This window comes from Oryctolagus cuniculus, chromosome 2, assembly GCF_964237555.1.
Source record: "Oryctolagus cuniculus chromosome 2, mOryCun1.1, whole genome shotgun sequence".
NCBI lineage: Eukaryota > Metazoa > Chordata > Mammalia > Lagomorpha > Leporidae > Oryctolagus > Oryctolagus cuniculus.
In genome coordinates this window covers 189992339-190063876 of record NC_091433.1, presented here as the reverse complement: position 1 = coordinate 190063876, position 71538 = coordinate 189992339, and the positions used below count along the sequence as shown (strand labels likewise).

The following is a 71538-nucleotide window of genomic DNA, read 5'->3' as shown; positions in this document are numbered from 1 at the left end:
AAGTCTCGAAAACCACGGGCTAAGTAACCTTCTATTGTTTATCACTCTATGGTATTCTGGCATGGCAACTGAATATGGGCTAAGACAATGTCACACAAAGAAACTACATCAGAAAATCCCACAAAATACTTGTACTTAGAGCGCTGTGGAAATCTCTTTCAGGAAGGATTGTGTTACTCTTCTTCCCATAAGCAGGCTACCTCTCTACACCTTGATTCTGGAACTGACCATGTCCCTTGCTTTGCCAGTGAAGTGTTAGCAGATAACAGCAAATGTGACTTGAGGCTTGACAAGCTCTGCCAGGTTGGGTTGACCCATATGCTTCTATTATTGCTTTGAGCAAAACTCACCAACTTCCTGACGGTCCCTGGTGAGGATGAGAGAAATGTGGATGAGAATGCAGCCACAGTGAGCTGCTCTCAGAGGCATATGTAAACCCAACAGAAATCAGACCCTCCGCGGATCCACACTGCCATGAGAAGTCACGATTGCTGGCTTAGGCCACTGGATTTTGCACCGTGTGTTAAACAGTGCTTTTGTGACACTCACTCTTTTTTCTATTATCTGCAGGGTAACCGTGTATCTCAGCTTCCCCTGCATAGGCCTTTTTATGCCTCTTGCTTTAGTGCTCATCTCTTTCACTTTTTTCATGTTTTTTTTTTAAACATTTTTAATTAGTATTATAATTAGCTGCTGCGATGCAATGAACTAAGCTGGATTTGCTAGACCTTCACTTTCATTCAAATTTTCGTTCATGATCAATTAATCTACTGAGTTGAAATGAGTGCTTTCAAGCAAGACCTCCGTTTAACATATAATTAAATCTGAAATATGACCAAAACAACAGGTTTCTCTCTTCTTCAGCCTTTCTAGACAGGCAATAACTAATATTTTTTTTCTCAGCTGCAGGGCACCAGCATGTTAAACAAAATGTTTGAGCTCTGCCACCTAGGGAGAGTTCACTCTTTCTGCTCTTGGGTAGCAGTGCATTATATATATATATATATATGTAATTTTTAAATATTATTTGAGAGAGAGATCTCATGGGCTGGTTCACTCCTCAAATTCTCCGAATGCCCGAAACAGCCAGGGTTGGGCTGTGGCCAAAGCTACGAGCTGAGAACTCAATCTTGATTTCCCATGTGATTGTCAGAGATTAATTATTTGAGCAATCACTGCTGTCTCCCAGGACCTGCATTGGCAGGAAACTCGAATCAGGAGCTGGAGCCGTAAATTGAACCCAGGTGTTCCAATGTGGGATGTTGGTGTCCTAAGCAGCAGCTTACCCACTAAGCCAGACACCTGCCCTGAGAGAAATACTTGAAGCTGCTTCTGTCACTCTTCTACTAGGATATTCAGTTGTGCTGGAAATATGAGCACCACAAGATTTCTAGGCCACCAATCACAGAGATATATGTGAGCACGCAAGTAAAATGCAAGCTAAATATGTTTGAGAAATCTTCTCTTACAGTGTTTAGAAAGAAAAGATTGTCATTTGTTATGTAAACTAGATATACAACTGTTTTTAAAATTATTTTATTTGATATTTTACTATTAATTATATTGGCATCAAAGCACTTAAAATTGAAAATTACATAAATATACATATATGCATTTCTGTTTTTCAGTGAAGAGAATCATGATATGCCACAAGTGCTTATCAGTGTTTATCTTCTATAGTAACCACAGGAAACTTTGAAAGGTTGGCTATGTTGAAGAAATGCCAGAACTCATTTCAAAATTATTTTCATGAGAGAGTGCCTGAGGAATACGATTGAATTCTTGAAGTGGCAGAAGGAGTGACTGCGATCATGACTTTGCACTTAGATCAAAGCACTGGTCAAGTTAGTTTTTTGTTATTTTTGATTCTAAATTTTCTTGTTCTTATAGTAAATGTGAAACTATAAATGTTAATGTTTTGGTTCTATAAGAAGAAGAAATTCACAAAAAGCTAAGTTATTCAGTTTTCTAAAAAATATACACTTTAAATAGAAAGTCAGATTAATTTTAATAATGAACCCTGGGGCAGGCATTTGGCACAACAGTTGGGGTGCCACTGGGATGATTGCAACACATAGTGGAGCAGGTGGTTTGAGTGTCAGCTCCTCTGCTTCTGACCTAGCTTCCTGCTTCCCTGGAAGGCAGCAGTGACGACTCAAGTAATGGGGTCCCTGTCACCCATGTAGGAGACCCACAGTGAGTTCCAGGTGCTCTCTCTCTCTCTTTCTCTCTCTAAAATACAATGAAAATAAATAAATAAAAATTTAAAAACAATAATGCAGTTTTTCACTTTATGGAGTCAAAGTAAAGCTACGTAAATGTCACAAAGAATTGAAATTCATTTTAAAAGTTCAAAATTAGAGGTCAAATTATTTGCTTACCAATGTGATATAAATGATGGTATACCACTATAGTTCTAATCTGTGATTACTTTCACACTTACTATATATGAGTTCAATGGTTATCTTTTCACTTGATTATTTTTTAAAGATTTATTTATTTGAAAATCAGAATGAGAGAGAGAGAGAGAGAGAGAGAGAGATCTTCCATCTGCTGATTCACTCCCCAAATGGCTGCAATTGCCAGGGTTGGGCCAGGATGAAGCCTGGAGCCAGGAGCTTCATCCAAGGCTCCCACATGGGTGCAAGAGCCCAAGCACTTGAGCCATCTTTCACTGCTTTCCCAGGTGCATCAGCAGGGAGCTGTATTGGAAGTGGAGTAGCTGGGACCCGAACCAACACCCCTATGGGATGTTGGTCCTGCAGAAGATGGCTTAACCCATTACACCACAGCTCCAGCCCCCACTTGATTATTTTGTTATAGTCCTTGTCTATATTTCCACTGAACTAGCATTTTTTTGTTTGTTGAACTCTTTATCTAGCTGAGCATTAAGCCCTTGAGTATAATATAAATTAAAATGTTATCTCAAAAATTAAAAAAGAAAGAAACAAAAAAAAGGAAGGAACGAAGGAGAGGAAGAAAGGGAACAAAGACGGGAAGTATCAATCTTAGAATTGTTTCTATTAAGTACATTGAATTTATTCTCTTGAGAACTGATGAGAAAAGTAGTATTTAGCATGCATTTGCTGTGACCTTGAGAATCTAATGTATTAGTAAATTCTTCAAAAAAAAGAAATTTAAAAAATAACACAAAAAATAGGGGACGCTGGGTGTAGTTCATTAATTGTGACTAGAACATTAATCTATGTTAATAGGGAATATAGGATGAGAGATATTGGAAACCCCTGTCATTTTGAAAGCATTCTGAAATTAAATTTTTTAAAAAGATGTACAATGTAATACTTTATCCATTTTAGTATTTTTTTTTGTTCAAGTACCATTGGTTGAACTCTAATTAACACACAATTATTCTTAGGTGTTTAAATTTTAACTGAAAAGTGATCCCTGTTAGGAATTTGGAAAACGTTATGTTGAGTGAAATAAGCCAATCCCAAAGGGACAAATACCACTTGTTCTCCTTGATAGGTGACAACTAACTGAGCACCAAAAAGGAAACCTTTTAAAGTGAAATGAACACTATGAGAAATGGTGACTTGATCAGCCCTTGCCCTGACTGTTGATGAGCAGCTTAATATGTTATCCCTCTTAGCATTTTTTTTGTTTGTTCTACTTAATACTTTTGGTTGAATACTGTAATCAATACACAATTATTCTTAAGTGCTAAAACTTAACTGAAAAGTGATCCCTGTTAAATATAAGAGTGGGAATAAGAGAGGGAAGAGATGTGCAATTTGGGACATGCTCAAGCTGACTTACCTCAAACAGTAGAGTTAGATACATACCAGGGGATTCCAATTCAGTCCCATCAAGGTGGCATGTACCAATGCCATCTCACTAGTCCCAGTGATCAATTTCTGTTCACAATTGATCATAATGATAGGACTAAGAGCCAAAGGGATCACATAAACAAGAATAGTGTCTGCAAATACTAGCTTATAGAATCAAAAAGGGAGAGAATGATCCAACATGGGAAGTGAGATACACAGCAGACCCATAGAATGGCAGATGTCCTAAACAGCACTCTGGCCTCATAATCAGCCCTTAAGGCATGCGGATCCAGCTGAAATGCCCATGAGAGTATTTCAGGCATGGAAAGCCAAGACACTCTGGGGGAAAAAAAAACCTAAATGAAAGATCTCCACGAGTGAGATCCCAGTGGAAAGAACAGGTCATCAAAGAAGGAGGTACCTTTCTCTGAAGGGAGGAGAGAACTTCCACTTTGACCATGGCCTTGTCTAAAAATGATCAGAGTCAGTGAACTCAGGGGGCTTCCATAGCCTTGGCAGCTCATGACAAGAGCCTAGGATGATTACTGATGCCATAAACAAGAGTGTCAATTTGTTAAGTCAACAACAGGAGTCACTGTGCACTTACTCCTCATATAGGATCTTTGTCCTTAGTGTGCTGTACATTGAGATTTAATGCTATAACTAGTACTCAAACAGTATTTTTCACTTTATGTTTCTGTGTGGGAGCAAACTGTTGAAATCTTTACTTAATGTATGCTAAACTGATCTTCTGTATATAAAGAGAAACAAAAATGAATCTTGATGTGAATGGAAGGGGAGAAGGAGTGGGAAAGGGGAGGGTTGCGGGTTGGAGGGACGTTATGGGGGGGAAGCCATTGTAATCAATATTCTGTACTTTGGAAATTTATATTCATTAAATAAAAGTTAAAAAAAGACAAAAAAAAAGAATGTTACTCATTAATAAATAGGAATGAACTATTTTCTAAAAAGATTCAAATGCATGCTGTCCACAAAAGACTGACTTTAGATCCAGGGACACACAGAGACTGAAAGTAAATGGATAGAAAAATACATTTCTTTGAACTAAAAAGCAGCCATGGCCTGATTAGGGGTCTTCAAAAAGTTCATGCAAAATGTGAATCATTAAAAATATGTGCATGGATTTAAATTATTTTACATTAAAATACATTTAGACTAATTTGTTAACAAATGTGAGTAGGGTCTAGATTGTAGTATTAAGAATGATTAACATAGGTTTAAAAAATCCCCTATCAGAACATCATAAATTCTGCTAAATATGGATGCAACAACAAACATCACATTGATGGTGAATGTTGAGTGAAAGAACCGTGAAATCACTGACACCTTATAAAAACTTCACAGGGACAATGACCAAAAGAAAGCAGTCTGTGAATTGGAAACGCATTTTAAGAATGGACAAGGAGATGTTGAAGATGAAGCCCGCAGTGACAGTTGTAAAAATGCAGTTTTAAACACCTAACTTCATTGATCTCATGCAATTCTGCCTGAAAAGTTGTAATTCAGAAAACTCCCTGCCTGATGGATGTCAACATCGCTATCCACAGAGCAGCTGCAGAGATCTCAGTGGAAATTTAAAACATGTGGGATTAAGATCCTGAAGGATTTCTTCAAATATTGTAATAGGAGATGATGCATGGATTTACCAGTATGGTCCTGAAGACAATGCACAACAAAGTGATGGCTCACAAGGGACAGAAATGATGCACTCACAGCAAAAACGGACCGGGAGGGAGGGAGCAAAGGTCCCGGGAACAGATTTTGACAATTGTTTGTTGACTTCATGGAGCATCCAAGAGTGACTACTTCTGCTTCTTGAATAGTATTCAGCTGAGGTTAGCCAAAGCCTTAGCACAAAAATGTCCAAGAAACCTTCCCCAGAGAGTTCTTCTCCAGAGACAACGTTCCTGCTCACTCCTTTCTTCAAACAAGGACAATTTTGAGAGTGTTTCAATGGTAAATCATTAAGCATCCACCTTGCAGTCTTGGTTTGGCTCTTTCTGGCTTCCTTTTTTAGTTTCCTAATCTTGAAAATATTTCACAGGCACCCATTTATCTTCAGTTAATCCTTAAGTGAGACTGCACTGATGTCATCAAATTCCCAGGACTCTGTTCTCTGGAGACTGACTACATGGTTGGTAGTTGCATACGTAAGGGTATTGAACTTGATAAAGCTTGTGTTGAGAAATGGTTTATGTGTTTCCTCTTCAACAAAAGATAAAATTAAGAAAGCTATGGAACAGAATGATCCTTGGAGTTCTTGGGAGGCAAACATAATTAACAATAGCATGAAGACAAGCTGCAGTGATGGGCCAGTAGAAGTAAAAGCTGCCTTGCCAACATGTGTGTACAAATAGATGAATGTGCATTTATACATAAAGCTGTCTGAAATGACTAAACTACAGAAGATTCAACAGAGCTAATGTCACGTATCTCAATGTACACACACACACACACACATCCATGTCTTTGCTCCTCCTTCTTCTTCTTTAATCGGATTTTAGAAATGTTTGATATTTTTGTATCTCTACTGAAGTGCCCCACAGTGCCATTACACTTTTTATAAACAAGTCTCTAAGTTTAGTTATATTTTGTTTTACATTCTTTGGAAATCTTTTTGATAAACATAAGGCATTCTATCCCTAAAATAAACAATAAAAAACCATGCAGCTTTTGAAGCTCCTAATATGTGAGATTATTAGAACAAAACTTGCAAACAAGAGAACACCAAACTTCTTCCCTACAAAGGAAACAGAAGAGCTGAACAAGGATGAGAGTGCAAATGATGCACAAATTTTTCTAAAATACCAGTGGAAGAAAGGTGCTTTGACTGCAAAGACAAGAGCCTGTACACTGTTTATGTGAAATATGACCCTTGGCAATATGAATAAAATCATGAGGAACTCCCTCAGGAGCAGAGTTTGTTCTGATCCTACCAAATACTCAGGAATCCATAGACAGTGCTTCCACAATTAGAATATAGAAATTAGTCTGACATGCCAAGTTTCCATTTATTGATTTTGCAATGAAACTCTAAAAAGATTTGGAGGTGATTTTATTAAGATTAAAGGTAATAAGGTTATATTGAAACAACAGTGACAACATGATTTTGTAGATATAATTAGCTAAGAAATGGTTTAAAATACACAAATACATTCCAAGACTAATTATTAAGCTTGGACTCTGTTACATGTTTCATAAAATCAATATAAAAGGATTGGCATTTGCTTTTATGTACCTAGAGATGTTTCAGAATTTAAGAAGATTATGTCATTGAAAATAGTTTTTAATAGAACTATCTTAAAAAAAATAGAACTATCTTATAGGTCTTTCAATACTGCAAAATTAATTTATCAATCAATAAATTAAAATTCCCCAAAATATGTAACTTTCATTGTTTTACTATCACTTTTCAGACTCAAAATATGCCTTAGGCACAGGGGTTGTGGTGCGTAGGTTAAACCTCCACTTGCGGTGCCCATATCCCATATAATAGTGCTAGTTCCAGTCCTTGATACTCTGTTTCTAATTCAGCTTCCTACTAGTGAATTCTGGGAGATAGAAAATGATGATTGAGGTATTTGTGCCCTTTCAGTCACCTAGGAGACCCAGATGGAGTCCTTGGCTCCTGGCTTCATCCTGGTCTAGTCCTAGCTATTGTGGGCATCCGGGGAGTGAACCAGTGGATAGAAATGTTGGTATCTCTGTTGCTGTCTCTCTCTGTTGCTCTACCATTCAAGTAAATGAAAATAATCCTTTTAAAATTATATGACCTGACTGGAGCAATAAATTTGAAAAATCTCTCTGCTTTGAAGTCCCTTGTAGTGCAATTTTGTTGCAGTTGCTGTTTTCATTCTGAGCAGGAGCAATCAGAATGCTTTAAAATCCTCATCTCAATGGTACAGAACTAAGGATTACAGAAGAGTCACCGTCCAGGTCAGCAACCCCAAATGACAGCTGCTCCCGCGTGGCGAAGGGGAGGTCTGTCTGTCCCTAACCTCCTCTGAGTCTTCCTTTTAATCTGTTTATTTTGGGGACCTTTTAGTCTCTGCTCTTTCATCCACTCTCCACCTCTCCCACCCCTCCCCCCAGACCAATTTGCCCTTAATCTTCAATCTTTAAGAACCCAGACGTTGGGTTAAGGAAGTTTGGTATAAGTATTTACAACTCCCATTTGTGACCATGCAGGTTTTTGATGTTCTTATTAGGTGCTACTTACAGTCTTTTTCAATGCCTTTAAAAATCACTTCTCACATTTAATTTGAGGGACTTGGCTCGTAACCAGAAAAAATGTCAAAAAGCTGGTTAAAAACCAGATTCTCTTTTGTGGCCACAAACCAAAAAAGTTCTACAACTCTAAATTGAAAGCCGTATTTCTGCCTACACACTAGCTACCAACTAACTGGAAGACTTTAAAACAATATTCTAAGTGACAACACTGTGTCTTGGCTGTTCAAATTATAATACAGTAGTCTAGGGAAAAGGTGACACGTTTCAGGATCTTTACTATAGAATGAGACTACAGAGTGTCCTTGAAATGGCCGAAGACTTTCAGAGAATGTCACAATTAGCATGCAGCACAAAAGAAAACAAGGGATTCCCATGTTTCTTCCTTGACCTAAGTGAATCTGAGTAGGCGCTAGCAACAGACATGCTACAAAGTGGTTTCATAAACCATGACTCACGGGTGGTAAAAAGTGTGCTTCCCTACCACATACTTCTATTACTCATGTCTATCTTTGTTAGAGGCTTAACCATTAATGCTTCGAGGCTAATACCTTTTAAAAATAGAACAGTCAAGGATGCTAAGGTCAATTGAATGTGGCTGAGCATGAGTCATGTATGTGCCTTTGGGTACTAGGACATATCTCCTAGTCATAAAGCACACATATTCTAAAGGTGTTTTATGTTCTACATGCCAGAAGAGATCGCAGCTAAAATGCAGGCTATTTACAGATTACAGATCCAGCAGCCAGGCATCCTCAGGACGTCGCCTTCTAGGGACACTCTCATTGCTTGTGAGGCTGAAATCATTCTACACCATAGAAAACACAGCTTTTACACTACACTGAACTTGCTAAGTAACCTGGACAAAGGACAGAACAGGGGTACAATCCCCTGTATTATTATAGGCAAAATAATAATCACAATGATAGCCATGTTTCCCCTTTTCAAATTTTATGTTGCTTCCTTTGGCCCCGAAAACAGCCTAATGGGAAAGTCAACATCAACTTAGCTATCTCCTCCACCCAAGGCTTATGGGGTTGTGGGAAGGTTACAACAATGTTGAGAGATTCCGTACCTAATTAGCTACTCTTACAGGCTTTGAGTGCCAGACTCTGGGCTCAGTATTTCAAGTGAATGTTCTTAGTTTATCTAGCTTACAGTGCTACACATAGATAATATTATTGTTCTCATTTTCACAAATGAACAGACTTGTTCACTGACTGGAGAAAGATCACTAGCTAAAAGATTATACATTATGTTCCTTAGTTCTGAGCATTCAACTGCCAAACAGTGCTATTAGTCCCTGTGTCATTCTACATCTCATTTTCCAAACATCTAAATACTACCTGATCTTTAAGACACGATTTTGAGATATTTATGGATGTTAACATTTGATCTTGAAGTTTATCTAGTACTTTAAATGGCTAGAAATTGTTGAAAAACAATGAGAATAAGAAAGATATGGACACATGCATGTGTAACGCACACATACTCACTAATTTAAACATTACTGCAAGGTACAAGGCAAGAGAATGACAATTTCAGAAAATGACTCATATGTCAGTACTTCATATACAATTAAACTGATATTTCTTTTTTTAAAAGATTTATTTATTTATTTGAAAGTCAGAGTTACACGGAGAGAGCAGGAGAGGCAGAGAGAGAGAGAAAGAGAAAGAGAGAGAGAGTCTTCCATCCGCTTGTTTACTCCCCAATTGGCCAGAATGGCCGGAGCTGTGCTGATACAAAGCCAGGAGCCAGAAGCTTCTTCCAGGTCTCCCATGAGGGGCCCAAGGACTTGGGCCATCTTCCACTGCTTTCCCAGGCCATAGCAGAGAGCTGGATTGGAAGTGGAGCAGCCGGAACTCGAACCGGTGCTCATGTGGGATGCCAGCACTGCAGGTGCCACAGCGCTGGCCCCAATTAAACTGAGGCAGAGATATTAGGTGTACAGTTTGGTAAAGAAAAATCAGGATAGGACCACACATCACAACATTTAAACTTAAAATGTTAAATTCTGGATACATACATTCTGGATAAGGTATAAATACCTTATTTACTGCATATTTATGAAACACAGCTTTCACCTAATGCTACGCAAGACTGCACTGACTCACATCCAACCTCGTTCTTAGGTCAGTTTTGTCATTTCAATAAGACACATTCTACGTAGGTTCGAGTTTCTTCATTCAGTGAACATTTACCAAGCACTTCCTCTGGATCCTGCCCTGGAATTGCAACATGAAAAGGCAGAGATCTGCCCTTCATAAGCAGCTCTTATTCTTCTGTATTTCCCATGGAACTTACTCCAGCTCTTGTCTAGAAACCGCTTTGAATCATATCCTGAACATCTGGAAGCAGAGCAAGAACGGGAGAGGGAGAGGACACTATTGATTACTCTGCATTTAGATAAAACATGCCGTAGTTGGAAAGATACACTGATAAATCATTCCAATAGAACATTGCACATGCCAGAAAGGGTGCAAGACTGACTGTTGAGGATTCACAGACAAAGGTATGCAGCCAAATATGGTGGTTCAGGATGCTAGACCAGTGGTCTGGGGCCAGCTTAAGTCAACCAGTGAAATAAAGACTTGATATGAGTTCGATAAAGATTGAAATGATCGAGTAAATAATGAATGGTGATTGAATGAGTGAGTAAATAAGTGGATAGAGGAATCAAAAATTTTGATTTCAGACTTCCAGGATTTTAATGACCTGTTGGAGACAAGGGACAGTCACACATGGGGCTCAGTTGTTCCCTGGAAGAATTCTGGAAAGAGCTTTCTCTGTTAGAATGTTCTGGTCTCCACGTTCAGAATCAGCCCTTAAAGCATTCAGATGTGGTTGAAGAGCCCATGAGAGTATTACAGGCATGGAAAGCCAAGACACTCTGGCAAAAAAAAAAAAAAAAAAAAAAAAGGAAAACAAAACCAAAAAAACCTAAATGAAAGATCTCTGCGAGTGAGATCCCAGTGGAAAGAACGGGGGTCATCAAAGAAGGAGGTACCTTTCTCTGAAGGGAGGAGAGAACTTCCACTTTGACTATGACCAAATAAGATCAAAGTCGGCGAACACAAAAGGCTTCCATAGCCTTGGCAACTCAAGACTAGAGCCAAGGGAGAAACAAGAGTGTCAAATTGTTAAGTCAACAACAGGAGTCACTGTGTACTTAACTCCTCATGTGGGATCTCTGTCCTTAATGTGTTGTCAATGTGAATTAATGCTATAACTAGTACTGAAACAGTATTTTACACTTGTGTTCTGTGTGGGTGCAAACTGATGAAATCTTTATATATACTAAATTGATCTTCTGTATATAAAGAGAATTGAAAATGAATCATGATGTGAATGGAATGGGAGAGGGAGCGGGAGATGGGAGGGTTGTGGGTGGGAGGGAAGTTATGGGGGGGCAAGCCATTGTAATCCATAAACTGTACTTTAGAAATTTATATTTGGTAAATAAAAGTTAAAAGAAAAAGAAAAGAAAAGAAAAGAATATTTTGGCTTCCACGTAATAGAGTATGTGAGTGAAAAAGAAAAGAAAAGAATATTTTTGCCTCCACGTAATGGAGTATGTGAGTGACAGTGAATGTAAATGGATCTCTAACCACAAGCTAGGAGTTCAGTTATTCCACAGCTCTATCACACCAGGCCTTTGGGCATCTTCTCTCTCGTTCGCTTAGTTTTTCCCTTTATGATCTCACAATGCTGCCAACCCCTGAAGCCACATACCCTCACATGGGAACACAGAAAGCAGAAATCATCCCCGGGGCTGGGGTGGGGGCTTACTCTTTTACTGGAGAGGAAAATCTTACTCCAGTGTTTGTGAGTTCTTTTGGTCAGGATTGCATCCCGTGGCCTTGGTTGTTTGCATGAGAAACTGGGAGAACATATACCTGGCTTTTCAGTTTCCGTGAAGTAACTAGGAAGTAACCATCACAGAAGGGGAGAGTGGCTGCCAGCAACCGTCTCCCACAGGAACTAAGTGAATCCTCAGGAGAAACGCCCGGGATTCTCTCAATGATAAAAGAACTGGCTTTTTGAAGTTAATCTGCACAATAATGCAGAAAATACCCTTCCCTTCCTTGGTCTCATGCTTTCATTACTCCTGAGAAACTAAATGACCCCACCAGAAGAGGGAACATGGGCTCTTTCCCCGGAACTTGACACCCATCATCTCACTGAGTCCCTTTCACAGATCTTGCGAAGCAGGCACTGGAAGGAACCTGAGGTCTACCAGGGCAAGTGCTTGTGTTCTGTCAGAGAGCAGAGACTGCGGCTGGATATCCATCCCTGCTGTGCTTCATATCAGAAGGTGATTCCATGAGTTTTTGGATATGCTACACATTCTCCTTTTGTAAGCATTCCTGCTTTTAAAACTTCTCAGTGATGATGAGAGGCAGAAAACATCCCTTTTAAGTGCTTTCCTGATTATTAACTTATTACTTCACACTGCAGGTCCCATTTCCATAGATTGTGCAATGCTAGCCATAAATTATATTCAAGATGACTATGAGAATTAAAATCCCAAGGGTGTGCCTGAAACGTGCAGAGGTTTTCATCTGAAAGACTGCATGGTTTGGTTTGAACCTACACATCCGTGTTCACTCTATGGAATTTTATCAAATGACCACCATGTATCATGCCCTAGATAATTGTAGAGGTTTGTAGATGTTGGTTTGTGATTGGTTCCTCATTATCTATCATGGAACTGACATCCCAATAGATTTTGGTGAGTTAAAAAAAAAATCAGCCACGACTGCTCTTAGCTCTCAGGAACTCTACTGTTTGGAAATCATAGACCATGTGCTGGATTTTCTCATTGCCACCAAAAACCTCTGCCCTTGTGTGCTCTTCCTTCTGTTACATGAGGTCAATCCCTTACGGATGGTTTAGCTGGGCTCCCTCCTTGCATGGCTTCCCCATCAAAGAGCAGCACCAGGGGTAGAAGGCAATATGCAGATGCTCTCTTCTCTGTTCTTGCCTTGCTTGAGCCTGTGTTTCTGACTGAGACTTCCTCTCCCAGAACTGTAGCTCCCCCAGATATCTGGTTCCTACTGGGCTCCAACAATGTCATTTTCCCTCTATCCTTGTGGTCTTGGGGTTATCAACGACCTCATGTTTTTACTGGTTTCTGGGTTCCTTACTTTTCCCTATTGGTTCTCTGAACCTGGCTCACACATCTGTTAAGAGACCGTTTACTAAGATCTCTTCATTTTAACCAAATTGTTTCTTCCTGAGACTCTGATAATCAGAATATCAAAGCTAATGAAAATTTAGAAACCTGAGCTTTCTTTTTCATTTTATTTTTCCTGAAGGATAAAAACTCAGGCCCAGAGAAGAGCTCACTTGCTAGAGGTTGCCAAGCCTTCAGAAAGAATGAGACAAGCTCACCTCCCTTTCCAGCTCTGCTTCAGGTTGCTGCACTCCAGCCCATACCCAGGGAGGGACCTCTTTCCTCTGCGGGATGTGTTCTTGCAAGCTGTGGACAATGGCCCTTCCTGCAAGTGCTCAGGCCTCCAAGCTAAGGACATGAATGGACTGAGTCATTCCCACAGAGCTTCATTAATTTTAAGGCAATTTAAGATTTCTGAGTCATAAGTTTCAGTCAGTTAGACTTTCCCAGCTGGTACTGTACTTGCCCACACACATTTTTCTTTAAAGATTACATCTGTGTCTAGATGTGTGGTTCTGCCCACTCTCCATCAGTTTCTGAGGGAAATAGACTGCATAGCGTGATGCATGCAGAGATGTGCCATGTGCGTTCTCATCTCTGCATGAGGCCTTAACAGGATTAGCAGCCTGCAGCTTCAGGCAGACTCTAGCCACCAGAGACCTGCACAACTCCAGATTCTACGCCTAGCAGTATATGTTATGCAGCCTCCCAAGAAAACTCAGTTCTACCATATGGTGACTCCACTCACAGAACAATATTTAGCCACTTGATGAACAAGGACTGAATCATATCTTAACCATCTTGGCCAAATATTGTTTTATATAGCAACAGTATTAGTAATATATATGTTTTATTTTTTACACTAGTACTTCCTGCTACACCCACTGTAAATTAAGAGCTAGACCTCACTGGGAGTAGACCACACCATACAGGCGTTTTTGCTCATTAGTACCTTCCACTCAATATTGTGTTGAATGGATGATGCATTCAGAATGCCTGCTTTTTCTTCTCTACCAGAACAGCTACTGGGATGGAGCAACAGTCTCCCAGGGTAACGCAGCAGGGAATCCTGGGGCACTTCCCAGAGGCTGCAAACAAAGTTCATGTACCTGTGGGGAGGTCAGAGCTCTCTCCCTCTCCCCAGAGAGATGTCCTCCATATTGCCAGGATGTGGGGAAGGAAATTAGCAAGCATGCACATGGTGGGGGAAGGGGGCAATGTGGTTGGGTGATCTTAAGGAAGTCACTTTCCTCTTTGAGCCTCATTTCAATTATTCAACAGGGATCATAATGCAAACCCTATATAAACTGCAAGGCAGCATGAAAGTGCTAGGTCAGCCATTTACCGCGTACTGGCAATCTCTCAGCTGTATATATCTGACGGTGGGTAAACTACTATCTGCACCTTCAGTGAACTTGCACATTGTAAATTCTGATGTGCAGAGACACTTTCAATAAAATATGATTTGGGGGGATAGGCGTTGTGATATAGCAAGTAAAGCTGCCACCTGTGATGATGTCATTTCATATGGGTACCAATTAGTGTCCTGGGTGCTCCACTTCCAATCTAGCTCTCTGCTAACGGCTTGGAAAAGATGGAAGTGTTTGGGCTCCTACCACCCATGTGGGAGAACTAGAAGAAGCTTCTTTCTCCTGGTTTTGGCCTGGCCCAGTCCTGACCATTGCAGATGGAAGATTCTCTCTCCTTTCCCCTCCCCTCCCCTCTCTCTTCCCCTCCCCTCCCCTCCTCTCCTCTCCTCTCCTCTCCTCTCCTCTCCTCTCCTCTCCTCTCTCTCTCTCTCTCTCTCTCTCTCTCCCTGTCTCTTTCTCTTTCCCTCTCTCCATTTCTCTGTAACTTTGACTTTCAAATAAAAAAATACATCTGTAATGAAATAAGGTAAAATATAGCCTGGGTCAGATAGAGCTGTGCACAACTGGTGCTTAGCTCAGCACCAGTTTGTCTGGGGAGCTGCTGTTCAAGAGGAGTCTCTAGAAATCAGTGAAATTTATGGAGGTGAGAATGCTATTTATTCCAGGCAGTCAAGAGCAAGAGCAATAGTTCCTTGAAAATATAATGCCTGGCACTAAGGGACAGGAAAGAAAGCCATATTTACAGAAATTAAGAAATATTATTAGAAGGAGAATATGGGTGTTTTCTGAACATTGAAACAAGGATAACTGGAAAAGTCCTATGCTATGGCCTCAGAACTTCACTTCCTACCCCTGTGGCAACTACTGTACCCATCTCCATGGAAAATCATTTGCTAAAAAAGGTTGCATTTACTATAATTAGGAGAAAGGAACTATCCTACTTTATCTGGATGCTCCTAAAAGAACTAATCCATTACTAAGTGTTGAGAAATAACCCCCACTTCTTTTTTTCATGATTTTATCGGACAATAGTTTGTGGAGATGTTAAAACTGGGTTCCTGAGCTCTCTACTGGTGACTGCTGGTGCCATTTGGAGGATAGAAGGCTGGGCTTCACTGGCCCTTCACCCTCTCTACAAACCTTTAAGGCCTTGCCCAGTTGTTTCTCCAATGGGGTAGTTGGTTGAATTTGTCACATGTCCTTAGTCCAAGACACCAAGGCAGAAGTTTCTAGTTCCTTCCAAGAAAAGACTGGAACCAGCAATGGTCATATTAGCTATCCTCCATTTGTCCAAGGAGTCCAGATTCAAGAAACAGGGTTTGGATTCTACCTCTGAATGGGAGGAATGTCAAACATTTGTGGCCATCTTTAAGCTGTCACAATTATCTACCTACTTGTGGTTGCTTCCTCTGTTTAAGAAAACCTTGTTGACTCATGCCCCAAACCAAAAATGTGATAAGAAACAAAGGAAAAAATCTCTTGATGAGTAACAGTACAGAAGATAGCAGGCAATGCCATGACAACCTGAATTTTTACATGCTCCTCTATCCTGTATCCTGCTCCCAGCACAGTGCTGGGCATTTACAAGGTGATCAATCAATAAAACTGAGTTGGCTGACAGAAGTTTGCTATAATTTGTTGTTATATGAGTGAATTTCAACCTATGTTGAAACTTATGTTGAATTCATTGGACCTCCTAGGAAAGGTGCCAGGGGAATCTTATTGCAAAACTTACAGTTTATTGAGTTGACAAAGAGAACATTCAATTAAGGAGATTTTCAGAACACAATGGAACCATTTTAGTTGTGAAATATGGACTTGAAACATCATCTAAAAACATCCAATAAGCATTTGAAGACTGAGTGGCAAGATGCAATCCCCTCCACTCAGGCACAGCTGGAAGAGAGTCTTGGGTGGGCAGAAAAGAATGGAGGCACTAGAAAATTTGGGTCAACCCTAATACTTTCTGCCCCTGTACAAAGTCTACTCTGTCCATAGAACCAGACAGTCGGAAGAACACTACTCATAGACTGATTCATCCAACAAACCAAAATGACAACCACCATGCTCCCTTTACCATCCTAAACACTGTGGATATAGAAACAAGATGGGCCCTAGTTTCAAGGGCTTCCTTGTCTTCCCAATAAGGACATTCTCTTCACTTTCTTAGAGTCTAAGATGATGTGTGGGTGTCAGGGGCAGACAGGCTGATTCAGCTAATAGCCTAGCCACAAGACACCATGCCAGAAGGAAGAATCTTCATATAACAGAATGATATGAACACTCTTGGTGTAGATCAACAACTTTTAGTTCTGTCCCTTCTTGTTAGAAACAACAACCTGCACCTCAAATTCTGATATGCCAAGTAGAGATTGCCATGGCAGGCAACTTTTGAAATGGATCCCAGTGATCTCTGTCTCCTGGAATAAAATCCATGCCTTTGGGTAATCGCCTTTTGTTATGTTTGGGATGGCCTGGGAGCTTGCTTCTAATGAGTAGTGTATGGTAAAATGATGTGGGAGGGTACTTCCAAGATTTTCTATATAAGATTGTGACTTACTTATTCTGCGTGTGTGTGTGTGTGTGTGTGTCTCCCCTCACATGCTTGCTCTGCTGAAGCAGGTTACCATGTTGTGAGGAGCCCTTTTTAGATGCCCATGGACCTAGGAAACCAGAGGTAGCCCCCAGCTAACGTGCAGGGAAATGAGACCCTCAGTTCAACAACCTCCAAGGACCCAAATCCTGACAATAGCTCTATTGGTGACCTTGGAAGTAAATCCTTCCCCACTTGAACCTTCAAATGAGATGACAGCTCGATTGCACTCTTGAGAATGACCCAGAAGCAGAGGGCTCAGTGCAGACAGGCCTGAATTCTTGATCAGAAACATGACCATGAATCTGGGTTGACTTATGGGCTGATTTACGACATGGGCTTTGGGGTGACAATTTGTTATGCCATGATAAAGAATCAATACAAGTGTATGAAAGAAGAGTAAGATTCCAAGCCGCTCAGCTCCAATACAGTCTGCTTTCTATACCACGAAAGCAATTTCTGGCTCATAAGGATCTTTTATCCAGAGGCCAAGGGGCCATCAGGCCAGAAGAATGAGGACCTGGAGTTTCAGTTCATCCACCACATGTCCCCACTTTCTGACTGTAGTCTTGTCTCCGCTCCCTGCAGCTTCTGCCTCTGCCTCAGAAAAATCTGTTTCTGATCCCAGCAGGGCTATGCCTCCCTAACTCCAGGACTTGGCCAGGCAACTTCTCGTAGAATGATTCTTCTAAATTGACCTGCTGATATCTGTTCAGATTCCAGGGCCAGATCAAGTGCTTTCTTGTGTAGTCTCCTGTCTGGAAAAATTCTTCTTCTTCAGAGTTTCAAACAGATTTATGCACACATGCGCATACGTGGACACACATACACATAAGTTCTACTTTGTGTCAAAGGCTTTTCTAGAGGATGAAATGGCAAATAAATTCCCTGCTTTATTTGGTTTATGTTTTATAATTGTAGTTTCTATGGTAGGAATTATAGTAGGATTAATTAGTATGAATCACATATGCCTTAACTCAATATAAATTCTAAGGGGAGGGGTACAATCATTCTCCATAATGCCTGTAATAACAGAATCCCAAAGCATAGTAACTGTCTGTAATGACCTGATTTGTTCCCTGGCAAATTCATATATTAAAGTCTCAATCTCCAATAGGATTATATTTGGAGATATAACCTAAACAATGTTATTTTAACATGAATAAGGTTAAAAGAAGTCATACAAGTGGACCCTGATCTAACAGGTCTGGTGTCCTTATAAGAAGAGAGACTCCAGAGATATAGGTGCACAGAGTGGGGGTGGGGGAACATGCAAAGACACAGCAAGACTGGTCATCTGCAATCCAAGAACAGAGGTCTCGGGAGAAATCAAACCACCTGACACCTTGGCCTTGCACGTCTACCCTCCAGAACAGCAAGGAAATAATGCTCTGTTGTTCAGGCCGCCAGGTTGTGGTATTTTGTTTCGGCAGCGCAAGCTGACTAATGCATTGTCATTTGAGAAGAACTGAGCCACGCAGTGCAGCAGACCGAGTAGATGGCTAACAGTAGGAAAGGGTTCCAGGCAGTGGGCCTAGACACAGAGCAGTCCCAATTCTGCTTCTGACATGTACTAGCCAACAAAAGCAGCTCACTCTTGTGGAATCCTACTTTCCCTTCTCTATAAAATGGGATTAATTCTCCATACATTTCACTGCTGTTATGAGGAAGATGTGCAGCCGTGTCTGCAAAGTGCCTGCCATGAACTAAATGCAGAAAAATGTACTCTTTGTTTCCCTCCTCCTTTTCTCCCCTCTGCAGGGAGAGAGACCGGATGGGTAACAGGGCCAGAGCAGCCCTTTGGAGCCTGAGGCAAAAGGGAAAGTTGTTAATACTGATCTACTCTACATTTAAAATCTGGATATATTTTTCATTGTGTATTTTTGCATCAATTTTTAATGTTTAAAATATTATGTTAGGAGTTGGTGTTGTAGTACAGCGAGCTAAGTTGCAGCCTGCGACAGCAGCTTCCTGCATCAGAGAGCCGGTTCCAGTCACAGCTGTTCCATTTCCAGCTCCCTGCTAATGTACCCTGGCAAGGCAGCAAAAGATGGCCCAAATACTTGAGATGCTGCCGCCCATGTGGGAGACCCCAATGGAGTTCCAGGCTCCTGACTTTGGCCTGGGCAAGCCCTCGCCATTGTAGCCACTTAAGGAGTGAACCAGCAGGTGGAAGATTTCTCTCAGGCATGCTCTCTCATTCTCCCCTTCAAATAAATAAACAAATGTTTAAAAAATACATGAAATTCTGTTCTAAATGCTATCGGTCTGGATAACTGATATTATTCGGTTCCTCCTTTCCATTTTTGTGCCTGGGATAAGTGTCTTGCTGTCCATATCCTAGTGGTGCCTTGGTTATCTAACCAATCAGGAAATCTTCCTTTGGCCCAAGTGAAAATCCGAGCATGAGTCATTTTGAACATCCATAACGCCAGTATGTCTGTGGACCCCAGATTCTGGCAGGCTGGGTGCAGAATGATGCAGTCTTCAAGAAAGAATGATTTGCTAATCATTTGGGATCCAAGGTTTTATAGGCATCTGAAAGCTTTTAATTCTGAGATGACCTAACAGGGACCCTGGCAGGATGGGAGCCACACTTAGCCAAATAAGGGGTTGAATACATACGATGTTCCCCAGCATGCTGCCTGCATTTTCTGGAGGACTTGTACTGCATCTGGAGGAAAGAACTATGTCAACAACACCTGAGTCTGCCTGGGTGATGTTCTGCAGTCTCTGGATGGACCCCGATTTCTGGCTAGGACCCTCAGCCAGGCCTTCTGTCGTACACACCTGTGTGTTGAGGTGCCCATCTCTCCTTGGAACGGCTAGCGGAGCATCACAGTGTCTCTCCAGCATTCCTGCGTAGGCGAGTGTGAGCAAGAGGCAGCAGGAGAGACAGGGGCAGAGGTGGAGGAGACATGTGAATTAGTTGTGCTAATACTGTTGATGGATCGCACCCTCTCCCAGGCACTAAACCCAGCGGTTCACCTGCATGCTTCTAAACCTTACAGGAATCTGATGAGGTCTGTGCCACTGTCAGGAGGCAGAAAGCATGGGTTAGGACTATTATACAGTCTACGGAGACCACAGAGCTCCTGACCTGCAGAAGTGCTCACTGGAGGTCTCTTCACTGCTGTGTGAGGTTAGTTGGCCTTTCCTTCCACTCTTCCCCATGCGGTTTTTTCAGGGTCTGCCAGAGACCAAGCCTGGGAGTCACCAAATGTCTCCACCACTTAGAAAGCCCTTCACGGCCGGCGCCGCGGCTCACTAGGCTAATCCTCCGCCTAGCAGCGCCGGCACACCGGGTTCTAGTCCCGGTTGGGGCGCCGGATTCTGTCCCGGTTGCCCCTCTTCCAGGCCAGCTCTCTGCTGTGGCCAGGGAGTGCAGTGGAGGATGGCCCAAGTGCTTGGGCCCTGCACCCCATGGGAGACCAGGAGAAGCACCTGGCTCCTGCCATCGGATCAGCGTGGTGCGCCGGCCGCAGCGCGCCAGCCGCGGCGGCCATTGGAGGGTGAACCAACGGCAAAAGGAAGACCTTTCTCTCTGTCTCTCTCTCTCACTGTCCACTCTGCCTGTCAAAAAAAAAAAAAAAAAAAAAAAAGCCCTTCACTTCCTGGAGTCACCTTTACAAGTTATATTTGTTAGCAAGTTCTCTTATGGAATGATATAAAAGTTCATGCTGTCCTAAGCAATTATACTTAGGTAGGTTTCTTACTACCTGAAAAAGAAAAAAACATCCCTATATATTCCCTATATATTCTGAAATAATATATATTTTTTACTCTTCAAGTATCTTATTGACCACAGAAGCCTGTAATGTATGTGGGACTGGCTTTGTTGTTCAGTGGGTTTACGCCATCGCTTGCAAGGCTGGCATCCAATATTGGAGTGCCAGTTTGAGTTCTGCAAGTAGGTTGTGTGGAAATGTGTGAGACATCTTGTTTGTTCCATCTGGAGTGTACTGAAAAGATTGTTTCCCAAAGATCTGAAGTTGGTGCTGCACTTGCTAGCATCTGAGACCACCTGGGGACATAGGGCTCATGAATTAGAAGCTGGTATTCTACAGATAGCACTTTCTTTGTTCAGAGGTGCGTTCTCATTTTGTAACTTAATGTTTCATTCAAGTGGGATCTTATGCAAAGAGCTCTAATAGATGACCCCCAAGCTGCCTTTTTTTCTAAAAAGCTAGACCAGTATTTTTAAAAAATTTATTTTATTTTATTTTTACTTATTTGAAAGAGTTACAGAGAGAGAGAGAGAGAGAGAGAGAGGTCGTCCATTTGCTGGTTCACTTCCCAGATGGGTACAATGGCAAGAGCTGAGCCAATTCGAAGCTAGGAGCCAGGAGCTTCTTTTAGGTCTCCCACAGGGGTGCAGGGGCCCAAGGACTTGGGTCATCTTCCACTGCCATAGCAGAGAGCCGGATCAGAAGAGGAGCAGCAAGGATTAGAACCAGTACCCAAATGGGTCTCTGGTGCTTCAGGCCAGGGCTTTAACCCGCTGCACCACAGTGTCGCCTCCCTTCTCCCAAACTGTCTTGAAGTCAGAATAGTATTTGCACATGGAAAGAAGTATAAAGAGGAGGAAAAGGGACAGAAGGGAAGAGGACAAGGTGTAAGAGGAAAGGGAGAGGCAAGAAAGAGAAGACTGTTGGGGCTGGTGCTGTGGCACAGTGGGTTAACGTCCTGGCCTGAGGTGCAGGCATCCCGTATGGGTGCTGGTTCGAGATCCGTCTGCTCCACTTCTTATCCAGCTCTCTGCTATGGCCTGGGAAAGCATAGAAGATGGCCCAAGTCCTTGGGGCCCTGCACCCACGTGGGAGACCCAGAAGAAACTCCTGGCTCCTAGCTTCGGATTGGTGCAGCTCTAGCTGTTGCGGCCAGTTGAGGAGTGAACCATCCGATGGAAGACCTCTCTCTCTCTCTCTTTCTCTCTCTCTCTCTCCTCCTCTCTGCCTCTCCTCTCTATGTAACTCTTTCAAATAAATAAATAAATCTTAAAAAAAAGAGAGAAGACTGTCAACAGAAGATCACAGGAGGTGCCATGGGAAACACTGGGTTGGGGCTTTTGGCTTAATAACTTCCTTGCGTCTCAGTTTCTTCTAGTAAGACTAATAATGAAGCCTCCTATTAGGAGTAGTTGTGGGGCTCAAATGACACAAAACACATAGGAGTGCTTTGCAAATCAGCAATCCCAGTACACATAGTAATCCTTATAAACCTGAATTGAGCTCTCAGGACTGTCCAAGCTCAAGTTACTCATTGATTGACTTGAGGCCCAAATGGTGTAGAAACTTAACGCATCATCGCTCAGACATTGGACTATGTGTGACATCCTCTTTGTTCTATGCTGAAGGTTGGACTGGAAAATCTGAAGAGAGTGTTATGTGATCGCAGGACTTATCCATTTCCTTTGTAAAGAAGGCATTATCTCCATTCCACCCAATAGGCAATGAAGGTCAGGGAAGTTAGGTGCCCTTCAAGGCCTCAGTGCTTCTGAAATGGAGCAGCTCTGTGGACACAGATCTCTGCTCTCTCAAGATAAGCCCATGGAGGGCATACAAAGCCCCAACTCAATTGACCAGACACTTCCCATCAGACTCCTTCATGGTAACCTGGTACTGTAGACACTACACAAATTGTAGCACTTCCTGGGTATGCTAGTTCATTTTACCTACTTCTCTCCACTGGGCGCTCAGCAAAATTTAACACCCAGAACATTCTCATAAGTTGGGTTTCCCACTATCTTCTAAGTTAAGAGCAACAAAAATCCCTTTGTCTCTCACTCACCTATGAGAACTCAAAAACTATTTCCCTGTTGCGAACAAGAGCGACAGAACTAGGAGAGATTCGACGTGGTGACTCGGTGTGTACTGGACTTTTTCCAGCAGACCATTTGTCCAAAGAGAAAAATACATCCCTTGCTCAGCCGTGGTAAAACAAACAAGCAAGCAAACAAAATATCACCTTTTAATAGGTAGCACTAGGAAGTGCCTTGTAAATAAGCAGCTGTTTCCCAACTGTGAGCTGCTTAAAAAGGAACCAAGTTGAGAGAGAAAGGAAGTCACCGTTATTAGAGACTTTTAAGTGTACCATTCAAGCCAAACGTTTTGTCAACTCTAGAAAGTCTGATGTCAAGCAGTATTATATAGTAAAAAAATTTAGTTTCAGAATAAACTCATTCCCCTGACCACTTCCTTCCCAGCGTGCACACACACACACACACACAAAATCTGCAGGGCCAATGAGTAATAAGTTCCCATGGATTCAGTTAATTAGTGTCTGTCTGTCTGTCTCTCTTCCTGGTCCTGTAATCTGAAGTGCTGTACTGAGACTAGAGGGACAGAAACGCTCTAGCACTCAAAGGGCTTACAGTTTACCTGTTCTTGAAGCTTGTCATATAGAACACTCTCACAGTGATGATGGGATTTATGACGTGGGATCAACACAGTCAACATGTGCCCAAGCCTGGATGCAAGTCACAGGCCTCATCATTGACCAAAACTTATTTGCATGTCAAGACTATGTGGAGAGCAAAGGACTATTCTGAACCTGGTCCAACTTGGCTTTCCTGGCTGTAGCTATGCAGGTGTGCACGGTCTTCCCTGGATCCCTCCCTCCCTCCTTCCTTCCTACCCTCTTTCCTTCCTTTTCTTTCTTTTTTTAGATTTATTTATTTGACAGGCAGAGTACAGAGTACACACACACACAATCTTTCATTTCCTGATTCACACCCCCAAATGGCCATAACAGCCAGGGCTAGACCAGGTGTAAGCCAGGAGCTGGGAACTCCATGTGTGTCTCCCACATGAGTGGCAGGGGCCCAAGTATTTGGGCCATTTTCTGCTGCCTTCCCAGGCACATTAGCCGGGACCTGAGTTGGAAGTGGAGCATCAGGGAGTGAGCCAGTGCTTATCTGGAATTCTTGCATTGCAGGTGGCAATTTAACCTCTTATGCCACAACACTGGCCACTCTCCCTTTTTTTCTGCACAAATGAACAACAGAACATCTTCCAGAGTTAGCAGAGTGTTTAAGGAAAGCAGCAAGGGCTATGAAGTTAAATGCAAAGCAGTGTAGCACAAATGATAGAAACTAAGGCGACAGTGAAGAACTCAGATTAACACAGAGACCTCCTGAAAATACCATAGAGCAGCATTCTAGAATGGTGTTCTGCTTTGGTTTTGATTCTCTGATTTGTTAAGTATTGAATGATGGAGTGATAGGAGCACTTTTCTTGTCTACCTTTACTGACCCTGATGCTAGACCAACTGTAGATTCTATCATCAGGAGTATCTAAATTGCAACTCGGGCATTAACTCCACAGAAACCCTCCTTGTTAGTCAAGTATGCTAATGCTTCCTTGATTTAGAACATACTGCAGAAAACCCGAAGCATCTGCAAAGCCAAATACGGGAACTGGGAAGTACAACCTTGAACTGAAGGAGTGAGCAAGTGGAGGGTGTGCCTTGGGAAGGATCACAGGAGAGCTTGGAGGCACCAGACATGAGAAAGGGTACGACTCAAGTCACAGGCACAGAGGGAGGATGCTGGAGACCGTGGAGTGGTGGACGACTGGTTCCTTTATAACCAAGATAAGTGAGACAGGAAGTCTTTGGGGAGTTCTTGAATGCTAGCTCAGTGACTTTTGCCCAGTGCTCCATGTATGACCAACAAGACTGCTGCTATGATGCAAATATTTTTATGTCCCCAAAATTCTTACATCTAACCATGATTGCAATAGCATGTTTTAGGAGGTAGGGCCTTTGGTAGGGTCTTTTGGCAGAACCCTTGCGAATGAGAGGAATGTCCATATAAAATAGGTTTCAGAGAGCTGCAGGGCCTCTTCTACCACATGAGGCCACAGAGTGAAGACACTATCTAGAAACCAGGACTTGGACTCTCACAAGACACACAACCTATCAGTGCCTTGATTTTAGCATTCTCAGTCCACAGAACTCTGAGAACAAGTTTCTATTGTTTATGAGCCACACAGTTTACAGCAGCCCCAATGGACTAAGACAACAGCAGTTTGCACGGTCCTAGGGATGCCACCTACAGAGATGTCCATGAGAAGACACTGTTCTGGAGCTGACAGGCCGCAGTCTGCACGTCAGCACGAGGTGGCACTCTCCAGAACTCCTCCTGGAAATTGCCACAGAGCTCTGAGCCAAGACACAACTTGCTGTGAGAGTCAAGACAGGTGAACACCACCACCAGTGGTAGATACCGAGCTGGCAGTGGCACGGTCGTCTGATGAGTCCTTCTCTAAAGCCATTTTCTGAGCAGCAGACACCACACTCAGTTCAGGGCTCCACGCTTAGCGGATACCCACTGCATGCTTGCTGAATGAGTGAACCAAATAGCAACGGCAAGAAAGAAGGAGCAACTGAATATATTCCAGGAAAAAGAATGTTTCAGGAAGCCTGGGTATCAGGCTCTGACTTGAGACAGCTGGATTTGGCAGGCCTACTATAGTCAACTGCTTAAAATGTTTCTTATAATCACATAATCCTTAATTTAATAAGCACATTGCATTTAACCATTCCCTTAACACACTGTGTTTAACAACTCACACAGATTTCATTGATGCTGTAAACTTTTTATCTATTACTCTCTTGCTTGTACAGCATGGCAGGTTGCTTTCTGTGGATATATTTCAGCAATAACAATAATAATAGTGACAATTTGGGGCTGGTGTTATGGCGTAGTGGCATAACCCACATCCCACGCCAGGGTACCTGGTTTGAGTCCTGGCTCCTCTGCCTCTGACTCAGTTTCCTGTTATGCACCTAGGAAGGAGCAGATGACCCAATTACTTGGGTTCCTGGCATCCATGTGGAAGACTGGGATGGAGTTCCTGCCTCCTCGCTTTGGCCTGGCCCAGCCACGGATGTTGCAGGCATTTGCAGAGTGAATCAGTGGATCAAAGATCCCTCTCTAGCTGTCAGTCTCACTGCCTTGCAAAGAAATAAATCTTTAGAAAAAATCATAAATATTGAGTTTCTAGTACACATAAGATATTGTGTTAGTTCCTTTAGTGCATCTTCCATAAGTTTCATTTGTTGGCAAAATTCAGATTATAATTCCACTTTACATATCGAGATATTCTAAATTCATTCAATGCCAAATAACTCAAACATGAATAAATGAAAGAGTCCCGCTGATCTTGTACTGCATTTTTCTGTGCGTTTCAACTTGAGAAGAACTACTGAGTCTACAGGCCTAACAAATGTTTAAGGCCCTCCGTGTAAATTAGCTTGTTTATCGTGTGCTGCAACTGCTCCACGAGTCTGCTCAGTGAACACTGAGCACTTCGCTGTGAATTTAGCTTTTAAGACTGGGCAGGGCAATGGCTGCCATACAGCCTCATCCATCAGGTATAGAGGTTTATGCATCAAGAGTTATGTTTTCCTTCTTGTCTCCAGGCTAGTGGGAAGTGCAGTGGTGTTAACTCCCTCTGACCTGCAGCCTGATCTTCGTGCAACTCCAGTACAACCTTGTCACTTGCCAATTTAAATATGCCTCAACTCTTTGTCTTTTCTACAAGGAAGACCTTGAGTGCTGGCTGTGTCTGTTAACACCTTTGTGATCAAACCCCAACCACCTTGCCAGCCCCAGGCCTGACTCCCCCTGGGACACTGCCAATGCTGGAGGAGGATGAGTTGCTAGAAACTTCAGAACATCTCACTCCTTCGCTTATGCACATTCCTTCTCTGCTCGAAATGCCAACCACAATCTTTTATTCATATTATGTTGTGACTCACAGGACTCTTTCAAGGTCCACAAATAAACAAAATATATTTAAAGATCATTGTGTGTCCATATCCAGTGTCCGGCACGTAGTAGGTTTCAATAAATATTTTTGGTTTTGATTAATTCCAGGTTAAAAAGAAAAAAGAAAAATCATATGTTTTTTTGGAGGGAAAAGTCTCGACATCCAGGAAAAGTTGTTCCCTCCTCTGGGCTCCCTTGAGAGCCTGATATTCTACTTGCCACATCATACACAATGAAATTATTTGTTTCCCAGTCTTTCTCTGGGGCTAGACTCATAGCTCCTGGGTGGCAGACATCAAATCTTACTCCTATTTGGATCCTTAACACTCTGCACAGGGCTCGGCTTATACTAAGCCTTCATAGATTTCCTGGAACTGGAAACACAATTCCAAAGGAATCGTGTGAGGTGAGCAGGGTTTGTGCCATGCCCTCAAAGATGAAGAGTCAGGACCCAGAAAGGGAGGGAACAAAGGTATTTCTTGATTCAATCTCCATGTGAAATCAGGAGCCCAGCCAGGACTGCAAAACAGGGTGCAACCCTGAATTCTGGCAAAGCTCCTCTGGCAGCCCCTGACCAGAGACGGCCACACACCTTCTTCCCCACCCACCAGCAGAGGTGGCCTTGGAGCTGCTCTTGACACGGGCCCATGTCTTCGTGGGGGGACGCTGGACTGGAAGACCCCTTAGGCTGTCCTGATCTATCCGCCCAGGATCAGGGATGAAGTCATGGGCAGCATGGCAAGGCATGCCAAGCCACAGGGCCCACTTGTTTCCCTTCCTTCCCAGGAACCGCTGGGAGGCAGTTGCAGACTTAGGGTCCTGGCTCATGTGGGGCCGACTCCAGGGACTCCTCATCATTGGAGCAACTCCCTGGTCCCAGGTGGGCATCCCCATAAACGCCTCTTTTTTCACTCAAATTATCCCACTGTGGGCAGTAAGTTGTAGGTTCTTTACTAACCACGTACAAGACGGGAGGGCGCCCAGAATCATCTCAATGCCCCTTTACCAGCCCCTCCCAGTGTGCTCCGGGCTGGATGGCTTCTCATTACCAAGATCCATTTGGAAAAGGTTCTAGATTTCCAAGGCTCTGAGTGGGTTCAAGATTCTTTGCTCCCGCGTCCCAGCCAAGCGGACTGGAGTTAATAATTCGGCGGTGAAACGGCTGCCTTCACATCACCTTCAGCTTTGAGTGCATCCGTGGTCCATGTGCTAGGGGATAAGAGAGAAGCCCTGCGGCCTGCAGCTGGGCGCCCGCAGCGCTGGTGCCAAGGATTGTCACCCTGGGCCTTCTCGGCACGATGGGCAATGCCCTGAAAGCAGGGGGGAGTATAAAAGATTCAATGTGGTCTGCGTTAAATGTCTTCTTAAGAAAATTAAATACTCAGGCTGGGGAAGGGGAGGAGGTAGTGGCACCAAAGGAAAGCAAGCACACGATTTCTTTTTAAACGGGGAGAGGGATGCTGGAGATAGAATGAAACGAATTCGTGGAGCTCCAGGCAGTGGTACTGTTCCGGGCACCTTCTGGGAAAACAGAGGCGCTCCTCGCTCAGCGCATCCGAGCAGAGTGGGCCAGAGGCTCCGAGTCCGCCCGGCTTTCCGCGGGAAAGCGCCAGGAGGATGCAGGCGCTCGGTTCAAAGGCAGAGCCTTGGCGCGGTCCGAGCTGCGCCGGGCGAACCGGTGGGGAGGCGCGGCCCGCCTGCAGCGGGGCACGTAGCCGGCACGGGGCGCGCTGCCCGGACGGCGCTGGCCACGGCGCCCGGGGCCGGGGGGCGGATATAGCACTTTGTTTACCGCCCCGAGCCCCAGCGCCGGCGGCCCGGGCCGGGAGCCGCAGGGGCAGCAGCGGCGAGGCTGACGGATGGGCACCCGGCTCAATGAGGGGCGGGGGGAGCCGGCAGGGGCGGGGCGGGGCCGGGGCGAGTGTGTCGGTGACATTGAATGGGGAGACCGGGCGCGAGCGGGGCGCGCGCGCGCGCACAGGCAGCCGCGCTCGCGCCGAGATCCCCGGCCGCGTAAGTAACTATTAATACCGCCTGGCCGGGAGGTGCTGGCGTGCCGAGCGGGGGCTGGCCTCGGCGCCGTCGGCCATCCCCTTTCATCCTTAAATACACTGCCCTCGCCTACCGCTGCGGGGCCAGGGAAGAATTAAGGAAGAAGGCGGAAAAGCGTCAATTTTCTCCAAAACAAACCGCGCGGGGCGCTGAGGGTCCGGCGCAGGGGGAGACGGAGCGGTTGCCAGTTGTTCCGAGGCGAGCCGCGGCTCTCCGGCGGGAAGGCGACGCCGCCGCGGGTGGGCCGAGCCAGGGGGGCGCATCCTCTCCCGGTGCCCGCACGATCCCGGAAGCCCGCGCCGGGGAAACCGGAGCCCGCCGCTCCGTCCTGGCCCCTGCGCGCTCTCCCGGCTCGGCTCGCAGGAAGACCCGGAGCGCGGGCGCGCGGCTGCAGCATGCGCCTGTGCTGAGCTCGGCGCGGCGGGCCAGCCCGGGCGGTGTCGCGGAACCTGCGCCCGGCCCGCGCCGCGACTCTGCCCGGCTCTTGCCATTTTTTTTTTTTTTTTTTTTTTTTTTTTTTTTTTTGGCAGCGCTGCGGACCGCTCCAACTTACATGCTCCCTTGCTATTTTTCTTTTGTGTGTGTGTGTAATTTTTTGGAGCGCTCTGGCGATCTTGGAACAGCCTCAGACGCCATCTACAGTTGAAACGTAGGTAACTGCCCTCGCCGGCACCCCCCTCCCTTCCACGCCCCCCACCCTTTCCACCAAAAAAGGGGGTGCAGCGCGGATCCTGGCTGCCGTGCGTCGCGAGCCGGCAGACCCGTGCCGATTTCCTTTTGCTTTTTGTTTGGTTTGCAACGCGTGGAGCCTGCGCCGCCGCCGTGCGCTCCCGGAGGACTGCACGAACCACACACAGCCGGGCTCCTCCGCCCCGCGTGCGATTCCCAAGGCTGCCTGGGCACCGCTTCGGGAAACCCGGCTCTGCAGCCCCCGTCTGCGCGGCCCCGCGGCTCCTCCAGACCCGCGCCGGGGGAAAGAGCGAGCGAGCAACTCCAAGTGCGGCGATTCTGCGCGTCGCTGCCGGCTTCGGGGTAACAAAAGGACCCGGGCTGCCTGCGGAGCGAGTGCCCCCGGGAGCCGGGTTCGCAGGAGACCAGGTACCCGGCGGCGCCCATCCAGGGGCTCCTGACTCCTTCTCCACGCAGCCCCGCGCCTCGCTACCCGCCGAAACCCGGGGCACCGAGGCGCCTGCAGCCGCACTCGTGCCGCCAGCGGGTCTTTTTGTCTGTCGTGCGCGATCCCCACACTCATGAACATACACAGGTCTACCCCCATCACAATAGCGAGATATGGGAGATCGCGGAACAAAACCCAGGATTTCGAAGAGTTGTCGTCTATAAGGTCCGCCGAGCCCAGCCAGAGTTTCAGCCCGAACCTCGGCTCCCCGAGCCCGCCCGAGACTCCGAACTTGTCGCATTGCGTTTCTTGCATCGGGAAATACTTATTGTTGGAACCTCTGGAGGGAGACCACGTTTTCCGTGCGGTGCATCTGCACAGCGGAGAGGAGCTGGTGTGCAAGGTAAGGAGCCGGGGGTGTTGGTGTTTGGGTTAAAAAAAAAAATTCCCTGGGCCCTTGGACAGGGGCCGGCGCGGGTGGGGAGGTCGCCGAGCCCTGAGTCTGGGGGAGGGAGATCCACCGGGTCCCTGTCCGTGGCCTGGATCCGCGGGCTTGTTCCTTTATTTGCTGCTGTCGGACTAGTTGCGAAGTTTTTAGAAAGGTTCAGACAATGGGGCGGGCTGCCGCGGGGGCGTTTTGGGGAGAGCCCGCGGCGGGGAGGGCGCGGGACTGCGCGGGGGCCCCCGGACACGCGTGCTCCCGAGGCTCCCGGAGCTCCCTGGCGCCAGGCCGGGACCCGCTGCCCAGCGACTGGGGCGCGGGGGGCTGGGAGGTTCCCAGTGGCTCTCCCCTCTCGTTCCTGCGTGGATCTGGGAATCCCCCTCTAATTTTAAGACCCTAGTGACTCGGTCCCTCTCGCAGCCATTGTTCTTCGCAGCGTGCAGGTGTTAAACCTTTGTTCCGAAGGTGCCCTTTTTCGGAGACACACAAAGGTGTCCCCTCGGGCTGTGCCCAGGGGCCTGGCGCGGGGAGGCAGTTTACAAAGACCTTGTAGCCTTGATGGGAGATTGGGTGGAAATCAAAGCCGCGGGCGCACCTTCGGTGAAGAGCGGATTGTTGGGGTCCCTCTCTCCCGTCTGTTTCTTTTCTTGTCTAGACTTCCTTGCCTACACGTCCCACCATCAACACACACCTTGCCCCGTCAGCTTAGAGCTTAGCCCTTGGAGCCCCAGGGATTGGCAGGTAGAACCACCCCGGGGACAATTTAGCTGCCTTTTTGTTTTTGACCCTGCAGGATGCCTGGCTTGTGTGTGTCTGTGTCTTTGTGTGCACCCACCGGGCACCAGACAAGAGGCTGAAGAGGGGAAGTACAGTAGAGCGCATTGCTACCCAGAATTGGACATAGATCAAGAATCCATTGTCATTTAATTTTAGATTTGCTCTCTGTTGTTTTTCCTGGGGGGGAGAGTGGGGGTCGGGGGTGGGGAGCCAGGACTCCTGCTGTCTTTGAAACAGGCTCAGTGCACAGCTGTACTACAAATAATGCATCACACTCTTACCATGAGCCACAGACTGCTTTGTGAACTTGTCTTATTTCATACTGGACTGGAGTATTTCATTGCAAAAATTGGGTTTGGTGTAGCTCTCCGGTCGGTTTTGTGATTGTCCGACTCAGACCTTAGGGAGAAACCGGAGCCGCTTTAAATATTGCTTTTTGCTTGGACTGAGCCTGCGGTATTTTGCATCTTTTCTGAGTTATTGAGACCCACAGCAACTGTGCCCATTTGACCAAAATTTAGTAGGCAGTTCAGAGCTGGACTGGATTCTCAGAAGTCCTGCAAGGTTGCACAATAGGACAGTCATCCTTTGAAATGAATGAATTCCACAGAGCTGCTGCCTCCAATGAAATATGCACAATCACCCAGCAGTGAGTGTTTTCACTCCTTTTGCTCAACTTCAGTGCAGCATTTTAATATTTTTCAAAGGCTGAGGATGCTTTTAAGTAGAGAGACTCTGGAGCCAGATTCTGCGCGAGCATCTTGCTGCTACTTCTTTGTTTAAAATCGGAGATGACTCTGGCCTCTGCTCTCTTTTTCTCCCGTCAGACTCTTCAAGACATATTTCACTGCGGGCTGACCTTACAGGGTCAACTGCAGACCTGCTCTCTGGCCTGAAACTGTACTTAATCTGCTGCTTTAGTTATTGCAAAGATGGAATCAGCCCCTCACCAATTACAGTGCGACTGCGAGTGGATTTAAGTGCAGTATCATTGTTGTGCTTGACAGAGGTCATCCCTTTAAGATACAGCGGTTTCTGTATTCTGCCTTTTTACCAGAGGTGACGTGAGGGACTTCTTACACAAGCACAGTTGGATATAGCCTAGGAAGCTCCCAGTGAGTCTTCTAAGACTATTCTGTGAACTACCGCTACTGAGAGAGATGCCCTGAGCTCTTGGTTGACTTCAAGGCTCAGTGAAATGGACACATGAATCAAGTTCCTTTTGATGTCTTGGACTGTAGGGTTCCTGTTTCCTAGGGCTGTGCTGACCCAACGAAAAAAAAAAAGCTTTTACAAAAACAGATCAAAAGTCAAGATGCTATTTGTTACGAAGACTGCACAGGAAATTCTCCAGGACATCATTTGGAGGGAGTCAGATTCTGGGGTCCTTTAAATAAAATAGCCAAGCCTGTCTGTTGTCTCTGTGTGCCTGCTTTGCCTAGGCAAATGAGGGAAGGAGCTTCAGGAAGCCTGTGGCTACATCCTGTTCATGAAAATGCTGGTAGTTGCTGTGCAGATTGACATCATTACCTTCTTGGCAGAATGGGCGCCCCCACCCTTGGTTTTTTTTTTTTTTTTTTTTTTTTTTAACATTATTAACAATGGCCTCATCTGACTGCCTTAGTTAAACTGTCATGTTATATAACTGACGCTCCAAATTAAACGTTTTAAAGAAGCTGGCAACCAGGTGTCTGGCTTGATTTTGCGCTTGAAGGTGATGGTTTAAATACCAGTCCGAAACCCATAAATGCCTGGTACAGCTACCAATAAAAGTTTGTCACCTTCCCATCTGGGAAAACACATGCACTTGTTTTATTTTTCATACTCTGTCCACCATCTTGGAATCTGCTCTCTTGGACAGAAGGATATGGCTACGTCTGGAAGATGCCATGGACATGTTTGATTTTTCTGTTCTGTGTCCATTCAGGTTTTTTTGGAGTGGAGCAAGGGAACATGCTAGAAGTCCTGAGGAAGAAAAAAAAAAAAAGAAAATTACCCCCCCCCCCTTTTTTTAAATGCTCCTGGAACCAGCAAGTGTTATAAATTATCTGGCTTCGATGGGTACCAGCGACAGCACCGCAGCCGGGTGCTCTGGCTACACCGCCCCGTTATATAAGGCGGCGTGTTTACATCAGCGTCTGCAAGCTCTCTCAGACTGCTGAGGCTTCCCCAGGTTTCTGCTGCCGGCAGTCCGGGTATTACTATTGACTCAGGCATTTCAGAGTCCTCCTAATTGAACAGGCCTCTGAGGTCACCGCTCTTAGGTCATCGTTTGACAGTATCAGGGTGTGATTTGTGGTCCCAGGAGATGTCGAAGCATTCATTCTTAAATTCTAGGTTATAGTGGCAGCAGCTGCGCGGCTTTCCTGAGATGCCTCATTATGGTTCATTCACAACGTGACTGTTAACTTTGCTTTCTCGGCCCGACTTAGCACCAGCCCTCTTGAGGTTCTCATTATCTGTTTGACTCACAGATTTTTTTTTTTTTTTTTTTTTTGACGCTTAGAGTACCTTAATTCATGAATAGCTAAATGGCGCCCCTGTCTCTCCGTGGGCTTCTGAGGACCCTGTGGATCCTGTTCAAATGAAAGCAGTGCTGTGCTTGCGTCTCAGAGTGGGGCATCCCCAGTGGTGAGGCGACAGAGCTGTTAACAGATGGTCCTGCGGGGTCAGGACCCAGAAAGGATAACAGTGTCCTAAATCGGCATCTGCATTTTGTGAAGGGGACCAAGGTCAGTGACCCAAAGGGCTTTATTCATCCTGTGCAGATGATGGGTGGCCCAGCCCAGATCACAGCCTCCAGGTTGGTGATTTCTGGGCCAGCGTTTTCCCCAGCACACTGGAAAATGATGATGAAGCAAATGGTGTGCTAACAAATGCACCAGCGATTTAGCTCGGTGGCTGTGAACTGCTAACATGAGGTGCATCCTTAGGGGGCTGCCGCCGTGCGGACTGTCCAGAGTCGGACGTGACACCTGCCCCTCCTCGCGCAGGCACACGGTGAATGGGTTCAACCCTGCCTGGTGCAGATGGGGACCACACCCCCAGCCCACTGGCTGCTCCTGATTCAGTGGACGGCTGGAGATGGATGAAAGTTTTTCTTTCTAACCTCAAAACCTCTCTGTAGTGCTTGTATCTGTCAGGTCTTTCAAAAGGTATTGCTGGTAGGTTTTCTGGCAACTCCACAATGAGGTGGCATTTTCACAGGCTCAGGTTGATTCATAAAAATTAGTGAATAACTGGTTCATTGAGTCAGATAACTGTGGAGGGAAGGGAAGGAGCCAGTGTGCTTTCCAATTAAGAAAGCTTTTGGGGGCAGGTGTGGACGCATTGGTTAAGTAACTAACTGCTTGGGGCGCTGGTAGCCTGTATCCTAGTGCCTGGTTCAAGTCCCAGCTACCTCACTTCCATTGCCCCTTGCTGCTAATGTGCAGCCGGGGAGGAGGCAGATGATGGCTCAAGTACTTGGGTCCCTGCCACCAACGTGAGAGACCCAGATTGAGGTTCAGGCTCCTGGGTCTGGCTTTCCGCAACCCTGCTGTTTTCAGTATTTCGGGAGTACAGCAGTGGATGGAAGACCATTCTCTTTGTGTCTGTCTGTTTCCCTTTCAAATAAAATGAAAGTAAATAAAAATAAGATGCAGTAAAACAAAGGTGGCCTGTGTCCTATCCCCAGCTCCGCCACTGGGGGCTTGAGTTTCGGCTGACTCTCTGAGCCCAGTTTCCATATCTGTAAAATAAATGTATTGAATTCAGATAACCATTATGCAGAGTCTAGCTGTTTCATCTGTTAATTGCTGATATATGACACAGTTTCTGTCTTTTTAAGGTAAATGAGATACTGCCAGAGCTACATAGAGGCAGTCGCTTTCTCCCAGGTTTTACCTTAGCTCTTCCACAAACAGGGGTGATTTGGGACTCCTGGTTTACCTTCCTCATCTCAGGCAGGTGCCCCCACACTGTGAGGCCAGGGCCAAGGGTCCATTTCTCACAGGAGGACCTGGAGGCCCGGAGAAGTCAGGTGGCCCGTTCAGTCCCACGCAGCTGCCAGGAGGCAGGGCTGCTGTGGCCTGGGTCCAAGTTTCACACACTCTGTCATCTCCAAAGCCCATGCGGGCGGGAGGCGTCGGCATTCTGTGATGTGGCGGTGCAGGCAGTGCCCTGATTCTGGTCTCCTGGTTCGTCCTGCCCTAGGTCTTTGAGATCAGCTGCTACCAGGAGTCCCTGGCCCCGTGCTTTTGCCTGTCTGCCCACAGCAACATCAATCAAATCACCGAAATTATCCTGGGCGAGACCAAAGCCTATGTGTTCTTTGAGCGAAGCTATGGGGACATGCACTCCTTCGTCCGCACCTGCAAGAAGCTGAGGGAGGAGGAGGCGGCCAGACTGTTCTACCAGATCGCCTCGGCCGTGGCGCACTGTCACGACGGAGGGCTGGTGCTGCGCGACCTCAAGCTGCGGAAGTTCATCTTTAAGGATGAAGAGAGGTAAGGCTGCTCCCCTCCCAGTCCCAGGACCCTGGCCGGCTGTTTCCCCGGGCTGCCTTGAAAGGCTGCAATGAACAGCCCTGCTGCCTGTTGTCCAGGCCAGCAGAACAAAGCTCCGGAGGACAAAGAGATGCAAATATTGCCATTCTTGAGTGCCCTTGGAAAACAAACAGCCTACTCTGAAGGCGGCATCAGACATTTAAGGGGGATGTTCTGTGGTCCCCTGAATATGTTTGCAGAGGTCTGAAGGAGCCTGCAAGCCTGTGTGACATTTTCAGCGTCAACAAAGGCGGGATTTTGAAAATTCTGCACTCAGAACAGGCAGTGCCTGGAGTCAGTAGGTTGTAATTGATTCATTCACTCACTCAATGGCTGTTTCCTAAGTGTGTGTGAGTTATGAATCACAGGTCTCCTTCCTATGGGTGACAATGAATGAGACAGCCAGGGAACCGACCTGCAAAGGCAGTGTGACAGACCCTAACCGGACGCATGCCCTGTGTCATGTGACAGCCAGGGAGGTCAGGGGTCAGGGGATGTTGGTCCTAACTGGGGCTTGGAGAGGGGTCAGGACTTGAAAGAGGACTGGGTTTCAGGTGAGGGAACTCCCAAAGCCAGTGCAGGGCACTCTGAAGGTCACGGTTATTTCAGGAGACAGCTGCACAGGATGCCGGGCATCTGGGTTCTGTTTAGTTGTGCCGCTTGCTCATTACACCCTCCCTAGCAGACCCTGCCTGCTCTCCTAGCCGACTCTGATGGTGGAACCTCCTTGGAGCACCTGTTTCTTTTTCAGGATGTGCATCTAGGAACAGCTTTCTTGGCATTGCTCACTGTATGTCAAGACTTGCCCGCTGGGCTCTGCCTGTGCATCGTGGTCATGGGATGTTTATAACTGCCCCGAACATCCTCGGGCCCTCCTGGAAAATAAGCCAGGGAAGTGGAGGCGCCACGATCCACAGCAGTTGTGGGTCCCAGCTCGGGTCTTCTGTTTACAAGGCCAGGGCGCCTCCTTCTTGCGCTCAGCAGTGAGTGCAAATGTTCCTCCAGGACCTTCTGTGCGCCTGCTGCATCCCAGCCTGCTGCTGTCCAGTTTCTTTGTCCGGTGGCCTGTTAGGTGTTCAAGCCTGAGATGTAGGAGCCTTCAAATGAGCGAGATCTAGCAGTGTGTGCCTGGCTTTTCTCATTTCCGTGGTTTGAATGAATAAGGAGGTTAGTGTGTGGGAAGCGTTTTGGGATAAGCAGGGGACTGGGGCCTGTTGTGACTTCATCCAAAGGGAGTAATTTCATGGGCACTTGTAATCCTGCTGAGTTTGCAAAGTGCAGAGGGTTTTTGGGCTTCTGCACCTGCAGAGGTTGGTTATTAGTCCTTATTTTCACTCACAAAGGGGAATTAGAGTCACGGGGACAGCTGCTATCCTGGCTTTTGACTGGGAAGGCTCTGACCTTTGTTAATAAACCAGAGAATGGGGAGCCGTCCCGAGAGCCAGTGTGTGTATGTGTTGGGGGCTGCTGGGGGGAGGGGGCTGTGCTCACCTTTTCTTTTCTGGGCTCAGACGCTTCTGACTTTGAAGCTGCACACCCAGAGCCTTACCTGCTTTTGGGTCTAGTACCCTATGTTACCTCGGACTGTTCCCTTTCTGCCCCCAGCCCAGGCTCAAGTTCCTCATCCTTCCATTGTCCTGGGACTTGCTCTCACTGGAAGTGGACCACGTCTCAGCCCCGATGCTGACTGCGTCCCTCTTTGTCCCTCTGTGTTCCCCACAGCGACCAGACATCTGAGGTTGTAGGTTACCTCGCAGAGGCTGGATAGGTGAGCTTAGCACTGTGTGTCCTTGACAAGGACCGTGAAGTGCAATGTGGTGAAGCCTCTAAGTCATGGACAAGCAAGAGCAGCGGCGAGGCCAGGTTCTCTGGGAAGCCAGCCAAGCTCTCAAGAAATGCATTGTCCACCAGAGGGCAAAAGCTAGAAGATGCCCTCTCTCAGGGGCTCTGCGTGTCTGAGTGTTCATGCCTCAGTGAGTGGCAGGAGTGGCGGCTCACGGCTGTCACCCCCGCAGTCGCTGCGTGTTTGTGCAGTGAGTCCGGGGGGACATCCCAGGGCGTGGAACGCTGGAGCAGGAGTGGACTGGGGAAGCTTGGGAGGGCCAGCCGTCTGGTTCTGTGCCCAGAGGCAGAGCTGCAGGGACCAGAGCGCTTGCCCCTCGTGCACAGCCGGCTTAGAGCGAACGAGGGGTCGCGGCCAGCCTCCAGGTCACTGCCAGGCTCTCCCTCCAGACCTAGCAGTGTCCCCACCGGAGCAGGTGTGTAGGATGCCGAGGATGTTTCTGCAGAGTTTCTGTTTCCACGGTGTTCCAGGTCCCAGGGGAAAAATGCCCACATGCAGCAAGCTTCCAGGCCAAGCACTGGGAATGACCCTCAGTGTGGAGTGACGCTGGTTTTAAAATGCCCCTTTCCAGCGAGAACGAGGAAGGAGGGTGTGGTGTGGCTGTGAAACTGGAACAGTTCATGGAGCAGACCTGTCCCATCAAAGCCTTTCCAATGGTAAAGAGCATCCTCCCCCTAAAAGGGGGCTGTAAGCCACTGCGAGGGGGTCGGGTAGCGCCTGTTGCCCACTAGCAGCATGGCCCTGTGGGGACCATCGGGGAGAACAGGACCTTCCCCATCTGATTGGTGAGGTTGCAGGGTCTGTGCAGAGGGTAAGTGACCTTGTCCAGCATCACACAGCCAGCCTGGAAAGTCTCTCATTTCACGCTCATGCCTTTTCTCTGGCCCTCGCCATGCTGAGGTCCCGGTGGACTTGCCAGCATGCCAGGTGTCCCTGGCTGGGCAGCCTGGGGAAGGTCACTTTGGTTTGCAAGGCTGTTCTGAGTATCCTCGTCAGTAGCTGTTAGGGACTTCTGTTTCCCACCTGTCTGCTTTTCATGGAAGGGGAGAATCTCCAATAGCCCCTCTTCCTCCTCTTCTTGTTTTGCTTTCTCCCTCTTGATTCCAGAATGGGAAACTTCTGGTTCTGTCTCTTGGTGCTTTTCTCGAGTTTTGTGGCAGTCACTTTGAGGTGGCCCAAGCGGTGGCCAACAACAGAGCGAGTCGCAGGCATTTCCTGCAGGCACAGTGTGAATGCAGGAGTCAGGGGCCTGGGCCCTTGCAGGCTGTGTCCCTGTGTGCTCTGGCCTTCGCTCTGAATTGTAGCACCTGCAGTAGAGCTGGGCCCCTGCTTCCTTCTCTCCTGACGACATCAGAAGTGCCAGGAAACATTAAATCTGAAGGAACTTTGCAGAGTTCCATTGAGGAGTCTGGGTCTGTTTCCTAACTCTATGCAATGGCCCTGCTGGAGGGTCAGGTGGAGCAAGCATGGGCAAAAGCCTTGCAGGGGCCACTTGTTAAGCCTTGGGACACCAGATATTTCTTCTGCACTTCAGTGTTCTCTCAAGGATGTGCTGCTTGTTCTCTGATGATCCCGAAAGTGACCGGAGGTGAAGGGTCACACAGTGAAGTGGGCTGAGCCACTCCTGGCACAGAAGGAGACCTGCCTGTGGGCTGACTCCTTTTGCCAAGGCGTTAGATTGTGGAGTCTCTGTACTGCACATGCGAGGCCATACATGGAAACCCAGAACTGGCAGCTCTGCAGGTCTTCTTCGTGGATGACACCCAGCCTTCGGTTCAGCCTGCAGTGTGCCTTTTGCTGATCCGTTGAAGTGGCAGCAACTCCCTTTGATCTGGGTTCTAGACTCGCCCTGGCTCCACCACCACTGTGATCTTGGATAAGTCATTGAATGCTTGTGAGCTGAGGTTTTGCCACAGCACAAGTTGTCCTGGCCTTGCAGCAGGGTGGTTGTGAGGATGCTGTGACTCACGGGGCAGGGCAGGCGCTCACTAAGTGATGGCTGTGCCTAGACTCATTGATAAAACTGTACCATGAAGGGCAAGCCATACCCTGGCCTCGGCGAGTTCGTGAGGCATGAAGCCACTGTCGTTGGCAGCCTCTGCTGTGAAGAGTGGTGCCCTTGTGATGTTGGGGTTCAGATTAGGCCACATCCTCCTCTGTCTTTTTCTTGTTTAATTATAACCACTAAGTCAGTGCTAAGAAAATGGCCCACCAGTCAAGTGCATCTGTGTTTTGGAGTCTGAGGCTCAAAAGGCCAGCATGGGGAGATGGCCCCAGGCTCGCAGAGGGAGGACTGCAGCCCCTGTGGCAGCTTCTCCTCCCTGCTTCTCTTTCCCATCCCCAGATGTTTGTGCAGGGCAGAGCCTCAGGTTTCTGGTTTCACACTGATGACAGCGACAAGCCTGGGAACCCCCAGGCGTTGAGTGGCATTTTTGAGGACGTTCATCACTAATGCTGAATGAAGTCAAACTGCAAGCATGCCTGGCATCCTCATTTCTATGAGATGCCTGTGCCGTGGTCTGTAGTTCAGGCTCTGGAGCCCAGAGAAAGCAGAAAATGTGCCCAAATTCCCAAAGAGACCTTGCAGCCTCTCTGTTGCAGCTGTGGTATTGGGCTCCTCTGCTTGGTCAGCTGGTTCTTCAAGGCCACTGTTTATGCCTCAAGGGGAGGCCTGACTGGCACTTCCTGGTCGAGTCGGAGTCGCTGCCTGGATTCCCATCCCTACCCTTGCACATATTAGGAAACCTGACCTTGACCTATTGCCTAACCTCAAATTGCCTCATCCATAAAACTGAAATAACAGGAAGACTTTCCTTGTGGAATTAGATGGATGAACACAAGTGAGCCCAGCACTTGTCACAGAATCACCCATCAGCAAGCGGTCGTTCCTGCTGTCAGTCCCCTCTGTACTTAGTGTCTCTGCTAAGTCAGGGATGGAGACGAATGGCCCTCAAAGCTGGTGCACCTGTGGGCTGCCTAAAATGATTGGGTGGGCCTTGTTTCCACAGCACTCCCTGCTTCATTTCGTCCAAGGGACTTTTCTTCTTGGGAGCAGGGTTCTTGCCACCTCCCACACTCACCCCTGTCTCAGTGCAGAATTGACCTCTCCCTGCGCAGCTGTACCCCACGTGAACGGAGCAACCTGTCTCTTTACATGTGTCTTCTGTGGCTGGAAGATCTTTATCTCTGAACACAGCAGGTTTCTTTTCCTCCGCTTTATGGAAGCTGACCGGCCCTGGCTTTTACAGGATGGAAGCTGGGACCGTTTTCAGGAACTCAGCAGCTCTGGGGTTTGCCTTGCAGTGTCACCTGTACAGGTGCTCAGACCTGCACGTTCCTGCAGGGGGAGGGGCCTTTCTCCTCCCCTGCCCCTAAACTGCAGCGCCATGGACACCAGCACGCCCTGCTTTTGCTAATAGCCATGTGTATCTTTTCAGGGTGTAGGCTCTTTGTGTTTTGGGAAAACTCTGTACCTGGCATTTCCTTATTCATGTTGATCACCTTTATGGCTTGAGTCAATGCCCACCCTCAGGGCAGGCTGGCTTCCCCAATCTGTCTCCCTTGGATGGCCAATGATCCCTGCCCCTGTGGCACCCTCGCTCTCTGACACACACCCCTGTGCTAGTCTGATGGTGCATGTGTGCATCTCCAGGCTGTCCTGTTCCCCTGCTAGAGAGGTGGCATCTGGCCTGGACACAGAGGCATGCTCATGTTCACTGCTGCTGGATGTTACTGACATTGCTGATGGCTGAACGAGTGAAAACCTCTCTCCTGGGGTAGGAGCAGTGCAGACTGGATTCTCATGACAAGGCTAGTGAGGGAAGGGTAAGTAGGGATCATTAGGAAGTCAGTTGTTGGCCGGTGCCACGGCTCAATAGGCTAATCCTCTGTCTAGCGGTGCCGGCACACCGGGTTCTAGTCCTGGTCGGGGTGCCGGATTCTGTCCCGGTTGCCCCTCTTCCAAGCCAGCTCTCTGCTATGGCCTGGGAGTGCAGTGGAGGATGGCCCAAGTGCTTGGGCCCTGCACCCCATGGGAGACCAGGATAAGTACCTGGCTCCTGCCTTCGGATCAGCGCGGTGCGCCGGCCATTGGAGGGTGAACCAACGGCAAAAAGAAAGACCTTTCTCTGTCTCTCTCACTGTCCACTCTGCCTGTCAAAAACAAAACCAAAACAAAACAAAACAAAAACCACAAACAAACAAAAAAAGGAAGTCAGTTGTTGCCTGGAATGGGGATCCCAGAAAACTTAAGGATCCCCCATGGAGACACCTTTTCAGAGAACTGTTCTTGACGTTTCAAACTAAGTGAGAAATTATCATTTGCATTTTGACTTAATGATTTCCACAAAAGGGGCATTCATTGAGGATGCTGTTTTCAAAAGCAGTGTTGGACTGTAATTTTTTTCCTTTTTTTCTTTATTTATTTGACAGGTAGAGTTATAGACAGTGAGAGAGAGAGAGAGAGAGAGAGAGAGAGGGAGAGAAAGGTCTTCCTTCTGTTGGTTCACTCCCCAGATGGCCACTACGGCCAGTGCTGTGCCTATCCAAAGTCAGGAGCCAGGTGCTTCTTCCTGGTCTCCCATGCAGGGGCAGGAGCCCAAGCACCCGGGCCATCCTCCACTGCCCTCCCAGGCCACAGCAGAGAGCTGGACTGGTAGAGGAGCAACCGGTACTAGAACCTGGTGCCCATATGGGATTCTGGCGCCGCAGGCGGAGGATTAACCAAGTGAGCCACGGCTTTGGCCCAATTTTTTTTTTTTTTTAAATGAAGCATTTTCTAATCACAGAAAGGGGAGAGCTGTGGGTTCTAATGCTTTAAAGTGGATGAAGTAGTAGATATTCCTCAGCAGGATTTCTAGCTGGGCTGTTAACTACTCATTTTTAATAGACAAGCTGACTGGGGCCAGTACTGTGCCACAGCCAGGCAAGCTGCTGCCTGCAGTCCCAGTCTTGGAGTGTCAGTTTGGGTCTGCGGCCATTTGTAGAGTGAAGCAGTGCAAGGAATATCTGTCTCTCCTCCACTCCCACTCTCTCTGCCAGTGCAACTTTCAAATAGATTTTTTTTTTCTTTGCTAAATAAATAGATTAGCTGATGGGCTAGTCTGTGGGCCCTGGGCAAACTCAGCAGCGGGCATGTGGTAAGATTTTTGATCTTCCACTTAGCACTCCGGTCTTGGCTCACCTTCTCTGAAATCTGTTAGAAGCAGCGTGACAGACCCAGCAAAGCGCCTCATGCTCCGAGGTACTTAGAGCCATAGCCACCGTTCCTGCTAAGCAACAACCCGGAGATTCAGTCATTCAGTCAGTAAACTGTAGTGACAATAGTGAGCAGTGTTGTAGGTGCCGGGCATACTGCAGTGCCAAGTGACGCAGAAACCCCTCCTGTTGGACTTACATTTCAATGGGATAGTATCTAGGGCCCACCACACATCAGGCACTGTTCCAAATAATGTGCTGTTGTGAACTAATTGAATTCTAATTAGCCACCCTATTTAAAGTAACCAATTTAAGCCCAGTGAGTAAGGTACTCGTTACCACCATTTACAGATGAGGACATTAAGGCCTGGAGTCTTAGAGCTAATCAATGGCAGACCTGGGGTTTACTCCGAGCAAGTCTGGCTCCAGAGCTAAGCTCACAAACAGTAGGTTGGCTCCAGGAAGTAGACACTGGGTAAAATCCTACCTATTTGTCTAATGCTTGGAAGATTTCCCTCATGCAGTTAGGAGCAGGTGCACCTTGGAAGGACCCGACCAGCCACCAGCCAAGTGAAACTCTATTTTCAGGTTCCTTGAGCAGCTATATCAGTATCAACCAGGCTACCAGTTAACCAGCCCCGCAGCCATCCTGATATGTCCTGTGGGGTCAGTTTTATAGGGTGGGTTTGTTTCCCACAAGTAACTAAGAAGGAGGCGATTTGTTTCTCTGTTCTCCAAGCCCAGCAGGACACTTAGTGATGTAAGTACTTAGTTTATGCATGACTGTGGATGAAACGGATGTGAGAACAGCCCTTCATATGCTAGAGCAGTGGTGGGGCACATCCCGCCCCTGGGCTCTGTAATGCCTGTAAATCATTTGGTCCGGCCCTGCCAAGGCAACTGCAGACGGGACTCAAAATTCAATAAACCTATGGCAGGCTAATTTTTAAGTTGATAATTTCGTGGGGCTCACAGATGATGTCATAAATATCCACATGGCCCTTGGCAGAAAAACAGTTCCCACTCCTGCTCCAGAGGCATAAATATCAAAGCAGAAGAAAATCCCCCAGCTCTGTTGAAGATGGGAGGCCATGGAGGGGGTTGTTTTCAATGGCCTTCCTCAGCACTCTTGGGAGTTTCTCTATTTCGTGGAGCAAAGCCCAATCTATTTGAAATTTCTCTGGACTCTAGACATTGCACTTCTAAGTAGAATCATGTCCAGGTACCCTGAACTCCAGATAGAAGACGAGAGCTGGCAAGATCTGAGTTGCAGTATTTGCAAGTGTTTATGATGCACCTGCTATGTCCCACTTGCAGTGCTGGCCCTTGGTGCTACAAGAATCAGTACGAGGGAATCCTTGTCTGTTGGGAGAGACAGGAGGGTAGGCACTTAACGCTTCTGGCAGTGGAGTGGGGTGCAGAGTTTCTCACATCAGGGAGGCCATGGGGAAGGGCTTGGGATATGTGAGCAAAGCCACACAGCATGGAGGAGCCGTGTGCTGTGGTTGGTGGTGATGCCAGGGGAAAGTAGCCACAGGAAAACAAACAGCCGGAACCTTGGTTGAGTGCCCTGATTTTGAACTTGACCTGAAGCACGAGAGGAGCCCCTGGGGAGATTGTTTTAGACATCAGGGACAGGATGAGGTATGTGATCTAGAAGTGAACGTGGTGGACTGAGAACAGTGAGACTAGCAGCCAGGCCCTGATTCAGGGTGGCGTTGGGAAGGAGGGGCTGGATGGTGAGTGATGCATTGAAACCCAACTCTGTTACCTTCTCAGACGAAGCAGTCAATCTAGAGCAGAAGGTGGCACACCCACCGCAGAACCCAGCCTCCCCGCCTGCCTTGCTGTGTTCCCTGTGGCCTCAGCCATCTGTGAGGGAGCCCCTGGGGTTTCAGGCTCCCAGCCAGGTGGAGCATCCCTGACTGGCCTGGGGAGCTGATGGACAGATGCGCAGTGCACCCCCGAGCCCTGCTTGCATCCCCAACTGGGTCTGTGCTGGAGCCTTCTGGGCCCTTTTGGCCAGCCCTGAGCTTTTCTGAGAGAACAGAGTGATCCAGGAGAAGCGTGGGAGTGCAGGGGCGTGAGTGGTGAATGGAGTTTCGATGAGGGAATTCCCTGTCTGTTCCCATGGCGACGGGACCTGTTGCCTTCTTGAAGCCCTATGTGGCCTGCAGGCTGCACTTGTCTTGGGGAGTGGGAAGGCACTGCAGGTGGAGATGCCCCTGGTCCTGCATGCCAAGGTGAGACAGGGGCCAGCATGCACCTGCATGGAGGGACACAGGGTTTCGCACTTGCTGGACTATGTTTCGAAAGTCTCTTCATCTTCCTAGGCTGTGGGGGTCTCCTGTGTCAGACCTCCTGGATTGTGTGGGTTGTAAGGTAGTGAAAGGGTGACTTCACCTTGTAGAACTACCCAACGCCTTCCCTGTCATCTATCATCTCTGTGGACTCCCCTCCTTCCACCCTGGAATGTCCTCCTTCAGATCCACCTGCTGGCTTCCCTGCTGATCCCTGAGCAGTTTGTGGTAGGAGTTAGGCCCATTGACTGAATCCACAGGCACTCTTGTAGAGTGGCTCTCACTGGAGACTGTTGGAAATATCTGCACACCCAGGGATCAAATGTGAGTTTATTTAGTGTAGTCTAGTGGCCTGCGGAGGCCCAGTGGGGGCTGCTGGGTCAGCAGGCTACTGGTTGTGGTCCTGAGTGCCCTGGCAGTCACCCGATGGGACCTTTACCTGCACAATGCCACTGGCCATCAGGAAGTTTTTTCAGTAGCAGGCAGAGCAAGCCCAGGCCTGGCTGTCGCTGACCTTTCTCCCTTGACCCCTAGCCTGCCTGGATTCTCCACTATCTCCAAGTTCCGGGACTTCTCTGGATTGCACTGACCTCAGGCCACCGGATTTCCTGTCCGTACCACGCCCTCTTTGGCTCAACTCCCAGCTCAACCCCACCTTGGCCCACCCTGTCCTCCTCTCTTCCTGCCAAGAGCTCAGGGTGATGCTTTAAACATTGAAATGCAAAGCAGGATTTATTTGTGGAGGCAAATTTCCCTGTTTTGGGTACAGCGCTAAACTTAGAGGTGAGAAATTTGGGTTTGCCTCCCAGCTGCGCCTCTCACTTGCTGGGTGGCCTTGGGAAAATCACATCTTTCTGCACCTAGTGAGTGGACTGACCCAAATACCTCTTTCTAGCTCATGAGTTAGGGCAGTTAGGTAAGGTATGCGAAGTTTTTGTGCTTGGCCGGTGCTAAACAAAACCTGGTGCCATATTTGTTGCCATCAACAATGGTCTCCCTTAAAATATTTCTCTTCCTTTGACACTAAGTGAAAGTGTGACTTTGGCGCCAGGATGTATTTTAGAGAGGGTGCAGACCTGGGTGCAGGTCTCAGCTTTTCAGTTACCCTGTGTATGGTCTGGGATATTTTATTCTGAGTGCCTCAGTTTCCCTGTTTGTTAGAAGGAGGGCATGTATCATAATCCTAGTCTTTCACTTGTAGGACAAGCGGATTTGTAGGCTTTAAAACCTCCACGTGTGGCAGAGACTTACTGTACATTGCCGTTGCTGTCACTGTAGTAGTGACAGGAGGATGTCGGATAGGAAGTGTTGAAGTCAGTGCAGCCTCACAATTAAAGGAAACATTAAAATCTGGAATTTTGAAGCCAGAAGAACCTGTTTTCTGGCCCTGTGGCTATTTGTTCTTTCATGGAAAGGGAACTGAGTGCTCCCACTGCTAGCTGGACTCGGCTGTGGGCGCTCGCGAGCCTGTGCTGAGGGTGGGTGCAGGGATGGGTGCTCTCAGGGCCGACCTTGGCTGCTCCACAGATGCAAGGAGAGGAGCAGCGGCCTGGTGATCCTGGCTTCCTCACCTGGCACTGGGATCCGCTGACACAAGGTCTGGCTGGGCAGGGCTGTCATTGAGTACCCAGGCTGCCCACGTGAAAGCCTTGTTCATTCAAAGCAGGCTGTTCCCTTCCTGTGCCAGGGACAGATTGCAGAAGGCACACAGGGGGACAGCGTCCCTGGCCAAGTGAGTGTTCCCGGCTCCTGCCTTGCGGGGGGACGGCTCGTCCCGAGAAGCTGCGGGAGACAGATGCTGGCGCTCACAGCTTTGCAGGCACAACCCTCTGCTGACCCCTTTGTCACGCTGGGGAATCTTCATTCTCTGTCGTCATCTCAACTTCCACCCCCAGGGGCACAAAGCACAGCCTGATTCCCTCAGGACTGAATCAGGTGAGGGGGCTGAGCTGGGCGCAGAGTTGGGACGAACATCCCAGGCAAGGTGAGGCCCACGTGCAAAGCTCCCAGGAAAGGATGTGGGCAGAATCCATGTGCCTGGGGCCAGCTCCACTGCCTTCCCTGGTAGGTCCTGCAGTTGAGGGCAGGGGTCCCTTCTCTCAGTTGCAAGGTCAAGGTGGCAGCCACCAGCACGTGTAGCTCTGCCCCGTGCCAGGCTCCCCAGGCTCTACTGCACTGCCTTCTTTGACTTCATCCTCACGGAGCCCGAGAAGATGTGTGCTGCTTGTCCTGCGCTTGTCCCCAGTGCCTAGTAGCAGGAGCTTCAGCAGAGTAAATGCCGCATGAATGATCAGTGTCTCTTCGGTGCCTGGGTGCTGGGTAGGCATTTGAATTACCAGGACCGCAGATGTGCCTGTTGCGTTTTATGGAAACTGACTGCTTTGCCTGGCAGCTTCCTCATCCCCAGATGTCAGGGAGCATCGGAAGTTGCAAGGCTGCACATTCGTCTCTGCTTCCATTTCTGGCTGGGCCAGTGCCCCCCAGGCAGGCCCTGCTTCAGAGGTGGGGGTGCTGGGGGTGGTGGGGCAGCCCTGGTGTCCAGAGGAGGGAGGCAAGGCCTTGAGCCTTTAGCAGCTCCCTGCATGTGCACAGTGAGTGCGTGGGCACTAGAGCTAGGACTCCACTCCACCCGTCTGGCTTCCCCGTTGTGGTGGACGTCTGCGAAGACTCCATCCAGGGTGATTACCTCGACCCTTGCCCATGAACGATGAGGACAAGTTCAGGGTGGTCCCAGGAGGAGGCCAGGTCAGCAGGTGCCTGTGAGGGCTGCATTTCCTCCCTGTGATTTCTCCAGACTTCTCTTCCCCTTCTCCCTGAGGAAGGGGTTTCAGACACTCGCAGTGGCGCCTCTCCGTGGTCCTCAGTGCACCGTGCTGCGTGCTTTGATGGAGGTTTGTGGACAGGGTGAGTGGGTCAGCTGCTTGGACATGTGAGGCTGGGCTGAGAAGAGGAAGCGCCCAGCTCTGATTAGCCTTGAGGTTGCTGTGCCTTGCTGGGCGTTAGGCTCAGCATCCATCCAAAGGATTCCTATTCCTGCCTTGCAAGTTTAGCTCATAAACTTTAGAGAGAATATGTGAAGGTACTTCCAAATGTTCAGTGAAAAATAGAATCAGTTTATTTGCATGCCAAAAAAAAAAAACTTGTAGTCTGTGCATAGTTTTGATATAATACACATTTTCCTTGAGCATTCTGAAGACAGCCCATATGTGTCCATAGCTGTGTTAGTTACGTGGATAGCACTGGACATGTGGGACTCAGGCCAGAACTTGAACAAAGGTCTCTCTGGACTTTAAGACGCTGCTCTGCTGTGTGAACTGACCCGGTTCCTATCCTGGCTCCCGTGCGTCGCAGCCCAAGCCAAGCAACACAGACCCCAACTCACCCCAGCCTAAGAAGGGAAGGGGATGGAGTGCCCCACGTCTGCTTAAGGGTAGCCGAACTTGGGCAGCTTGTTCTCTGGTTCTCAGATCCATTAAGTTCCTGCACAGCCTCTGCCCTCCTCTTAAAGTGGGAGAGCAGCAGGGAGAACTCGCACTGGGGGCAATGGTTGGGCTGGGCGGGTGCCTTCACTATTGTCCGAGGTCCTAATCTGTGATGGCAGGACGTCCCGGAGAGGGTCAGGATGCTGTGAATGGGGGAGTGGCCACTCTCCGTCTGGACGTGGGAGGGGTGGAGTTCAGAGTCAGTGTGTTCAGTTGTGACTGCAAGGGTCGGAAGGAAAAAGGCATCAGACGTGGCGTAACATGGCGTCCTCGAGGTGCGGGGTCTGGCCCCCAGGAGGGCTGCACCAGGAGCAGACCCTGAAATCGTGTCTCCTTCTCACCCCGACCCTGACAGAGCTCAAGTAGTCTGATTTACAGAGCTCATCCTCCGTGGCTCTCTCTGCTGATCTTCAAGGACTCTTGCCAGGTAGGCAGCACAGGGGGCCCTGCGCCTGTCCAGGGGTGCGCACTGAAGCTGTGCCTCTCGTGCTGGATTGAGCGTTTGCTCCTTGCTAGGTGCTCTTCGCCAGGTGCTGGAGGTGCGGCAGCCAGCTCAGGTGTTTCTGTTGGTATACGGGGTGATTTCAGCCACGTGCCCCTGAGCTCCTGCAGGTGAGCTTGAAGTGATCACCCCAAAGAGCCCCCACCCAACAATACACAGACACAGATGCCAAGCAGTGCTGATGTGATTGGTGACTTGGGAGGCGGGTCTCTGCTTTATGTAGGATAGACAAGCAGGGGCTCTTGAATCTATTTATTCCAGCAGAGACCTCTGGGCAGTGAGTTACATGCAGGGCTTGGGGAAGAGCTGCCAGGCAGGGGACAGCATTGGCTTTTGCCTGCAAGAGGACTGCGGGCAGACAGTGTGTTTGAGGAACCACAGGGAGGCTGGCATGGAGAGTGTGAGTGAGGCCGTTGAAGCCGTTCAGAGGCCGGGGGGTGGGGGGAGGGGGTGTCACCTGCAGCCATAGCAAAGAAGTTGGCTTCCCCAGGGAGGGGAAGAGATATCAGACCCCAAGCTGAACCCCGGGATTGCAGGGCCCGTGTTCGCTCCACTGGTAGCACGGATGGTGAGTGAGCATCACCATCATCCCACCGCTGTAGCTGTTCCCCTACCCTCTCTGCTGCTGGGATGGAGAAGCTGGGGGTGAGGCGTCTGGCTTGCTCCTGGCACAAGGCCAGGGCGTGGGAAGCCAAGGGTGGTGGAGCAAGCTGCTGAGACCCCCTTGAGGCTGTTGTTGGAGGCCACCTCCCACCCCGTTCCCTGCCCTTGGGTTTCATCCAGTGACCTCCGCTGGATCTTGGGGCATCTGTTGAGGCCAGTGGATCAGCTGCACCTGCCACCTTCGATTTGGAAAAACAAAAGGGATTTGGTTCTAATCAGCTCAATGCCAGATTAGCACATCTATTCCTATTTTTGTGGGGCATTCGCCGTAGAGGCAGGAGAAGAACATACACACTATGCATTCTAACAGAGTGTGGAGAGCGAATCAGAAGCAAACGGCATGTCACTGTATCGTGTGCAGTGCAGAATGCTAAACCTGGCAGAGACTCGATGACTGTCTCGTCCAGATGGCTGCAGGAACATGTGAACGTATTTCATGCCAGTGAACTGTAAACTTAGGAAAGGTTGCAATCGTAAAATTCATGTGAAGTGTACTTTGCCATATTTTAACAAACAAAAGGTGACTGCATTGTCCAGTGCTGCTCTGCAAGAACGAGAAACAGAGAGGTCGAGTAACTTGGCCACAGCCACACAGCAGGTGGGAGATGGAGACTGGCTGCAGTCCACCCTCCTAGCACCTCTTCCCATGGCCACAAACGTTGTTGCATGTCAGTGGAAACGGGCCCAGGGAAGGAGTCACTCCTTGACCGTGGTGGCTCCTGTAAGCCAAGTCAGAGATCTATGAATCAACACCCGATTCCGGCACACCTCTCCTTTGGGGAAAGCACCCAGCAGCTCTCCTGTGGTTAATGTATATCTCACCTCCCTTCTCTGACTCTGTCTGGCCACTGCCATCATCCAGAAAGACAGAGACCTGCAGGCAGAGTGAGGAAGAGAACCAAGGGACAGCCCTGAGTCCCAGGCTCCGACTGAGAACTGGGGACCCACAGTGATTCTGCACGCACTTTCCCACTCCCTGCACCTTTGTGCTCCCCGACACTCTGGGACCAATGGGGTAGGTGCGCAGACGGGCATGTCTGAGATGAAGGAAACGAGCGACGTGAATGATCCGGCATTCTAGGCGCCACATCCCAGCTGCGTCTCCTCGCGTCCCTCATCACCCTTGCAGAAGCCTTCAGCAGAGTTCCTGGGGCCCGAGGACCAAGGGGCATCTGCAGGGGCAGTGCTGTGCCGGCGGAGCAGGAAGATTTTAGGCGTCTCTGCTCAGGAAAAAGGGGGCTTCTCGGGGCACCTGGCTCAGGGGAGAAGGCTGGGCTAGGAGTTGGGCTGCGGGAAGAGGGCCAGATTGCAGTTACTTTCAAGTTCGGCTTCAAGTGCAGACTTGAACAAGTCACTGGGCATCCTGGCCTTCAAGCTCCATCACAGTTAACTGTAAGAGGGCAACTCCGTTCCGAGAGTGTTTTCCTGTTCATGTACTTTATTCTACCCCCCAGGGGTGACACCAAGCCTTTCTGTGCGGCTGAGTCTCAGGTTCCAGGGACTCAGAGTCCAATCCAGGACTTCTCCAGTGCACTCTGGAGAGCCCTGCATCTCTGCTGGTGATCATGGCCCTCCTAAGTAATGCTTAAAGGGTAGGAGACTAGGACAAGGGAAATAGTGTGGGAAGAATCTTGGACTCATGCTCCTATTCTCTCTCTCTCTCTCTCTCTCTCTCTCTCTCTCTTTCTGTCACACACACACACACACACACGTGAGAAATCAGAATCACAGGTGTGTGACACAGGGAGAACTTGCAGGTAGCCTAAATTGGGACAAGGACCAGGACCCGGGAGGCTGATAGGCAGGACAGGAGACAGTTTCAGCAGGAAATCAGGGAAGCACAATGCACTTGATATCCGAGGGCTGACCGTGGAAGGACTCGGTGATGGGAGCCCAGTCCTTTTGAACGTTCCTTGCTTCTGTCTGTGTCCTAAAGACAGGCAGCTTGTGTAGCAGAAAGAGCAGCAAGGTTGACTCAGGAAGATGTGGGGTCAAGTCTTCTCCATTTCCCGTCTCAGAGCCTTTGCTGGGTTATCAAACCTTCTGCGCCTCAGTATTCTAATCTTTACAAGGGGAGGGTAAGGTTCTTCACGTGTGCAGTGAAGTAATGACGTGCGTGGTCTCTGCAGACTGAGCTGAATCTCATGAGGCAGGAGGTTGCCAGAGTTTTGTTCCAATCCCAGGAAGCCTGTTGTTATGCAGATGTGACTTAGAGTCCCAAAGCAGGGGCCCTAATCGTGTTCCTGATGGCTTGGGTGTGCTTAGTTGCTGAAGGTCTGAGTTGCTTCCTGAAAAGACTGTGTCAGGTGTGTTCACCTGTGCATTCCCTGGCAACCGGATCAGTTCAGTACTCAGTGCTGGTCTCGTCAGGTGAACGGAAGGGTGAGTATGGATGGAGAATCCACGGAGGGGCTGTGTGAGGATGCGGGCTGACCATGTCACCATGCGTGCATAGCCGCTCACATCCTGGTCCTCCCTTTCTTGCAGGACTCGGGTGAAGCTGGAAAGCCTAGAAGATGCCTACATCCTGCGGGGAGGTGACGACTCGCTGTCCGACAAACATGGCTGCCCGGCCTACGTCAGCCCCGAGATCTTGAACACCAGTGGCAGCTACTCGGGCAAGGCTGCTGATGTGTGGAGCCTGGGCGTGATGCTGTACACCATGTTGGTGGGCCGCTACCCCTTCCATGACATTGAACCCAGTTCCCTCTTCAGCAAGATCCGGCGTGGCCAGTTCAACATTCCAGAGACTCTGTCGCCCAAGGCCAAGTGCCTCATCCGTAGCATCCTGCGACGGGAGCCCTCGGAGCGGCTGACCTCGCAGGAGATTCTGGACCATCCTTGGTTTTCTACAGATTTTAATGTCTCAAATTCAGGATATGGTGCTAAGGAGGTGTCTGACCAGCTGGTGCCGGATGTCAACATGGAAGAGAACTTGGACCCTTTCTTTAACTGAGCTCGTGCCCCGCCCCACAGAGACTTAGCAGGTACCAGGAGCAGAGAGAGAGAAAGAGAGAGAGAGAGGGTAGCAGAAGGTTCTTCGAGGGAACACGTTTCAATCACCTGGCTGGGTGGCAAGAAAGACGCTCACACTCACAAGTTTCTTGGTTCAGAGAAGGAAACCCTTCCAGGAGCTGAGTGCACATGTAGCGTGGGGGCCAGAGACGCGGGAGGGGAGGTTGGGTCAGATGGCTGGGAGCTCCCCCAGAGTTTCTCTTCCCTCACCATAGCCTGAGAGATCACCCCTTGGCCAGATGGGCTACTTCCGCCAACTCCGCTTCTCATTCTGTTCAAAAATAGTTGCTGATATGATAGATTCAAAACTCTGCCTCAAACACACATCTTGGCATCGCACTGTTAGCATTTAACTTCTTCTTATGATTCAGGGAAGGAACCATTGGCGGAGGAATTTATTTTTTCTTTTTTAAACAAGCCAGCCACCTATTTGATAATTCATGGGAGTCACTTAGAAACACAATTCGGTGCACACAGACGGACGTGAATCCTGGGTGCTAAACTCAAAGAAAACAAAAGTCCAGTTTGTGTCTCTTAATCGCTCTCTTCAACTCATTTCTTCTAAAGAAACTACGTGATATATCCTTGTTAGCCAATGGCTCGGGAATGCTTTGCTCCCTGGAGGGGGAGGAATCTGTCCTCTAAGGAGCTCCCCCTGCCTCCTGGCCACTGGTCTGTGGCAGGATGCATTACTGCTGTCAGAGTTAAAGGGGAACCAGAAATCTGACTTCTTGTGCATTTTTTTCCTTGTGCGTGATGAGGGTTTGCATCACAAGCATTCCTCTTGGCCGAGAGGGTAGCCACGTGGCCAGAGAGTGGGACACTCACGGAGCCTCATCCTTTGGCCACGCTCAGATCTCAGCTGGACGTTTTGTCTTTGTTTTCTTGGAAACCAGTGAAGCAGAGCCGGTTGTCCCACGCATATAAAATACAGGGCAGCTATTTAGTTTTCCGTATGGAGAATGATCTTTTTAGCTTGGAAGGCCCTCTGGTTTGGACACAAACCCTCAGTAGAGAAGAACGGGAGGAATAATGGCGGAAAGCTAGGATGATATAAATACAAACAGCTCTCTATCCCAATACGCACCTTTGTATTTTCAAGAACTCTTCTATTTATTAAAGGAAAATGTCACATTGTGATGTATTAAGCCAGTACTTCAATTACGGGTTGACTTGGGATGACATGTTACATGCTGTAGTTAACATTTATGACTTTTAATTTTTCTCTTGTTTGAATATTTCTGTCCCTGAAATAACCTTTCATTTGGCTTTTCTAGGTAGCTTTGATTTCCAGTGGCAAAATGTTTTTTTTTTTTTTATTATGGCTTTTCTATTGCTGTATGATACAGAACTCTTTTGGCATAAATATTTGTGTTTCCAGTACCTCAGTTGTTTGGATTTTACTGCCTGTAGATGTTTTGTGAAGCAGTCATGTTTTGGGGTAGGTAACCCGTGGACTCTAGTGTGTAAATGTTACTTGAATCTGTGCTTCATGATAGTCCGTGGCATGTGTGTGCAGACTCTTGGATGCTTTTGCCTGCTCAGCAGGAGCCCTGCCCTTCGCATTCCCAGGAGGGCGGCTTCACCATTCATAATCAGGAGACAAGGCGGCCATGGATTTGCCCTTGATTCTATTTTGATACTGGAAGATATAAAGGAGAGAGGGTTGGTTTCTTTCTTTCTTTCTTTTTTTTTTTTTTTTACTCTGAAGATGGTGCTGTGTCAAGAAGGACCTTTTCTCTTCCTTCTCCCCTATTTTTTAAGTCCCTTGTAGGAGAAAAGATGGGTGACATGCATGGTGGGGATCTGTGGCCTCTGGTGCTTTGTCCTGTATTTGGTTTAATGTTTTTGTCCTAATCTCTTCAATCAATAAAATTGTGCGTATTTAACTAAAATTCTGGGGTCTGGACAATGATGGTTTTGTGCCAACTGATCAGTGACCACCACACGCCAGCCAGGAACTCATTACTCCCCAAGGTGGTCACGTCCAGGGTGAGCCATTTGCGGCTACGATTGATAAAAGTTAGCATTCATCATATGTGGGTGGATGCCAGCCAATCTAGATGTGCTAGCTCACTGAATATACTGTCCTAGCAACCCTGGGAAGTGTTAGTTATTTTGCAGATTCGGAGGTAGTCACGGAAAGGTGAAAACTTTGTCCAAGGTTCAACAGCCTGCGAAAGAGCCATGACTGGAGCTCAAGTCAGTTGTGTCGCTGTTTCCTCTTTCTACCATGTTAGAGCTCGGAGGTTCTCAGGGAGCAAGCAGCGGTAGCTGTGGCGTAACCAGGGCTCCCCAGAGCACAGTGAGCTGTAGATTCCCCTAGAAGAGCAGCATGTGCTGCAGACGCTATTGGGAACTGTCAAGAAAGACACTGCCTAATTTCCAATGTCTACTGTGTATGTGGGACCCTCTGCATAGTGCGAAATCAGAGTGGCCGGGCGAGGTGGACTCTACTGACGATCCCACCCACTGTGCCCCCTCGTTTTGCAGAAGTGACTGCAGCCCAGAGAGGCTCATTTCCACCTGGAAATTTTTAGTGAGCGCCGCTGTCATTCACTGTGGTTTGGGGAGTCAGACAGGAAGGCAGACATAACAGCAAACAAGCAAGTGTATGAGTGTGTGCGGGGGTGTGAGCCAACACAGGGCTCAGGGGAGCCTGTGAGATGGGCATCCCACCTGTCTAAATCTGTCAGGTGTTCCGGAATGGGTGGCCCCCGAATTAGAGTCCAAAAAGAAATGGATTGAGTTAACGAGGTGAGAGAAAGAGCAGTGGCCCTTCACGCAGAGGGAAGCATGTGTGCGAAGCTTTGAGACTGACCCAGCGGTGGATGCCATCAGTGCCAAGCTGTGGATGGAGCTGGTCACAGCTGAATCCCTGCAAGAGCTACCGTCGATGGCATGCGGGAGGATGGAGACACGGCTTTCTTGGCAATCATGTTCTTAATTCACAAAGTGCTAGTTATTATGTACAGGCGTCGCCTCTGGGTCCCCAGCCCCAGACCCGGCAGCTGGCACCTGACCTGGTGCCTGGTACACAGGAGGTGTTCAGTAAATAACCGCTCACTGATGTATCATTTGTGCCAGGAGCACTCCAGGTGCTGCTAAATGGCCTTCGTACCCCAGGTGTCTAACTTGCACGTCGCTAGAAAGCAGCCCTAGCAAGTACTGAAGCCCACCAGCGGTTTTTGCTAGGGCCCAGAAAGGCTGCTCCGGTTTCCTTGCTCTTTCCCTGCCTGTGATTAAGCAGAAATGGGCCTGCTGCCTAATGAATGCCTGTTGGAATTGTGTTCTGTCAAACCTTCGCGTGTGTGGTTGCTGCAGGGCGGGCGTTGTTGGCATTCACACGCCAAGCCCAGCCTCTGTGTAATGAGCTTCTTTGGGGGGGGGGGGGGTCGGGAGATGAGCATACTCAGCTCCCTCCCCCCCCAACCCACCTAACGTCTGAAGAATTAGCCAGTAAAAGTGCTGTATTCTCTAAACCCTTTGGGGATAGATACCCACTCCTTTCCACTCAGCCTGGACACAGGGTACATTGCCTGGGCCACAGGGAAGTGGGAGCAGAGGTGTGGGAAGGCGAAGGCCAGGGCTCAGAGTCCCACCTGACTTCCTGATCATAACGACAAATCACTTAACTTTGATGAAGACCAAAGATGCTGCGAGGGGTCAATGAGTTAAGGTCTGTCAAAGATTGCAACAGAGAATGTCACTAGTATTAGGCAAAGGGATAACAGGACTGTTCCTTTTTTTTTTTTTTTTAAAGATGTTGTTTATTTATTTGAGAAGTAGAGTTACAGACAGCAAGAGGAAGAGGCAGAGAGAAAGGTCTTCCGTCTGTTGGTTCACTCCCCAAATGACTGCAATGGCCGGAGCTGCGCCGATCTGAAGCCAGGAGCCAGGAGCTTCTTCCCAGTCTCCCACATGGGTGCAGGGGCCCAAGGACTTGGGCCATCTTCTACTGCTTTCCCAGGCCATAGCAGAGAACTGGATTGGAAGAGGAACAACCGGGACTAGAACCAGCACTCATATGGGATGCCTGCGCCACAGGTGGAGGATTAACCTACGGAGCCACGGCACTGGCCCCAGGGCCGCTCTTTTGCTGGGAAGTGGTGCGGAAGTGGAGAATACATTAGAAGCCATGGAAAAGAGGGGAGAGGTGCCCCCTGAGGCCCTCCTCTGCTGCAGCTCAGGCTGCTGCACATTCATCAGTTTGGTATGTGGCATTCCCAGACTGACCAGGGAGAATAAAAGATTCTGCTTCTGTATGTGTTGTGGTTCACCAAAATTCCCAGGTAGGAATCCAATAGCCAGTGTGCTAGCGTGAAGAGGCGGGGCTTTGAGGGGTGTGATTAACTCATGAGTGGGACTAGGACCCTTATAAAAGAGGTTGAAGGGAGCTGCCTTGTCCCTGCCCCCATGTGAGGACACGGCAAGAGCAGCCCTCACAGACCCTGAGACCGCCAGTGCCTTGCTCCTCCTGAGCTGCCCAGGCTGCAACACGGTGCTAAACAAATTTCTATTATTGGTCAGTACACAGTCTAAAGTGCTTTGTCATAATAGCCTGATGGGGGCAGGCGCTGTGGCTTAGCAAGCTAAGCCTCCAGTGCAGTGCTGGCATCCCATAAAGGCACCAGTTTGTACCCTGGCTGCTCCTCTCCAATCCATCTCTCTGCTTATGGCCTGGGAAAGCAGTAGAAGATGGCAGAAGTCCTTGGGCTTCTGTACCCACATAGAAGACCCAGAGGAAGCTCCTGGCTCCTTCAGATTGGCTCAGCTCTGGCCATTGCAGCCATTTGGGGAGATAACCAGTGGATAGAAGACCTCTCTCTCTCACTTTCTCTCTCCCTCTCTCTCTCTCTAAATCTACCTCTCAAATAAATAATTAAAAAAATAAAAAAGTATAATAACCTTAATGGACTGAAAAAATATTAAAAACCATTGATTAGGGTGGGCACTGTGGCACAGTGGATTAGACAGCCACTTGGGATGTCCACGTCCTGTATCAGAGAGCCAGTTTGGGTCCTAGATACTCTACTCCTGACCCAGGTTCTTAGTGATGTGCCTGTGGGAGAGCCAGATGGAGTTCCTGGCTCCTGGCTTGGACCTCACCCAGCCCAGGCTGTTGCGGCCATTTGCCATTTGGGGAGTGAATCAGCAGATAAAACATTCTCTCTCTCCTCTCTCTCTCTCTCTCTCTTTCTCTCTCTTAACTCTGCTTTTCAAATAGATGAAAATAAGTAGGCATTTTTAAAAAGGCAATTGGTAGAATTCTACTCTAACAGTTTTGACAAAGCAAGGACAGAGTCACCTGCTCTGGAGGGCCGGGGATGCAGAGGCCCTGGAAGTGATGCCCTGCACACTCAGGGCTTCTTGTTACGAAGCCAGCCCTTCCCCACCAGAGTCCTGGGTTTTATCCTCAGTGTAACAACAGCAAAAATCTGCAGGAATTGCAAATTGCGGGTTGAGTATCCCCGATCCCCACATCTGAAATCTGAAATGCTCCAGCCACTGAAACCGTCAGTCTAAGCGCCAACAAGACACCATCATTGAAAAATTCCACATCTGATCTCATGGGATAGGACAAATTAAAAATGTGGGTGCACCAAAAATATTGTTGAAGTTTACCTTTGGGCTACTGCATTAGAGTATAAGAAATATAAATGAATTTCATGCTTTAATTCGGGTTCCATCCCCCAAATGTTTCATATGTATACTACAGTCCAAATACGTCCAGATCCCAAAACTTTCTGAACCCAAGCATTTGGGATAAAAGATATTCAACCTGTATTGATATACAAAAACACCTTAAACAAAGAGCTCTTACTCATCCTTGGTGGTTTCTAGAGGCTCCTGTTGCTGTAAGTCAAATGATTGTCCATCGTCCAAAGGGCAAAGAAGAGCCAGGAAATTCAACTTTGGAGTGTGAATCCCACACTGAACCTGTGACTGGCCCATGGGAGGCTTGCGCCATTTCTGTGTGTCTGTAGGGTGTCCCTGCAAGAAACCAAACCCTGAGACACAGACTTGGCCTGAGAGATGGACAGAAGGGCAAAGAATCAACATCTCTTTAATCCATACATCAGTCTTTCCAGTAGGTATCAAGCTCAAATAAAGAGAGTGAGCCTCAGAGAGATGAACGGAAGGAGGCCATGCAGCTAAGGAGTGGAGAATCTCATTTGAACCCTGGCATCACACTCCAAAGCTTTTGTATGCTGATTCCTCTTAGCACAGAGAACAAAACTCCAAGACCCTGGCGCTATCCGGAGGGAGGGCCTCTGCACTCCCCTGTCACACCCACTCTGAGAATGTTTTCTGCAGCTCTGGGCCTCAAGAGAATACACAGGAGTTGAGAACACGGAGGCTAAATGAATTTTTTACCTTTCTGTGACCTTAATCATAACCAGTCTTGGACAGAAGCCTTTGAACATCTGAATCTTCCCCCTCTCCAGAGTGAATCTCCTCTTCACCCAGACTCCTGCAAGTTTTTAAGGTATACAGGCCTTGTCTTAGCTCAGAGCGCAGTCACAAAACACAAGAGAGGGCAGCTAAAACAGCAAATATTCATTCTCACAGTTCTGGGGGCTGGAAATGCAAGGTTCAGGTGCAGGCAGGTTCAGCATGTGGACAGAGCCTACTTCTGGTTTGCAGAAAGGGACAAGTAGGATCCTTGCAGATGTAAGTTAGAAAGGGACAAATTTCACTAGAGTGGACCCCAATGCAATACAAGTGGTACAGAAATACAGATGAAATACTGATATACAGAGGGAAGGCCACCATGTACAGCTGGGAGCAGTGACTGGAGTGATGCCGCCCCAGCCGAGGAACTCCCAGAGCTGATTCATTCCATTAAGATGCCCGGAGTGTGGTACCCCAGGACCTAATGCATATGGGATTCTCCTATGGAACACTGATGGACTCTGGGACTATCAGAGAAGAAAGCACGATTGAATGTTGCACTAAGTACAGCATTCACAACAGTGTGGCCTGGCCAGCCTTGTGCTCCTGTGGAGTAATAGGGGCAGGGTGGCTCCAGGACCAGCGGGCTGTTGCCATTGCTTGGACATCGTCCCAGAAGGCACAGGCCATGAAGAAGCATGTCTTCATTTTTCCAGCTATTTACAGGAAGCAACGCTGGCAGGTACAACAGAAGACTGTGTGGGGATGAGGCTATGGAGGTCTGCCAGAGCACTGAGCTGGGTCAGGACTAGATGTGCAGCGAGCACAGCTCGGCCCATTGTTAAGTGTGCACATTCTTTTCCTCATGATCTCACCCCTTGAACTGCACGAACTCTTCCTGTGCTCATCCTCTGACCCTCTTTGAAGACCGTGTGACTGTCCTTCTAATTACTCTTTACTGAATATTCCTAAGGGTTTTCTCATGATCATACTTTCCTAGAGTAGAAGTCTGACTTTATACACCATCAGAAATGTTGTGTGAGTACCTGAACTTTGATTACTGCGAGTTGTGCAGCACTCCTTCAATCTTTGGCTGAGTCTTTGGCATACTTCCCTTTTGCAGTTGTGAGGGTCTGCAACACTGCACAGTTCTGTTAGACTTTTCTCTCCTTTTTGTTTGTCTCTTCTTAAGATCTTTTGGAAATATGGCTTTGGAGGTACCATTGGCATACAGTAAGCTGCACATACTTAAAATATGCAATTTGGTAAGTTTGGCATACATATGTATGCACGAGACTATTACATTTTGTATTGGTCTATAATTTTGCTAAACTTATTTCATCTAGTAGCTTATTGGGGACTCCATATGGCTTTCTACACAGATGATCATGTTTTCTGCACATGGGCAGTTCTACTTCTTTCCATTTGGATGCTTTGGGTGTCTGTTTCTTGCCTGTTACATTAGCTCACATCTCCAGCATGACGTTGAATAGATAAAGTCAGAGTAAATTCCGTTCATGTTCTGCCTAAATTTCCATTTGTTTGCTCTACTGGTTATTGATAAATGAATTATTGAAATCTCTGGTTAAAGTTGCTTTTTTTTTTCTTTTTATCTTGCAGTTCTGTCAGTTTTTCCTTCATGTGTTTTATGGCTCTGATGTTAGATACAAAAGCATCCAGGATGATTAAGTTCTCTTAATGTCTTGACTCCTTTGTAATCACGTAATGGCCTTAAAATGTATTTATTTATTTTATTTACTGGAAATACTAAGAGAGACAGACAGACAGACAGACATCTCCCATCTGCAGGTTCACTCCCCTGATGCCTGCAGCAGCTGGGGCTGGGCCAGGCCTACGTTAGAAACCAGAAACTCAGCCTGGGTCTCCCATGTGGGCGGCAGGGCCCACACACCTGAGCCATCCTATGCTTCCTTGCTCTGTGACCATTAGTAGGAAGCTGGAAGTGGGAGCAGAGCTGAGGCTCGAACTCCCACCTACCAACATGGGATGCAGGGATCCCTAGCAATATGGTAAGTGTTTGCCCACATAATGACCTTAACTGTGCCAATAGCCCTTGCTCTGAAGTTTATACTAATTACAGTGCCACAGCCACTCTAGTCTTTTGGCTAATATCAGTCTTATATATTTTTCTACCTTTTCACTTTTAATTTATTGATATATTCATGCTTACAGCAGTTTTCACATAGACAGCTGTTCGTTTATGACAATGTCTTTTAATAACATTTAATGATCACTGATATTATTAGTCTTGAGCAAACCAATTTGCTTTTGTGTCCTATTTGCCACACCTGTTTTGCTTCCCTTTTCTCTTGTTCACTACATTCTTTTTTTTTCTAAGATTCATTCATTTAATTTAATTTAAAGTCAGAAATACACAGAGAGAGAAGGAGAGGCACAGAGAGAGAGAGAGAGAGAGAGGTCTTTTATCCACTGGTTCACTCCCCAAATGCTGCAATGGCCGTAACAGCGCAGATCCGAAGCCAGGAGCTGGGAGCTTCCTCCTGGTCTTCCCATGTGGGTACGGGGGCCCAAGCACTTGGGTCATCTTCCACTGCTTTCCCAGGCCACAGTAGAGAGCTGGATCAGAAATGGAGCAGCCGGGACACGAACCTGCACACATACAGGATGCCAGCACTGCAGGTGGTGGGCTTTACCTGCTATGCCACAGGGCCAACCCTATTCACTATATTCTTTTGGATTAATTGAGGATTTTTCAATAACTCCATTTTATCTCCTCTGTTGGTTTGTGAGCTACAACATTTTGTGTTGTTGTTTTAGCAGTGGCTTTAGGATTTACAGTATACATCCTCAACTTACAATAAAGGAACTTCAAGTGATATTATGCCACTTGATATTGTATAATAATCTTTGCAATAATAAACGTCTACTTATTTCCTCCTAACTCATTTTGTAATGAATTTAATTTTATTTCTTCATATTATAAGCCCCATAATATATTTTTATTGCTTTTACTTCAGACCATTGGCTACTTTTAATACATTGAAAGTAATATAGACACAATACAATATTTATGAATGCCATCACTGTTTTGATTCCTTTGCGAACCCAAAGTGGCCTAATAGATATTGTGCTTCCTTATTTGAAGGGAGAGTTGAAAGATGCAGTCATTTATATATTTATTTGAAGATAATGCCCTTAACTGTTGGGTCTTTCAATTATTTAATGAAGGAGCAGGGCTCTGAATACTCTTACAGCTTATCTCCCATCCTCTGAATTATGGGCATGTTTATAAGGCTGGCCAATCCTTGCTCATCCTTCTTGGTGACTATAATGTTGTTGACGTAATAGAACAATGTATGTTCTGTGGGCTGCCTATAGGGTCATATCTCTTCAATTTACCTTGTCAAAGAAATCAGCAGAGTTAATAGAGTCCTGAAAAAACTGATGAATCTATATCTATCTATTTCTACCTCTCCTCTACCTCTGTCTCTATCTATGTATCTATATCTATCTATCTGTATCTGTATCTATATCTATCTAATCAGTGCAAGCTATTTTGATCTTTCCTGATTTGGGTAGACAAAAGAATGCCTTTACCAAATCCAAATACCAGATACCTAAGATATGGCAATGATGCCATATCTGCCAGAGCGTCTTTGAGGTTAATGGTTGAATGAGCTTATGGTTGCTGGCTTCTACGATAAGAAAATGGTTGAATGAAATGGAAATCTGAGAGAAACCAACACTCCTTCATCTTTTGGGTGGCACTAACTGTCATCATGTGACTGAATTTTTAAAAATGTACTTTTTGGCTTTTAGTAGAATGGGAAGTTTTTATTTGGCCTTCTACATTATTCTGACTCATGTCACAGGTCAAAGACTACATGCAAATATTTTACAGCTAGTAAGTGGGTCAAGTTCAATTTGGGAGTGGGGAAATGATTGTGAGGTATGTCTGCAGAGCCTAGGGACCAAATTTAAGCTTTGCTCTTGCAAGGACTCATTATTATTTGACCTCAATATGTCTTCATTTTAGTAGGGGGCCATGATGGTACTTCAGCTTCCTGGGTATCAGTGTCAATCCTTCCCTGTGGAGCTGACACTGTGGCATAGTGTATAAAGCCACCACCTGCAATGCCAGCATCCCATATGGGTGTTGGTTTGTGACCTGGTGCTCCACTTCTGATCCATTTTTATGCTATGGCCTGGGAAAGCAGTAGAAGATGGCCCAAGTCTTTGGGCCCCTGTACCCACTGGGAGACCCAGAACAAGCTCCAAGCACTGGCTTTGGACCAGCCCAACTCCAGCTGTTGCAGCCATTTTTCTTTGCCTCTGCCTCTGCCTTTCTGTAAGTTTGCCTTTCAAATGTTTAAAAAAATTAAAAAAAATCTTTCCCTGTGTCCAGAAGTCCTTGGAATATCCAGATATCTCTGTTTCCTCAGTGAAACTCCTGCTAATAAGCGGTCACGGTTGAATTTGGGAAAAGACTGAGGAAACAGTATTTGCTTGTCATAGTTTTTAGGCCCCTTTCTCCTGAGGATCCAACTTCCTTTCATCCCAATGGATCAAGATCTTAAAACTTACTCAAATCTTTTTTTTTTTAATCTATAAACTGGGGACATTTTTATAACATTTTAATGAAGCCATTGTATTGCTTTCAATCTGCCCTACTGATCATTCTTAGCTTCTTTTAATGTCTTGTGTATATCAGGATTTTTATGGCCTCTTGAGTTTTGGCAAGTGATTGCCAACACCCTACTTCTGTTGCTTTGGATGCCATTGTCCCCACTGGGATAAGCAGCCTAATCCTATAAGAGCCTCTTGTCCTCAGCTGTGATCACTAGAAAAGACCTGGCTCTGACCTTATGAGTGATGGCATCACCTATGCCATCTGAATCACAAGTCCACTCCTCGTGGTCTTGGTGCAGCCTTGGAGCCACCATGAAACATAGTTCTCTGATGGGACCCCCTGACCTCGCATGCGCATCCTCTCCAGCTTGTCTTCTTCTCTGAGGATTTAATCCCCTTACATACTGTGTACCTTAATAATGTAGGCATTTTAACTTGGCTCTGTGTTGACCACAGCTTTGTCCAGATTTCTAGGAATCCTGCTAATAACACATTTGTGATCTGACGTAGGATTCTTGCTGGAGTGATTAATAGTTTTCTACTGCTAAGATGATAAATCGCCAAAAATTGGGTATGATTAGAATCCAACACAAGTCTCATTGGGTTGGAATCAAAGTGTTAGCAGGCTAACAAAATGTGTTGAGGACATTCCATCCCCTTCTTTTTTGTGATTTTAGAGGTCAACTACATTCATCAGATCCCTTTCTCTAGCAACAGAGTAACGTGTTGACCTGATTCCATCATTATGTCTTTTTTTTTCTTTTTTGTTTTTTGACAGGCAGAGTTAGACAGTGAGAGAGAGAGAGAGGGAGACAGAGAGAAAGGTCTTCCTTTTTCCGTTGGTTCACCCCCCAAGTGGCTGCTATGGCTGGCGTGCTATGCTGATCCAAAGCCAGGAGCCAGGTACTTATCCTGGTCTCCCGTGTGGGTGCAGGGCCCAAGGACCTGGGCCATCCTCCACTGCCTTCCTGGGTCACAGCAGAGAGCTGGACTGGAAGAGGGGCAATCAGGACAGAATCCGGCGCCCCAACCAGGACTAGAACCCGGTGTGCCAGCACCGCAAGGTGGAGGATTAGCCTAGTGAGCCGCGGTGCCTGCCCATCATTATGACTTTTGCTATGACCCACATTTTCCTCTGTCTTCTACTTTTGAGGACACTGTGATTAAATTGGAGCTACCTGGATAAACCAGAATGATTTCCATATTTAAAGATTTTAATTCCTTTTTGCCAGAAAGCCTAATAGTTGTGGTGGGGAAGGTGGTCACTTTCCATTTTTCCTACCATAAGAAATAAATTCCATATCCAAGGAGAGCACCCCAAGTCAAGTCAATAAACCCTCCCCAATCTAGTTTTATGGGTCAGTTTGATTGATCAAGAATCTATACAATTCAGGACTACAACATTTGTTTTGATCAACATAGGCAGCTATTTTTTGATATTTAACCTTTTATGTCATAATAGTTTTATTATTATATGTTTATAATAAATTTATTTATGTCATAATAGTTTCAAATTAACAATACAGAAATTGTAGGGTTTAGGGCACCGCCACTCTAGCCATAGAAGGTTAAGCCTCTACCTGCAGTGCTGCCAGCATCCCATATGCTGGCATCCCATATGGTTTGAGTTCCAGCTGCTCCACTTGAGATCCAGCTCCTGCTAATGTGCCTGGGAAAGCAGTAGAGGAGGGCCCAAGTACTGAGTCCCCTACAGCCATGTGGTAGACCCAGAAGAAGCTCCTGGCTCCTGGTTCCTGGCTTTGACTTGACCCAGCCGGGAGATTGTGGCCATTTGGGGAGTGAACTAGCAGATGGAAGATAGCTCTCGCTCTCTCTCATTTCTCCTCTTCCTCCTCCTCCTCTTCCTCCTACTCCTCCTTCTTCTTTTTCTTCTTCTCCTTCTTCTTTGTATTTCTGATTTTCAAATGAATAAATGAAATCTTAAAAAAATTCTAGGGTGTTAACAAGAGTGCCCATGTGCTCTGTACCTAGCTGTTTCATAGTGCTGTCCTTTTCCTCCATGATGAGATGCTATGTGGAACCATGATGACATTTTGGGTTTCTTGGTATCAGTGTCAGTTCTACCCTGTGTCTAAAAGTCTTTGAAGTATTGAGGTATTCCTAAATTTCTAATGTATAGTTAGTACCCAAATAGATGTTTGTTGTCCCCATTGTGGAAGGAATGTGAAGTCATTACAGGATATACTTATATGGGATTATGTAGCTGGGTTCTATAGTTACTTAGCACAAGCTATTGACCTGACATTCCTAAGAGGAGTCTTGGAAGGGAGTCTTGTCTTCCTCCAAGGGGAAAGACTTCCTGCACACAGGGAATGGTGCTTTAATGGGAAATGAAGGGACCCATTCTCAGGATTTGAGGCTCCGGGATTCTTTGAAGCTAAAATATTTGAAGGAATCCAACAAGATGTGAAAAGTACTTAGATTTCCTCCACTATACCTTTGACTTTTTTTTTTAAGATTTATTTATTTATTTGAAAGTCAGAGTTACACAGAGAGAGAAGGAGAGGCTGAGAGAGAGAGAGGTCTTCCATCCGCTGGTTCACTCCCCAATTGGGTGCAAAGACTGGAGTTGTGCTGAACCGCAGCTAGGAGCCAGGAGCTTCTTCTGGGTCTCTCATGTGGGTGCAGGAGCCCAAGGATTTCGGCCATCTTCTACTTCTTTCCCAGGCCATAGCAGAGAGCTTGATCAGAAGTGAAGCAGCTGGGACTAGAACTGGAGCCCATACGGGATACTGGCACTGCAGGTGGCAGCCTTACCCACTACGCCACAGTGCTGGCTCCATACCTTTGACTTTAATATAACAGATATCCCTTGACTGAATATTCAATGTTCTTTTAAGTTTTGTGCTAAATATTAAGTTCTGAATTTGAACTTTGGCATTTTATCTTTTCCCACTGCAATAAAATAAATGCTTATGTTCCCTCAAAATATGTGCATTGAAATCGCTAACATGATGGCATTAGGAGGTCAGATCTAAGGTAGATGATTTAGTCATAGGGTGGAGCCTTCATGAATGAGACTGATGTCTTTGTAAGAAGAAACCAAAGAGTTAGCTCTGCTCCAACACCTTTGAGGACACGATTAGTCAGCTGCCTGAAACCCAGAAGGTGGCCCTTATCAGAACCTGATCATGATCGCACCCTGCTTTGGGCTTCTAGTGTCCAAAACTGTGAGAAATAAATTTGTATAGCTTATAAGCCACTCCATTTAAGGTGTTCTTATTCTATCATCTTAAAATGACTAAGACCCCATTAAAACAGATAGGAACTTTGTATAAACTACGAGAGTCCCTGTGATCTTCACAAAGAACTTTAAATCACTTGCTAAATGCCTTCAACTTTTCAATATCCCTTGGTAGTGTAACACAATCCTATGGACCTTCGATGCCATATTCTCCCACACTTTTCAGATGTTGAATCAATGAGTTGGACAGGACATTAATTTTCACCAGAATAGTCTCCTAAGCTTACCAGTACTGAAAGTATAAAAATTTGGGCCACTTTTTTTTTTTAATTAGGATTACCCATGCCACACATACTTCCTGGCATGGAATCTTCAATTGCCAGTTGAGTGGTGAATGATCCAGTCTCAAACCCCGTATTCCACTGGCTTTCTTGGATCACCCCACTTGTAATATCACTCTGTCAGTTGAGTCTTCTCTCAGAAGAAGCCAAGCTGGAGTTGCATTTGCAGGAGACGCACTGGAGAGAAATACTTGTGGAAAGAAGCCAGAGAAAGCAGACAGAAACCGTCATCAGACCTTGAAACAGAGCTGACTACATCTCTGTCAGCCCCACAGAGAGCTCAGTAGTAAATATTGCCTACTGCAGGGCAGACCTTTGCACCAGGGTGTTGATTAATTGTTGGCTGGGCCACCACGAGGAAACACAACCTTGGGCCCAAAGCCAAGATGGACCAGAAAGAGTTAATTGCTAGAAGCTGCCAGCTGGCATGTCCCAAATACTCTCTTGAAGAGCATTATGAGTTGTATCTTCCTAGACTTGATACTTCTTCACACCTTTTGTAGAGTAGGTTAAACACGTAATTCAAAAGGAAATATGAATTCCACTCTGAAGATTTGATTTTGTAAGTTGAATATGCTCTGGTCACTTCAGCATGAGATCCATGTGAGGGATGGCTCCCATGGTATTTGGAGAGACACAAGCTTAAGGCTTTCTGTTGTCAGAGCCAATGAGATTAGAAAGCCTCTGGTCATTCCTCATTACATAAATAAATAAATAAGTAAATAAGTAAATAAATAATACTTCAAAGGGAAGTGCACATCCTTCCTGGAACAACCCAGCCCATGGGAAAGAGTAACAATGGTTACATCCTCAGGCCAGCTTTTCCTGTGTGGGAAGGAAGTGTGAGCTCTATGGGCCAGGCAGGAAGCTAAGCTTCCAGATGCTCCCTCCACCTTGGCTGCAGATTTAAAGGCTTGAGGACTTAGAGGAAGCCAGAAAGGTGGCCTAAGGAACACTTCTTGCACTTGGGCCTGGAAGGAGTACTGGGGCGGAGACTCACTTGCCTCATGAATAATGCAGATATTTGTCCCCTTCCTCCAGCTCCACCCCTGTACTCACAGCTCCCCAGGAAGCAGAGGTAGAGAGCTGAAGATCTTTGCCTTATGAGCACAGCAGTCCTGCATAGTTTTCAAGTAAGATGCAACGCTGATGTCAGGGATCAGGTCCCTTGATTTCTAGTGTACTGCTCTTATTCCCAGAGCCAGGCTTGGGCATGAAATATAACATTCTAATGAAACAGGAACTGCCACTTGTCGTAAGACTTCTGTGTGCCTTACTATACAGGTACTGCCATTGCGTGTTCTCCACTCAGCTGTCTCTAGAAGTCCTGTCTATGGGAACTGGTGCTATTGGCGATGACTTTCTGGAACGGTGCCTGTAGATTTCAACATTGGTTACTTTCCTAAGATGAAAATATCTGCCAAAAGGGCTTATGCATGGCTCTGGCTGCTGAGGTTGCTGACAGCTGTGTCTCAGCCTGAGTCTTGGGGTGCCAATGCTGTGAAGTAATTCAAGAGATCAGCCCTGGCTGGGCAGAACCAATGAAGGGGTATTTAGAGTGAATGCCATCTCTTGTGATCAGTTCACCGAGTGACAGAACTGTGTCCACTTGGGCCCACTTTCCTTCTGGATCCCAGGTCTAACACAATGACCTGCTTTTTCCAAGACTCACAATTTATGTTGTCAGTATTGTACCATGTGGAGAAAATATTAATTCTTGTATTTTGTAAAGCATACTTTGTCACATATACTAAAGGAAAACTTAGACCTAACCTGGGTGCAAAGGACTGAATGTGTGTATACTCCCTCCACCAGTCCCCAAATTCACATGCTGAAGTCCTAACCCCTAAGCTGATCATATTAGGAGGTGGAATTTTGGGAGGTGACTGGGTCATGAGGTCAGATCCTGCATAAGTGGGATTGATGCTCTCATAGAAGAGACCCCAGCAATTCTCTCCCCACCTCCTGCAGTGAGAAGTTACAGTGAGGTGACAGCCCCCAGGAGGAAGAGGGCTCTCACCAGACACAGTCTGCACTGTCTTTATCTCGGGCTTCCAGGCACTGAAACTGAGAGATGTGCGCCTGCTGTCTATGATATTCTGGTACAGCACCTGCATTAAGACAGGGCTAAACCCGTGAGTGGAGTAAGATGCTACGAGTCTGAATGCTGCTCCAGCAGGTTTGAGACTAAATGTTAGTTGAGTTGCTCAACCTCTGTGTTTCAGTTTCTCCATCTGAAATTCGGGGTGGTTTTACCTACCTCACATTTGATTGTGTCACTTGTGTGGTACAGGACACATGAGAAATGCAATGACAGCTTATTATTATTGGATGTCCAATTTCAACATATCTTCATTTGCTTCCTTGAAATCCTAGGAATCTGTGGGATAGACACTTGCTTAGAGGAGAGAACAGGAGGCGTGATTACAGTATGGCTGCACAGGAGGCCACAGTCTCCCTAGGAGGCCGAGTGGAAGGGACATCTACGTCCCATATTCTCAGTGAGTGCAAAGACTGTGCTGGGCTGGGTGAGGCCAGGGCCAGGGCTGGAGGTGACCTCAGGTGTCCCCAGGCAGAGCAGTTAAATCATTCAGGAGTGATCCTATGGAAACCAGGATGCCGAGCCAGGAGGTGTTGCAATATTATTTTGGAAGATTCATCTGCTTAGTATTATGCCTCCCCTCACTTAACCCTCAGAGGTTTTGGATTCTGTCTGGTGTGAAAATTTTTTTCTGTTTAGAAAGAGTTCCGCTCATTACTTTAGCAGACTGCACATGGAGAGAACTTGTTTATCCTGCTAAATGAGTCACCAATATCCTGCCCCATCCCAAGCCGTGGAATGGTAGACTTGGACAGGCTCTCAGGGCTAATTGTACTCAGCTCCTTCATTTTACCTATGGGGAAACAAAGGCCTTGAGGAATGAGGGACTTGTGTGAAATCAGGCTGTGAACGGGCTGGCCTGAAAAATTCAGGCCCGATCCCAAGTCTCGTGTGTGTTCTATGAAATGCCTCAGACACCTGTAGAATTTCACAGGGGTAAAACACAAAGGGAGCTGTGCCAGATGCCACACACATCGTGTTCAATTGAACCTCTGCTGCTCTGGAAATAATTCATATTAACAAAAGGAAGCATGAGAATTAGTCAGGGAGTCACATGCAGAAAATATCTCCATCACCATTCGATGTGAAATGTATCTGTGCACTGACACACAGCCATGGTGCTAGGTGCTGGAATATGGGAGAGAACAAGGAGGTACAGACTCAGTCCTTCTCCTTACCAGGTTTACACTCTAGAACTCATAGTTCACAAATAGCTTTAATATTATTGACTTGAAACACCAGGGTCCCATAGAGATGCCTGAAGGTCTACCATGAAACTGCAAAGACCTGGAACTTGTCTCCCATCTCTTCTACAAATTTACACAGCCACTCTATAGAAATGCCACTTTGTCTCTGTCTCTACTGTAACTTGTTGTAAGATATTGTTGGCACACTGGATTTTTTGGTTATTCCACAATTTGGCTCCTGCTCTTCTTTGTATTATTCAGAAAATCTGCTTGTAAGAGCAAAAACTCAATTCATGTTATCTTGACTAGAACCACAAACTCAACGTGATTTATTGGGAATCTTTGGATTTGTGAAGTTGTGACCAGCTAGGAGACTCAAAACATTGACAGAGCTATTCTCCTCCAACAGATTTCAAATAAGACTCAATCTAAGAACTTAAAAAGGACATCAGGATTTACTCTCTTTCTCTTTCTCTTGTCATTCTGATGGTCTTCCCTTGCCTTCACTGGTCATTATCCACCTTCAAGTAGCAGGTGGTTTGGCTATTGACAGTTTCAGATTTATAACTTTCCAGCAGAAAGCAACATTTCCTATTCCTGCATCTCTAAAGCAATCCTAGGGAAGCATGGTGTTGCTTCCGCTGGGCTTGCCCTTTCTGTGAACATGTCCCTGGAGGCAAGCTTGGAGAGAAATCCTTACCAATCAGCCAGGTCTCCAGTGTTGGCCCCTGAGGTGGGACTAGGGCACTATCAGTGGCAGTCGCACCATGGGAAAAAGAAGGCAGAATATTTCTTATAGAAAGGCAGAAAGAGGGCTGGGCAAGCATCC

The 71538-nt window shown here is 47.1% G+C and overlaps 1 protein-coding gene across 1 annotated transcript; it reads left to right on the top strand.

The window, feature by feature from the left end:
- Window positions 1–29495: 29495 nt before the first annotated feature.
- Window positions 29496–54763, top strand: TRIB2 (tribbles pseudokinase 2). The gene is made up of 3 exons (XM_002710045.5): window positions 29496–30525; window positions 35536–35828; window positions 52341–54763. Exons 1-3 carry the CDS (start codon window positions 30256–30258, stop codon window positions 52807–52809), a joined length of 1032 nt encoding a protein of 343 aa, XP_002710091.1. The 5' UTR covers window positions 29496–30255; the 3' UTR covers window positions 52810–54763.
- Window positions 54764–71538: the final 16775 nt, after the last annotated feature.

What these genes read in the sequence shown, in the direction of transcription:
- TRIB2 (XM_002710045.5), top strand. Translation starts at nt 30,256, where the DNA reads ATGAACATACACAGGTCTACCCCCATCACAATAGCGAGATATGGGAGA. An exon ending in GAGAGGAGCTGGTGTGCAAG is followed by an intron (nt 30,526 to 35,535) that starts GTAAGGAGCCGG and finishes GTCCTGCCCTAG; the next exon opens with GTCTTTGAGATCAGCTGCTA. An exon ending in ATCTTTAAGGATGAAGAGAG is followed by an intron (nt 35,829 to 52,340) that starts GTAAGGCTGCTC and finishes CCTTTCTTGCAG; the next exon opens with GACTCGGGTGAAGCTGGAAA.